This window comes from Miscanthus floridulus, chromosome 14 (assembly GCF_019320115.1).
Source record: "Miscanthus floridulus cultivar M001 chromosome 14, ASM1932011v1, whole genome shotgun sequence".
Lineage (NCBI taxonomy): Eukaryota > Viridiplantae > Streptophyta > Magnoliopsida > Poales > Poaceae > Miscanthus > Miscanthus floridulus.
This window is the reverse complement of record NC_089593.1, coordinates 31911078-31972025: the sequence shown is the minus strand read 5'-3', so window position 1 is coordinate 31972025 and position 60948 is coordinate 31911078. Positions and strand designations below refer to the sequence as shown.

The following is a 60948-nucleotide window of genomic DNA, read 5'->3' as shown; positions in this document are numbered from 1 at the left end:
GATGGAATTTCGGCAGCACCTCCCCGCTGTTCTCCCGCTACACGTCCCGGCGGGGAGAGTGTGTATCCAGAGAACAACGGGGAGGTCCTGCCGAAACTCCGACTCGGACGGGAGCGGAACATGGGAGCTAACCTCGTCTGCGCATCCTCGGGCTGTCCAAATAACGTGGACAATCCGAAACGGATACGGTTATACATATGCGAAGAACGCATACTTCCAACCGTATCCGTTTCGGACGGGAGACGCCTAACTGGGTAACGCGACCTATGACTACATGTGGCGGAAAGAGGGGTCATACCGCAGGTGCCGGTGAAGAAAGGCTAGCGGGGCAGTGCCGAGTCGTGCTCCTCCGGCTAGCCTCCAATGGGAGCCCTCCTGAAAAAGAAAAACAATTAGTGAGAACGAAAAATTTCGGCAGCACCTCCCCTGTACGGGAAGGTTACCAAACCTGCAAGAAAAGACGGCACGATGGCCGACAAACACATATACATGTCACGCACGATGGCCGACAACCACAAATGTATTTCCAATCCATGCAGAAGAATATAAGCAGGTATTAACAAAGTAAACTACTACTACTAGTAGTACTACTACCTCGTCGTCACGGACGGCGTCACCGGCGCGTGGAGCAGAGGCGCGCGCGAGGACGGCGAGGCGGGGATGGCGCGGCAAGGCGAGGACGGCGCGGCGAGGCGAGGACGGCGAGGCCGAGACGGCGCGGCGAGGAACGGCGACGCAGGGCCGACGGACGGCGAACGGCAGCTGCATGATGGCGGACGGCGGACCGCGGACCGGGAGCGGGGCAACGCCGATCGGGCGGGGCAGCGAACGGCGACCGGGGCGGGTCGTGGGTCGAGGCCGCGGCCGCTGTGTGCGGGGCCTGACGCCGGAGCTTGCACGCGGCGGCGCACTCTGAGCCGGGCCGGATCGGGGCGGGCAAGCGCCGGTGAGGGGCCTGGGCGGGGCGGCCGGCGCCGGGGAGGGGCCCAGCGTGGGGGGGCCACAGCGCGGGGGGGGGGAGACGCGCCGCCGTGGAGGGACCATCGCGGGGGGGGCGCCGCCGGGAAGGAAGCCGCCGCGCGGGGGAGGGCGCCGCGCCGCCGGGGAGGGGACCAGCGCGGTAGGGGGGGGGCGGACCAGCGCGGGGGATGGGGGGAGGGGGGGGGTGGGGGCGCCGCCGGGGAGGGCCGCGCCGCGCCGCCGGGGAAAGGGCGCCGCGGCCGGGGGAGGAGGAGGAGGGGATCCGCCGGCGCGGGAGAGAGGGAGGGGAGGGGCGCGGGGGAGGGGGAGGGCGCGGGGGGGGATGCGCCGGCGGCCGGCCGGGCGACGGCGTCGACGGCGGGGGCGGCCTGGGTGGCGGCGGCGGGCGGGATTTTAGGGAGGGGAGGGCGGGCCGAGCGGATAAGGCGACGTTTTTCTTTTTTTTTTTATTTTTTTCCCTTTGCCGACTGCCAGCATGTGACGCAGTCGGCAAAGGTCTATTATTTTTTTTTTCAAAAAATTATTTTTTTTAATTTTTTTTAAAAATACTTTGCCGACTGCTCTGCTCCCTGGCAGTCGGCAAAGGTTATTTTTGATTTTTTTCTTAGAAATTCTTTGCCGACTGCCATCCTCCCTGGCAGTCAGCAAAGGCTCTTTGCCAACTGCCACTGATGGCAGTCGGCAAAGAATTAATTTTTTTTTCGATTTTCGATCCCAGTTTTTTTGTGTTGCCTTGCTACAGTAAGTACATGATATATTCCAAGTTTGGGGTCATTTTGATTTATTTTGCTATATTCCATTGATTTTTTCTGTTTCTTTGATTTTTTCCGGCAGCTCCAGATTTGAACTGCAGGTACATGAAATAATGGAATCCGGCGATTCAGAAAATGATATTCATGATGTTTGGAGCATGTTGAGGCCGTGTGCGGGGCCTCGCGTGAAATTTCGACCGTGTTGGTGTCGGAACACGCCGAGCCACGCGCGTGAAAAGTGTTTTTAAATTTTATAAAATCGAAACGAAGTCCGAAAATGACGAAACTTGACGACGTGTCTTGTCATCGCACGAGGAGGCTGTGGTAAAAATTTGAGAAAGTTTCGAGCAAGTGGCGACGTCGGGTGGCTAAAACCTGGACATCTCCACACAGATGTCCAGGTTTTAGCCACCCGACGTCGCCACTTGCTCGAAACTTTCTCAAATTTTTACCACAGCCTCCTCGTGCGATGACAAGACACGTCGTCAAGTTTCGTCATTTTCGGACTCCGTTTCGATTTTATAAAATTTAAAAACACTTTTCACGCGCGTGGCTCGGCGTGTTCCGACACCAACACGGTCGAAATTTCACGCGAGGCCCCGCACACGGCCTCAACATGCTCCAAACATCATGAATATCATTTTCTGAATCGCCGGATTCCATTATTTCATGTACCTGCAGTTCAAATCTGGAGCTGCCGGAAAAAATCAAAGAAACAGAAAAAATCTACGGAATATAGCAAAATAAATCAAAATGATCCCAAACTTGAAATATATCATGTACTTACTGTATCAAGGCAACACAAAAAACTGGGATCGAAAATAAAAAAAAATAAAAATTCTTTGCCGACTGCCAGGGAGGATGGCAGTTGGCAAAGCCTGCGCCTTTGCCAACTGCTGACGGAGTGGCAGTCGGCAAAGGTGACGGCGTGGATGGCGTCAACCATGGCCTGCCTTTGCCGACTGCAATTCTTTGCCAACTGCCTGGCAGTCGGCAAATCCAGGCAGTCGGCAAATCCTGCTTTGCCGACTGCAGGAAATTCCAGTTGGCAAAGGGACCTCTTTGCCGAGTGTCGAAAAAAAACAGTTGGCAAAGAAAATTGCAGTCGGCAAAGAGCCAGTTTCCTGTAGTGTGTGGTCTGAAAACTCTCTTTCTAATCTTAATTGAAAGACTGCACCACTATTGAATTGGTGAATTTAGAATAGGTTTTATGTCCCAATAAAATTTACTCATATACAAACGAAAACTCTAGATGTTATACACACTAAAGAATTGTTTGAAGCAATTATCTAAAGAATTTTGATGAACATGCATTTTGAGGTATCATGGAAGTTGCTCATATTAGACTAATGCAATATCCCAAAAGCCAAAATGCCAAAACTACTCCGTCTAAAACTTGTTTCACAAATCTATAATTTTATTGGCATAGGTATAGCTGTATCGCAAACTACACTTCTAGAACCAATTTCACAAAAAATATAATTATTTCCTTATCAGTTCACTACCAGAGCACAGGTTTTTCCTGACGGCCAAAACTACACCATTCCCGCTTTCGAAATATTCTTACTGTGGAGTAAGTACAAAAACCAACAAACAAAGTTGTGTGCAGAATATAATACCATGTCAAACAAACTGTGCCCAAAACCGGAACCAAGAGAGAGCTGAGCCAATAAAAGCAACAATTAGCATTGTCGTAAACCCATTTAAGCAATCAGTACATATGTTTTTAACTTAACCTGATCACAGCCTCACAGGTGTTGTAGCATTTGATCATTATGTCTAATCGATATTAGGTTTAGTTCTCCATCAGTAGAGTAGCAAGGAGAATCACACACAACAATACACATCACAATAAGCTAGGTTATGGAACCCAAGAACAGCAAGAGGCAACAGCCAGCTTCCATGGGTCACAGTTCGCTTGAAAAGCTTCTCATGAATGCAGTTTAGAACTGATGAGGGTTATTGTTGGCAGCGTCAGAGCCAGGCGGCGCCAGTTGGTAGCCGAGGTTCAGCTCGGTGGCGAGCATCTGGGGTTGCTGTGCCGCCGCCGCCTCCAGCATCTGAAAGCTGCCAGGGAAGAAGCACTTCATGTCCAGCGTCGCGAAGGGACCGCCAGGGAAGAAGCATTTGGTATCCATCTCCAAGAATGGGTTCAGCTCCACGTTGGTGGCAGCTGCTGCTGCGACAGACCGGGCCACGGTCACCTGCTGCAGCTGTTGCTCTCCCTCCTCAATCTGACAAGACGATTGACAAAATGTTCAGCTACCATACACGCATGTGTAATTCTGAAGATTATTTATAGTCTTTTTCTTTACTTTCAAGGCTAGGTGGTTATATATGCAAGAAAAATAAAAGCTTTGGTTATAGTTTGTGACAGAGCATACCTTGGTTCTGAGGTTCATGTGGTCATTCTGAAGCTCAGTCTCCTGCAGACAAGATATGATGCAAACGAATGAATCCAAACAGGATTGGCTAAAATGAATGACATCTGAGGTTTATGTAGGTGACATTTATATGTTACCCTTTTGGCCATGTAATTGATCTCGGCAGCCAGCAGCTCGTTCTAAAACAAGAATTAATTCAGCAATCAGAGTCTGACAACAACTTAGCCACCACGAACTCACAATTTAATTTGACTAAAAAAAACTCACAATTACATCAGAACTTGAAGAATTATTGAAACAAAACCATCTTGGGAAGGAATTAATGGTCAGATTATGTACTATATGAAGAATTAAATATCACTTAGCTTGCGATTAGTTTGCTTGAAGATGGTTTGGCTAATGTTATACATTTCTTACCTTCCTGGACCTGATCTTAGAGATGCCTTTCTCAAGGCGGCTCTCCAGCTGCTTCAGCTCCTTGAGTGACAGGTTTCCCACAGAATCACCAACCAAGTGCCTTCACAAGGGAGAAAAATAATCAAAATACAAGTAGTACATACTTCCAGTCACTTATTACAATAATCCTCTTATCAGTAGCATAGAAAGTAAATACTGTGCAGACTACACAACTAAGGCTCGTGTACCTGTTAGTGTTTTGCAGCATCTGGATTTGGTGGCGCAGTTTTGCAGATTCTTGCTGGTAGAATTGCTTCAGCAGATAAAACAAAGAGTTGGAGGAAAGGATCGGATGGATCTCATAATTTTGTACATTGTCCAAGTCCAAATTAAGTAAATAGAATATTCAGTTCGATTCAGTAACCAGAGGGAGTCTAAAAACTACTTCAAGGTGTCTGACTATTTCACTTTTAGAAATTTCTTTTTCATTCTATCACATTTCACTGTTGTTCTGACAAAACCCGGTAGTCTCAGCATGATCATCAAAAAATATAGATTTAGTAAATAGATTACGACATGCTGCACATATGTTTAATCTACTCAATGCACTATATAGCATGCACTACATACAGACTAGTACTATCGTCAAAGTTTACTTTCAGAAGAATCTTATGCAAACTCTCAATCTATACCTATATGGTTGGCTTCAGTGCGTGTATGGAGAAAAATTGTAAATTATAAAATGACCACCATATTTTACTGTAAGAACACAGTAAGGTATATATGGCTGGCATGAGTTGGTATTATTACCTGGGCATTGTGCTCTAAGAGCGGGGGCCCAGAGGAAGAGCCAACGGTGTGTGCCTTCTTGTACCTCTCAATCGTAGCCTTCACACTGCAGCAAGCCAGATCAATCAATGGAATAAATTAAGCTAAAGGCATGGAGATGCATGGTGTCAGTATACTGAAGTGACAATGCAGTCCATCTGTGTTCTTGCACACTGATAAATAACAAGGCATATACTCACTCCGTCCCTAAATGTTCGTCGTTTTCGTTTCCCGAGAAACAACTTTGACTAAATATATATTAAAAAATATTAATATTTATGATACATAATTAGTATCATTGGATAGATATTTGAATCTAGTTTTTTAATAAATTTATTTAGAGATAGAAATGTTGCACGTATTTTTTATAAACCGAGTCAAAGTTATCGGCATATATATGTAAATCGTGGCGACTAATATTTTGGGACGGAGGGAGTATATATAGATGTTCACAAGACAAAGACCACAGCAGTAACACGAAACAGGTGAAAGCCATTAACTGTGAAGTGAAATTTACATTGTATATGAAACGTGTACCCAGTCAATGCATGTGAGCAAGGGTCCCGTTGCAAAGCTGTGCAAAGAATAAAATGCAGCTGTGATATCATCATTGCTTCTGCTGTTGAAAAGCTTGCTTGGCTGCAGAATGAAGCACAGGAGAGGAATGGAGCATCGTGTGCATTTGTTGTTGATTGACACTTTGCATAAGAGAAGGGAGAGCAAGCACCGCGAATATGGGAGGAGGGTGAGTTTGTAAGACGGTGCAGGTTTGCAGACGAGGCGAGGCATACGTTCTGTAGCAGGATACGTGAGACCGAGGAGCATGTAAAGGCATTTGACAGGGCAGATGACGTGAGGACCAACTTTTTTCATCTAGCACTACGCAAATGCATTCTTATCAATTGGATTGAACCTAATAATGTGTGATAAATGAGAGATATATTAAACTAGAGAGCATGGATGCTTTAGCTCTGAAAATGCAAATAACATATTTTTAGATCATGAAAATTAAATATCTGGTTTTATACTCTAGGAAGAGGAATGAGGCCAACTTATTAATTAAAAAACACATTGAAACAAAGAGAGAGTTTACAAAACAAATCTGACTAAAAACACAAATCTGACTCACAATTCAGTTCTAAAACTAAAATCTAAATAACATGCATTTGAATAGTAAACAATGCATGAAGGGAACATTAGTTTGCACAGTTCCAATTGATGCGTGCATACGCGGTCAATCAAGTCCTTGTGTGTATGCACAAACAAGATATAACAGGACAAAATACAATTACCAATTTGATAAAAAGTGGTGGGTTAACAACAAGATAAACCATTATATCATATTTTGATCTATTGATGGGAACTCAAAAGAAGTGGCACAAGTATAACAATCAACTTTATATTAGCTAACGTACAGATGAAACATCCAGTAAGATTATATAAACATGTGCTAGTTTTCTTGGTGACTTTGCATTTTAATAAAATGGTTCTGTCAGTATATTACTATATGATGAACGATGTGCCCTTCCAGTTGATCACATAACTTTGAAGAAATAATTCCTAAATATAGATAATTTGATCACTGATCACATAAGACAAATTTGACACATGTATGAATGAACCAAAACAAAAGAACCTAAATTTGTATATCTTATATTCATGAACTACCAATAACTAAATCCTCCCACAAGTGCCACTGCACTACCAATGAATCAGATTAGATTTTTCTGCTGATTACTCATCTAAAGTCGCCACGAGGCAACAGCAAGTCGATAACTTGAGCATGCAATGATGCAATGACCCGCTAAAAAAGAATCAAGCATTGATTCACCAGGCTGCCGAGATGCAAGATTCGCAGTGCACCTCACGCACCTGTTGTTGGCGTACTCGTAGAGGCGGCCGCGGTTAGAGAAGACGATGAGCGCCACATCGGCGTCGCACAGGACGGAGAGCTCGTACGCCTTCTTGAGGAGCCCGTTGCGGCGCTTGCAGAAGGTGACCTGCCGGCTCGTGTTGTTCTCGATCCTCTTGATCTCAATCCTTCCCCTCCCCATGCTGGAGATCGCAGCTGAAAGGGCAGCCGCGGCAAGTTTTTTCTCATGAGAGCAAGAGAATTCAAGGGACCGACGAGCTAGCAGCTTGATAGATCTCCCCACAGTAGTACACTGGCAAACAATTTCACGTACGGGGTGCAAAGGGAAAAGGAGAACACGGATCGATTCAAGAATTAATCTGCCTGAGGCGACAGAAATGACAGAAGAGAATACACGCAAAGATGACAAATTATTTTCAATGATTTGACAGACGACGAACTCACGACTGGACAGATCGATGCCTGGCAGACTCGATCAGTTAAGTTTCTCTCGGCCCGGAAAAGAACACAGATGCTGGGCAAGCTAAGACGATCATGTAAACGAAACCAGCCACAAGAACACAAGATCTACGAGTTCGTTTGTTCGGTTTGGCGCGAAATATAGACGGGGAAAAGAAGCCAAAAAAAAAAAAAAACAAACAAACCAGCAATGAGATAGACAATAATAAGGAACTGCTTCTTTTTTCCCTGAAGAGAAAGCTCATCTTCTTCCAGCTTCTTCAACTGGAAGAACTCGTGGATCGCTCAGAAGAAGATAAAGGATCAGATGCGAAAAGAAGCAACAAAATCTAGCAAACAAACTTTAGACAGTTCTAGGTAGGCAAGAATATAATCAGGGCAAGTTGAATTATCATCACAAAAGCAAGAAGCAGCTGGGAGCTGGATATATATGTGTGCTGCAAATGCATATATAGCGTCTTGCCTTTTTCTTTTTCTCCCCCATGTATAAAAGATCAATGATCTAGTCATCGAGCTGCTACTAGGAGGGAGAAATCTCTCATCAGAAGCAAAAAGTTGAAACCTTCCAAAGCTTAGTAACGCAGGGAAAGACAGCATAGATGCATACATATAGAAAGCAGGAAAAACGGAAATCAAGTGTAAACAAAGAAGCATCATCCAAGTAGTCAGCAGAAGCCGGCATGGTTTTCCTTCCAAGAACTCGAAGCACAGAAAAGGGGAATTCTTTCCTCAAAGGGAGAAAGTACAAACGATGAGATCGATCTCGATCAGCTAGCAGAAACTAGATGCCGGATCACAAGATGTATCACAGAACTGATGCAGAAAGAAATACGGCTGAAATTTTTTAGCATGTAAAGAGATAACCTAGATGGAAATTAAAGCGATACTACTCTACCTTGTTCCTCTCTGCTAGTTTCTTGGACTTGCAAGCAAGCTAGGAAAGGGAGCTCTACTCCTACTTTGGTTCCTCCGATCCCTCCCTTCTGCGTCCAGCGTGAGGGGGTAAAGTGGTTTAATAGCAGGCCGGCCAGGCCAGGCAATGCGCGCAACGGAAAGAAAGGGTGGGATCGGAGTGGGATGGGATCAGAAGCAAAGCTGCAGCAGGAGAGAAAAAGAGGAGAGAGGAGCGAGAGAGATGGCACAGCAGGGGCAAAAGGCCACTACCACTGATGACCAGCGCCTGCTATCTTGCTTAACCATATATAGCCATTTAGACATCTCTACATATATTCTTAAAGCGTTTTTGTTTATGGCCTCTCCTTTTTTTCTATCCGTGTGTTTTGTGTCTCCAAGAACTGGTACCGTGCAGTTCGATCAGTATATATAAACTGAATATAAGAAACCCGTTCTGTTCCGGCCGTTGTATATATTTAGTGCAGCAAAATCCAGCTTAATTTGCTGTACCATTTTCAACTTGCCAAAATTTGTGGTTTATTTGCGTTTTGGTCATGCCATGCATGGTGATTCCAGTGTTGGTACTGCTAGCCTTGATAAGGACTACTTGTAACAAATGTGCATGTGAAGCAAGCTTAGATGGATGGATGCTTGTTATTCCCGTTGTTATCACATGTAGTACACGCTGTTACATATATAAACATGCATGTTTTCAGCATATAGATAGAGGCAACAATTATAATTAGCTAACTAACAGTGGTACGGTATATGGTCAAATTTAATAATATATGATGATGGGACTAGCCGTGTTTAACAGGCATATTTAGAGTTTCCTTATTGGTGTTGCTGCATTATGCATGAAACATACGTACACAGAAAACTACACACCCTGTACTACTAGTACCCTTTTTTTTGTATCCTTTGGCATGTGTGTGTATGTATGCACAATTGCACATATGAGAAGCCATGATGATGAGTTTTATTCTGTTACATGTATCCGTGATATGTGTGCTATGCCATGTATGTGTGGTAGTCTTCCAAGTCCCAATTGCCTGCCATTTCACATGCATGCATGAAAAGCACTGGTACAGCAGCAGAGCCGCAGCCAGCGCCTCTCATCTTATGAGGATGAGCTGCAAAATAAAACATGGAGAGTTCTTGTGCAAGGTAGCAGTCACATGCATGCAAATCCTCTTGCTACTCATTACGATACTACTCTCTCAGATGCAGTTCTTGCATGCAACATCTAGCTTCTTGTTGGTTCTCTATCCTACCCCCTCCCTCCCTCTGATGCACATATTTGACTGCCCCTGCTTGCTGCTCTTGTGCTAATGCTGGTGGGGCAGGATGGAGCCATGGAGGAGAACATTTCCACCCATGCTCATTATGCTTCAAGCATTCAGATTGGGCGCTGTGGTGGTTAAAAGCTACTTTGGTTGGAAATTATAGTTTTTACTTTGGTTGTGTCAAAAGTCAAACTCCTCCAACTTTGACTAAGTTTGTATAAAAAATGTACATCATCATCTACAATATCAAACTAGTTTCAGTAACTAAACCGCCGTGAAATATGTTTTGATATTGCATTTGTTTGAATTTATACATATTAACACGTCTTTTTTTTTTCTAAAAACTTGGTCAAAGTTATATAAGTTTGACTTAGGACAAAGTTTAAGTCTACTATAATTTGGAATGGAGAGCAGTAGCTTGGAGTTTAACTTGACCTCTAGAACACTCTTTTGATGCATGCATCCCGCTTAGAACAAAATAAATCAGTTTCTAGAATCATCATAAGTCAAACTATCTCGAGTTTGAGCAGCTTGCTCGATCTTTTCTATAAATTTGGCCAAACTTAAAATAATTTGACTTTGGACAACTCTAGAAATTGCTTTGTTTTGGGGAGAAAGGAGTAAATTAAAAGGTAGTTGTGTTAATTTCTTGTTTCAAACATCACCCATATGTCCTAATTATAATTCCACTTGCCTGGAGCATTTTTTATGCATGATTTATTTTGATTTGATTGGACAAAAGTGATGATGTTTATAGTAGGGAGGGGAAGTGTTTATATTGAAGAAAGGAATAAACTAGTTCTGTGGACCGTATTTGCATTGCTTGGTAGGGTACGGTACTGCATTATTCTAGTGTTGTGTTTCTATAGCTACAAATTAGTTTGAAGATTAAAACACGTACTTGCGCGTTAAGCAATGTATAGCAGCACACGCTTAGGCATATACCGCACATATTTCCATTAGCATTAGGGACAGAGGAAGGTCACATAGTACTACTACTGTCACTTGTTGATGGATCAGGGTGGAGGACAGAGAGAGAGGACTGGAAGATATCAAAGATTTTTAGTTTTTGTGATGATAAGCTAAAAGGTGGAGAGAGAGAGAGAGAGAGAGAGAGAGAGAGAGAGAGAGAGAGAGAGAGAGAGAGAGAGAGAGGTACAACAGTATGGGCCAGCAGGCAGGCACTGGGCCAATGGAGAGCGATGAATGGGCGGTCGATGTCGAGTTGCCGAGTCTGGGAGGGCAGCACCTGATCCCGCGCCACAGGCCTTCCCGAACCAGACACCCACTTCGGTGCTACGCATCCACTCGCTTTCTTCGCCGTTGTGTGCAGCCAGCTGCTAGCTGCAATCAACCACCACTACGCCTCTGCATCTGCCTCTCCTCGGCCTAGCTGCCTGCCTACCTGCCTGCGCTGGTGCTGGATGACATGGCCTGCGTGCCCGGCTGCCCATCACCAGTACTACCTCGTCTGCCATGCACTTTGATGGCCGGATCATGGACGACCGGATGGGGCTGGCTCATCGATCTCATGCACTGCAGCTCCTTCCTAGCTAGCTGCTGGCTGCTGGCTGCTGCAACGTCGTACGCATCAGCTAGCTCTAGCATCACTCACGCACCTAGCAGCTAGACCACACGATACCACTGTTGATGATAATATATATTTGATAGTGATGAGCCGCTGCTTAATTCTACATCTTCCTTCCATCAGAGACCATGTGGAAGCAGCTGCTGCTTGCCGTGTTTATGTTAGGATGCAGAGCAATACAAATTAATACATATATATACAAATCAGAGATGCACATTATTGAGGCCAGGTTGGCGACAGCGGTATTTTTAGGGAATACATATGTTTTCTGTAACAAAACGAATATGTATTGCATATACTAAAATGTTTAGTTCTACTGGTGCTTTTAGTTCTTGCTGTTTTGGAGAAAATTGTTCTTAAAATACTCTAGGTAGAATCTTAGCTCCCCCATTCATTGGGGCCGTATTATCTAGCAAGTCCCATGTGCCGTGTTATCAGTGGGAGGCTCGGAGACCTCACGATACACTACGTGAAAAACAGTTTGTAGCAACGGGATAAATTTTTTTGTAGGGGTGGCTGGTGATGGAGCCGCCCCTACAGTGGCGTGCTCGGGAGCCCAGACACCAGCCGTCCCTACAAATGGAACAGCAGGGGCGGCTGGTGATATGAGCCGCCCCTACAAATAGGTCTGATTTGTAGGGGCGGCTCATTCACCAGCCACCCCCGGCGTTGCTATTTGTAGAGGTGGCTGGTGATTGAGCCGCCCCTACAAATTCCCGCGTATAAATACCTCCGATTTGTATGGGCGGCTCAATCACCAGCCGCCCCTACAAATAACCCACATATAAAGCAAACTGCATCACCTTCTTCCTCCTCGGGTCACTTAATCCAACCCGTGAAAGAAAGGTGGGAAGGCCTTGGGCACCTCCCAAAAATTGCTCTACTATGGGGGGAGGTTTTGGTCTTAAATCCTTTAGTGGAGAGGCTGTAGAAGGTAAGAAAATGCTATTCCATATTTTTTTTGAAGTTTTAATGGTTGGTTAGTGTGTAATTAGAGTTTTATTTTTCTCTCTCTTCTATGGTGCTTGAGCTACTTATGAAGCAAATTAGACCTAAGTTTTGAATGTACTAGGGTAAATTAGGGAGAGGAACAAGATCATACCCTTATTTGGTCCATATTTTCTTGATTTTAGTGAACAATTAGTTAGTTTTATGGATGTTTCATGTGCATGCAGATCTAGATCTAGGGTTTGGTTTTTTTATTAATTTTGTTTTTATAAATTTATGTTTGATGAAATTGGACTAGGGTTTGTATGAAAGATATTGGGTAAAATATAATTGTTGCTAATTATTGTCTTTAAAATTATTTATTATAATCAACAAATATGTATTTTAATTATTTATGGATAAATAGGCCATTAATTAATTTTCCTCTACCTAATTAATTTTCCTCTACTATGGTATGTTTGTATGCTTCATGTAATTATATTTAATTTATATTCATATATATCTGAAGTATATACAATTATTCTCAAGTAATTATTAATTTGATTCATTTATATATATATATCTGAATAAGTTGTCCTTTAATGTTTGTTTTGTTGTTGTTGTAAAAGATAGAGTACAAGAACTCTTGGATGTATGGTTCGTTAAGGTTCAAGGCAGATTTCTGTGAAGAGGTGGATAAATTTATTGAAGCCACAAAGAAGCATGCAACGACATAATACAATTATTTGTCCCTGTAAAGATTGCAAGAACCGTATGGCATGGATAGATATGACTATCATCAGATCACATTTGATTATGCGAGGATTTGTTGAGGACTACACAGTGTGGATTCATCATGGTGAAACGGTTATTGTTAACGACGAGGATGAGGAGGAATACGACGATGAAACGATAGAATCCCTATCCCAATATTCAACAGAGCTTGATGCACGAATGGATTTCGAGTTTGGCAATGAATAAGGTGGTGATACTGGTGATTGGGATGGTAACGACGAAGGTGGTGCCAATAATGATGGTGGAGCACGTGTCGGGGATGAAGATGATTTGGAGGACATGATTCGATCCCTTGGACCAGAGATTTTACTAAATAACCCGAAAGGTCTAGAAAATTTGGAAAGGATGACAAAAGCATCAAATAAGATTGTGTATGGTGTTGAAAAGGACTCTCTGACATATTGGACATTGCTACGTTTTGTGCTTGAGCTACTCATCCTGAAGGCTAAGTATGGCTGATCAGACTATAGTTTCAATGATCTATTGCATCTTCTGTCATGGGTGCTACCACAACCAAACTTAGTTTCCACCAACACATACCAAGCAAAGAAGGTCATAAGTCCATTGACAATGGGGGTTGAAAAAATCCATGCATGCCACAACCACTGCATACTTTTTCGTGGTGAAACGTTCAAGTTACTGGATAAATATCCCCGGTGTGGGGCTAGCCGGTACAAGAACAATGACCTTTACGGTGGGGACGAAGCCTCCATGGGAAAAAAGAGGAATAGGAAGGGTACAAAAAAGGTGGTACAAGAATCTCAGCCCCTAGAGGCGTGTGAGACTATATATTTATGTATGTGTATAAGACTACATATTTTTGTATGTGTGTGAGACTACATTTATGTATGTCTGTGAGACTACCCTTTGCAACATCTAGATGAATCTATTTGAACATCAACTCTATTACTATTAAAACTTTATGAAATCACTTAACACTTTATGAAATGAAGAAATGACCAAAATAAAAGTAGGAGATCTTGACGAGTTATACAACTTTTATATTCATCACCTTTACAGCTGAAATCATTTAGTGTTTGAAAATCAGGTTTGAAGCTGTCATTTTCTGAAATTCAAAATTTGAATTGTTCAAAATTAGTAACAAAGATAGATGACTAGACTAAAATGAAAGAGCATGATTTTAAAAAATTTTAGGAAAAAAAACCCGTCACATTTGGAGTTAGTATGAGGGAGAAAAACTAGTTACAAGTTTTAGCCACAGATTAAAAAGAGAAATCACACTTGTTCATCATTGATCATCATGAACAGTTGTGATTTTTCTTTTTAATCTCTGAGTAAAATTTGTAACTAGTCTTTCTCCCTCATACTAACTCTAAATATGATGATTTTTTTCCTAAAATTTTCTAAAATCATGCCCTATCAAGTTAGTGTGTTGATTTGGTTATTTTTTTTTCATTTGACAAAGTTTGAGCACTTCAAATTTTCAAATTTAAAAAAATGATAAGTTCGAACGAGATTTTCAACCATTAAATAATTTCAGCTGAAAAAGTGATGAATACCAAAGTTGTATAACTCATCAAGATCTATAACTTTTATTTTGATCATTTCTTCATCTGATAAAGTGATAGTAAACATTGTTCACAAATCAACATGTTTCTCGTATAGTTCATAAAACTATGAGTCATATATGAATTCGTGAACAATGTTTACTAATGCTTTGTCACATGAAGAAGTGACCAAAATAAAAGTTGTAGATAGTGATGAGTTCAACAACTTTTATATTCACGACTTTTATTGTTGAAATCATTTAAGGTTTCAAAATCTTGTTTGAAGTGGCCATTTATTGAAATTCAAAATTTCAACTGTTCAAATTTGGTCAAATGAAAATATGATCAAAATAAAAGTTGTAGATCTTGATGAGTTCTACAACTTTGGTATTCATGAGTTTTTCATCTGAAATCATTTACTCTTTCAAAATATTGTTTCAAGTAGAAATTGTTTGAATTTGAAATTTTGAATCGTTCAAACAAAGTCACATGACAAGATGACCAAAATAAAAGTTGTACATGCACACATGCTTTCACCTGTGAGCAATGGAGATGAATCTCATTCGCACATGGTGCTTGTAAGTCCTTGTCCTCCCCATATAATATGAATGTAATCTTTGAATTTTGTTGTAACTAACCCACGCCATGATTTGTAGAATGCAAGTGTACATTGTCAAACAAATGCCAAGTGTGAAAGTCAGGTATCAAGACCCTCAAGTTATAGCCCAAACAAATTTTAATTATCCTAAACAGTGAAAACTAGATGCCAAAGAGCTAGCTGCTGCAAAGACTCTTCGGGAGAAAGAGCACATCCGTACGGCGAAACTAAGGGAAGAGTCCCTTAAGGTTGCGACATACATTGCCCTGACTTTCAAAATTCTCCAACAACACTCTACTATATGGCTACCATACAACTTCAAGTAAATTCAACTCTATACTTAAAGCTTTGTTCAATATATTTTATTCGATACAAAAGAGCTTATCTAGTTCTATGATTAAATTCATGCAGCAACCACTGGATTTGTATAGCCATCGATGTCGGGAGGAGCATGGCATGGGTCTTTGATTCAATAGATAGGGACCCATTGACATACAAAGACTTCATATCGATTCTCAAGACGTATACATATCGACAATCCTCATTAGCTTATATGTTTGTATACATACTTGTAACGTTCACTTTTGGATACTAACAAGTTGTATTTGCTAAAATAATTCGAACAGGGCATTTAGGTTCTATGTCACTAAACATCACGGAAGGCATGATCCAGTAAGGAAGGAAAAGCTGGCTATAAAAACACTATGTGCAGTAAGTGTAACTTACTTCTTCAGTACTCCATTACATAGTTATCAAAAGCATTACTTAATATTTTCATATGCAAAACACACAGTGCCCCAAGCAAAAGCCTGGGAGTGTACATTGTGGATACTATATATGTTCTATGATGAGTAACACCAGTGCCTACAGGAGACACCCCTTAAGGATAAGTTTGAACCTCTTCACCCGTAGTATAAAAACTTCGTACATGGTATGAAATACTAAACCGAAACTTGTTCTCTTGTAGTGGAAAGAAGAGAAAGGAATGAAAAGAGACCCATACAAGGATGACCAACTCTTAGAGCTCGTTGGTGACCTTTGCAACTTCATATTGGACCAGATTGTACACGTCAAAGGCGCCTACCATGACCAAGAGTCTGACTTAGGTAGAAATCCTCAGTACCAACACCTTCGTGAGACTGAAAGGCTAGCTCTAGGACGTTGATAACAATGTGTATAAAATTTGTATATTTAATGATGGATTGTATATATTCTTCTGAATTGGACTTATAATTGTAGTTTATATAATACTCTTGTTCAGAACGCTGGTCGCGGGGCGTTCGACAACGTGAACGCGGTTCGGAACGTTGGTCGTGGGGCATTCGGCAACGCGAACGCGGTTCGGAACGATGGTCGCGGGGCGTTCCGCAACGCGAACGTGGTTTGGAACGTTGGTCGTGGGGCATTCGGCAACGCGAACATTGGATGGAATACGCGGAAACAAACAGTGTTCTGGTCGAATTTGAATTGTAAATTTGAATTTTTTTGCGGGAAAACGTACTGTAGGGGCGGTTCTAGATTGAACCGCCCCTACAAACAGGTATTATAGAGGCGGCTAGTACTACAGCCGCCCCTACAAATTGATTTGTAGGGGCGGCTGGTAATACGAGTCGTCCCTACAAATCTATTTGTAGGGGCGGCCTAGGAACCGCCCCTACAAATGCATGATTTGTAGAGACGGTTCGGTAGGGGCGGCTGAGCCAACTACCCCTACAAAGGGTTATGAGCCACCCCTAAAAAACATTTCTATAGTAGTGATACAAACATATATAGTTGAATGATGAATATGCTTACACCACACCAAAATGGAAATATTTTTTTTAATAAAGACAGGAGTACTGACGCTTAATTAAGATGAAAGAATATATGTATAAGAAGGTTAGCTAGACAAGATGCCACACAGGGCACCCGAGGGGCTAACCAACCCATGCAACGCATGGCTAAATACAAACACGACATAGTGTCATGGGTTATCTTTGCTGAGCATGGAAGCAAAACTGCTAGCAGCTTTGACATCCCATGGCAGGCCACCCATGAGTCACCCACCAACGGGCCTATAGCAAACGGCCACAACTGTCATTGTTGCTAAGCTCAAACCCCCCTAGGAGCATCTTCAACTTCCAATCATGAACCCACGCCTCACCCCTAGCGGTTGTAGACCCCCACCAGAGCCCCAGCCTATGATGAGGGAGCGGGGAGGGGGGACAAGCCGCGTGTCATCATTGCCGAGCCACGTCCCTGACATAGCAGCTCTGACTTCACATTACAATATCCGCCCCTATGCATCAACCAGGAGCAGAGAAGCAAAGTGCAGCCGCCGATGGAGGCATCGAAGTCATGATGATAATCCAAATGCGACGCCTTTAGGAAGGGAATGACACCAATGGCACCATCATCGCACGTCTAAAGTGGATCGGGTTTTCACCCTTGCATGACAATGCTAGAGGGGAAACATGACACCCCTGATAGGGAAAGTGACTCCCATCAACGTCGCTGCCGCCAAGGCTTTCGCCCAAGGAGCCCTCTAGTAAGAATGTTGGGCCAAGAAGTCAGACCCCTTGCTACCAGCACCGCCATCGCTGCTGTCTTGCCGCCCCGAAGAAGCCCCTTCAGAGGGGCATCCATGCGCTAGCTGCACGTAGTAGTAGCATAGCGGCGTCGGCCACCACCCCCTCCGACCAGGCCACACAAAGAGCCAGGCTTGACTCCGCCACTTGCGTAACACCGCCACACATGGAGGCCGTCAATAACCACCGTCATTGGCTCTGGCATCTGCTATTGTCGCTACCAACTTCTACTGCAAGCAGCTAGGAGACACATGTCGCCACTACCACGAGCGCTGGCTCCTGCCCTAGGGTGCCGGATCTAGATGCTAGGCCATGAACCTAGCACCCCATGCTGATGCCGACGCCTCTGTCATGACCACCACCACAAGTGAAAGCCCTAGATTGGTTTTGGTTAATTGATGAAACCTATTTGGACTAACCCTATACTCTAAGTGTGGATTTGAGATAGGTTGGTCCCACCCAAGTGAAGAAGCTCGGTGGAACTCATGGATGGAGATGGCCACATGAAATGAAGTCCATGGTGGTGGTGTGGACATGTGATGGTGATTAAGCTCCAGGATTTAGAAAAGAAGAAAGAGAAAAACGAAATGGGCTCAAGGCAAAGGTGATATCCATAGGGCCATTTTGTTTTCGGTGATCAAGACACTATAGAGAGTGTGATCACATTTAGGATAGATGGTCGTACTATTAAGAGAGGAGCTCTTATCGGACAACTCGATCATCTAGTGCCACTAGGTGTTGGAAAACTTGCATATGCATTTTAGGCCTAGTTCACAATCAGTGAGAAAGTGATTAACCTTTGAAAAATGAATATGAAAATGCTAACACACTTGCACAAGATGGTGAAACACTTGGAGTGTTAGCACATTTGTAAAGGTGGTGAAAAAGGTGAAGAAAAGGAGGCATAACTAGGCTCGGGGTGCTGCCGTGAGGGCACCACCATGCCCTGTTCGGTGTACCACCAACCTTGTGGTGGTGATCGGCTGGAGGAGGCCAAGAGGGAGGTGCTGGGTTGGCACCGCCACCCTGTCTGGTGGCACCGCCACCCCTAGGGCGGTGCCCACCAAGACTCAGCAGTGAATAGCAGCGTGGGCGCGGTCAGCGACGCGTCCGGTGTACACCACCTCGGCGAGGGCGGTGCACCACCTGCTCACCGCCACTGGTGGGGTGGTGCCACACTGCTTTTATGTAGAGACTAGGGAAATGGGGTTGGTCACCGCCGCAGGTGTCACCACCCCTAGGGTGGTGCACCGCCGTTTTTATCCAAAGACTGGTATTTTCGGGGGACTGGCCGGGTGGTCACTGCCACCCTGTCCGGTGCCCCAACGGCTAGCGTTGGAGGGGCACCGCCACCCCATGTTCGGTGCCACACCGGCATGTTTGGTGCCCTCATAGAAAGTGGCTCCAAGGGGTAACGACTCTATTTGCTTGTGGGCTTATAAATAGAGGTGGTGGCCAGCCTTGGCCACTCTCTTGACACTTCCCACACCTGCATACACCCTTTGGGAGCTGAGCACACCACTCCACTCACTTGCACACTTGATTTCATCATCTTGAGTGATATTGGAGAGCCTCTAGTGCACTGCTTAGTGTTCTAGCATCTTGTGGCACTAGTTGGGCAATTTGGGCCGGTGGAGAACTTGCTACTTTTGGTGTTTGCCGACACCTAGATGGCCCAGTGATTGGTGGATTGTCGAGAGGAGGAAGGTGATTGCCTTCGGCTCCGATCATTGTGATTGTGAGGGGTTCTTGTGCCTTCCCCGATGGAACACCAAAGGCAACTCTAGTGGATTGCGCGTGGCTTGTGGATCCTCATCTTGTGTTGGTTGTGCGGCACCCGGTTGTGGGTTAGGCATGTGATGCCTATTAGCGTGTGAACCTCCAAGTGAGAGAATCGCCACAACGGGGACTAGCTTGCCGGCAAGCAAGTGAACATCGGAGGAAAAATTTATTGTGTCATCATTGTCTCCTTGGTATTCTTTGGTATTCACTGATTGATCACTTGCCACCGTGGTATATCACTACTACCACTCTCTTGCATTACTTTGTGTATTTACCTTGTGTAGTGCTTGTGGTAGTTGTAGCTAGTGTAGCTCTTTAGTTGTAGTTCTCTAGCTAGTTTGATCACCTAGTTGTAAATTAGTGACAACTCTTGTGTGATTGTTGGTATTTCTTATGGTCATGTAGAATATTCCGCAAGCGTACAGAATACTATTGTAGCATTTCACCCAGGAGTATTCTAGGGTATCGTATTTATCCACAGGGAAGCAATGGTTTAGTTAACCATCATATATCTACTAACTAGTATACCAAGTAGACTAAAGTGGGGGTAAGTGATATACGATAAGAGTTATGGATAATGACACACACAAGAGAATTCCATAGTAAGATAGCGGAGCAGACAAGCTAAGTTGAGAGGACAACGGGTGAGTACAAGGTTCCTACACACTTCTCTATCATTATGCTTCCATTCTAGAACAGACTAGGGGAGTAACTAAGCAATGGGTAAAATATAGCGACCACACACAATAACACTTTAGGACATTAGAACACTAGCCACAGACAGGGATGAGAAAGGGGCTAGGAAGCTCTGACTATGGTCCTAAAAACATCAACCCAAACATGGTGGACTACATCAGCCATTAGGGCTATCACCACCTGGGGCTACCACAACTATCCGTGGGGTTGGGTGCAAACTCAGGTAACCTATAGTCTAAACACCATGTCTATTGTATAGATTACTACTCTGGTCACATACTATAACTAGAGCACTCAATGCGAGCAGAGATCCCATGCTAAGGTGTGATACAACTATACTAACCATACTTTGCTAAACAACTAAGGCATGAACTAGATAACATGAAAGGCATACAAGTAAATAGAGAAGATAAATAAATATATTAAAGCATGAATCTTACAAAGGAAAGATACAAAGGCATACCAGACCTTAGAAGACTCCTCCAAAACTCGAGCATAGCTCAACTCTCCCTAACTCCCACTTACTATTCTAATTCTACATCTTGAAAGTAGAGAGAGCTTCTCTTATGGTGTGTGTTACAATTGAGGGGTGAGGGTCCTATTTATAGTGGAGAGGTGGAGTAGGGGCTACTCTAGTGCCACATCAGTGATCCACATCATGTTCCTTGGTCACCATTGGATGAAACCGACCTTGATCAAGGGTTAGGATGCTCCACGTGCCCACAACCGACTTAGTAAGGTCGGTAAGTAACCCCCAGCGGTGGATCTGCTAGGGGAGCTAGGGGGGCTCAAGCCCCCCCTACCGTGGCTAAGCCTGTGGAGCCCCCCTCAGCCCCTCCTAATTTTTTTTGCCATTGGAGGATGGAAAGGAGGAGCTTGAGCGTTGAGTTGAGGTTGAAGACGATGCTGGAGCATTGAGCTGAGCTTGATGCCTTTATCCCCATGTGAACTTAAGCCCCCCTAGATTTTCATCCTAGATCTGCCACTGGTAACCCCCATAGCAAGATGGGCTCTTCTGGAAGGTTTTCCACGTTGGGCGACGCCTAGGGGCATCGGGCGATGGCCCTTGGGCCTCCAAATGTGCAAACCGACATTCCCTTGGGTCCTATGATGTGTAAAGAGTCCTTGAACCAAGTTTGACAAGGTTTGAGCTCAGTTTGGGGTCGCCCAACACCTGTCCACGTCGCCCGATGCCCTCTGTCTCCTGTTTCAGCCCGGCCCGTTTCACGGTCTTTCAGAAAGCGTAACTTTCTTGTCCGGACTCAGAATTGGGTGAACCAAAACTCGATTTCGTGTATCTCGACGAGCTCTTCGACATGGTGTAGTCAAAATCAGCACATGATGAAGTGTTTTACATGTATACTGCTACCTTGTTCCTACACTCGCACAGCCATCACAACTTGTGGAAATGGTTCGAAATATGCCCTATGACTACGGTTTATGCCATTTATATCACCAATTTAGGTATAGTTGATGGTCTGAAATGAGGTGTTAATGACCATAAATAGTGATATACTAGAGATCATAGAGAAAAGAATTGGGTAGGTGGCTTGCAACACAAATGTAGTGCGAGCGCAAAATTCGCTTCGCCATCTTATTTACTAATCACTTGTCTTAGTGTTGTTGTAGATTTTTTTAATAGGCTATTCACCCCCCTCTAGCCATTAGGACCTTTCAAATGGTATCAGAGCTATGGTCATCTTAATTTGAGGCTTAACAACCTTCGGTGTCAAAATGGCTCAAATCAACAACACTACGAAGCCACCCCAATTTGATGGCTCAAATTATCCATATTGGAAGGCAAAGATGACCACCTGCATCAAGTCAATCAATAGAAAGGTGTGGAAGGTGATGGAGTCCAAGATTGTCATAGAGGATCTAGAGAATCCCACCCCCGCCGAAGAAGTGCAACTCTAAAACAATGACATTGCTCTTAGTGTCATTCATAATGTCGTGGATAAGAGGACATTTGAGCAAATCAAGAACATTGAGGTGGCTCGTGAGACATGGAAGAAGTTAGAGGAATCATTTAAGAGAACACAAGCGGTGAAGGGTGCCAAGGCATACATCCTCAAGGAGAAGTTTTGTTGGTGTTTCATAAACCGGACTAATAAATTTATACGATTGTCGCGCTACTCTAGGAAGATGATGGTAGCATCCAATAGACACAAGGATTTATATTGGTTCAGGCCAGAGCCCTATGTCTAGTCTTAGAGAAGATCAAGTGCGTGTTCCTTGATTGAATGCTCTGAAGTTCTTACAATGGGGGTGCAAGAATGGTGAAAGAGATGGTAGAACCTATGCTAGACGAGGGACAACCCGAAGAGAAGCTCAAGGAGCCCTACTACTATGGATGGAATGGTAGAGGATGAAGAATGTGTGGATGATCCCCTGAGATGGGAGCCCTGGCCGACCTTATATAGAGTTCGGGGCCAGGGCTCGTTACAAAGAGGAGGTTCCCCCGACCGAAGGGTCGAGAGCCTAAGGGAGGTTCTAGCTAGCTTGGCTTGCAAGCTACACTGTCTTCTAGTGCTTGCCCAGGCATGGCTATTGTCATGGTCTTGTGGCCATGTCATGGCAGGGTCTGACGTGGTGCTACTGTGCTGGCCGTGGCAGCACCGTAGCCACGGTGATGGTTCGTCAGCTATCTTGCGCAACGTGGCATCCATCATGGTCTTCATCATCATCTTCAGGTATCCCACAGCATTGTGCCCATAGTAGGTAGCCGTTATTGGGTTGTTGTTCACCTATTCGCTTAGTGGGGCTAAGGGCCACAACCCTGATCATTGGGGTTAGGGCACTCCACCAGCTAGGAAGGTCTTTAGGTCAAGACCCTTGCCCTGAATCCCATCCTGTAGTGGGTGGGATCGTACGCGTATTCTATCGGTTCGTATCTAGAGGGTGGGTGTCATACCCATTGCTACTGTTGTGTAGTATTGCCTTGTTCATGCGGTATGGCGCTGGGTTGGTGATTGATCGGACCGAGGTGTCTACTATCACATCGGTCCTAGCAGGGTCAGCATGGCGTGCTTGCCTTCATTTGATCGGGCACATCACGTGAGGCTCGACGTCTCCCTGTCTCTCCCAGGGGTCATGACGGGGAAGAGGTCGCGTATTTGAGCATCACGTGGCCTAATGTTGGAGAAAGGGATCGTGATCGCCCTAGGCCTTAGCGCTTAGCCTGCTTTGCTCCGCTTTTGCTGGGCCTTGATTGTTTGGGCCATTGTTAACCTGATGAGTTGCGGGCCGCGTGGCCTGCCAACTAATTGATGCCTTGAGACACCCTAGGGTCATAACCCTGACAAGTTTGCTAACTTCTATATGAGGAAATATGAGAATGTGCTAGAGATATTCCATAGGCTTCAAGTGCTTGTCAATGATCTCAAAGCACTTGGAGAAGAGGTGAAGGACAAGGACTTCTCCCACAAGTTCTTGAGATGCTTACCATCGAGATTTGACATGTTGGTCACTATTCTAGTGAGGAGTGGTTTGGACACCATGACACCAAACCAAGTGTTGGGAGATGTGATGACCGATGACACTTATAGAGATAATGATGAGAAGGAAGAAAAGAAGGAGAAGAAAGATGACAATAAGGATGAGAAGAAGAAGAGTGTGGCATTCAAAGACACATCATCATCCTAGGGCAAGGCAAAGCAAGAATCATCAAGTGAAGATGAAGACTCAAGCTTTGATGAGTTTGATGATGAGAAGATGGCTCTCTTTGTGAAGAGATTTGGCAAATTCATGGTGAAGAAGGGCTATTGTGCAAGAAGGAAGAAGTCATCATCCAAACACAAGGATGAGGCAAGAAGGTGCTTCAATTGTGGTAGCAAGGATCATCTTGTTGCTCAATGCCCCTACAATAGTGAGAATGAAGATGCTAACGGCAGGAAGGAGGGCAAGAAGGAGAAGAAGGAGAAGGACAAGATGACCTTCAAGAAGAAGAAGAAGGGTGGTTCATATTTGGTCATTTGGGATAGTGATGCTTCCTCAAGTGATGATGATGATAATGATGATGACAAGACCACCAAGAAGAAGGCTCTTGCAAGCATTGCTATAAATAAGAAGCCCTCTCTCTTCAACACTCCATTAACTTGCTTCATGGCTAAGGCCACTAAGGTACAAACTTGTGATGATGGATGTGATGAGGAACATGATAATGAAAGTGAAAGTGATGATGATGATGAACCCACTAAAGATGAACTAATTGACATGCTTGAAGATGCTAAAGAACATTTTGACATCAAGAGAAGGGAATGCAAAGACTTGACTATGGAACTAAAAGCCCTTAAGCAAGCCTTTGATGAGCTCAATGCATCTCATGAAAGGCTAAAGAAAGCCCATGAGAAGCTTGGCAAGGCTCACAAAGAAGCTTGAAAAGGCTCATTCCACTCTTGCTGAGCAAAATGAGAAAGTGGTAGTAACATGTGACGTAGGCTTAACATGTGATATAATTGATGAATCTTTCTATAAAGCTATTGTTGTTGCTTCCACTAATCCTTCACGTAGCTCATCATCCACTTCCACTTCACCTATGAGTGATGGTTTCATTTTGTGATGCCGCACTTATGGTTGAAAATGAGACCTTGAAGAAGGTGGTCAATGAGCTCACTCTCGCCTTAGGCAAAGCCTATGGTGGTGAGGACCGCTTGCTTATGTGCTTGGGTAGCCAAAGAGTATCTCTCTACAAAGAGGGATTGGGCTATACCCCCAAGAAAGGCAAGGCGGCCTTTGCTCCTCACAAGACTAGTTTGTGAAGAACAATGGTCAGTTTTGCACTAGTTGCAAGCAAGCTGGTCACAAAGAGCATGATTGCAAGAAAAGAAGTTGCATGCTAATGTATCCTCAATCAAGTTTGATTCTTGTTATTTGCTTACTAAGGGTGCCAATGGTGTGAAGGCTAAGTGTAACAACCTAGGTTTTTCCTAGAACCAAAAATTTGAACTTAAAAATTTTTCTAACAAAACCCATGCATGGTGAGTGTGCATACTAGGAGAACACCCTTATAGTTGCACAAGTAGATCCCAAGTTAGCATAGTTGAGCATTTGCATACTAAACAACTTGTGAGTTGCTTCTTCATCATTTTATGTGATGAATTAAAATCAACTAAACCCTTATAATAAACTTGATGTGTGTGTGAGTTGCCGACCCTTGGCATGGACCCTAAAACCCTAGATGACCTCTAGTGGACCCAACCAGGGTGTATGCATGCTTGGCAACACATGTATACATACATAGGAGCCTAAGAAGTAGAATAGAAAATAGAAAAGGGTTTAGAAAAGGGGAGAAAAAGGGAAAGGACAAAGTGGCCCAGCGCCACCAGCCGGCCCACGCCACCGCATCCTCGCTCCCACGCGTACCCATGAAGTAGTAGTGGCCTAGCACCGCGGCCTATGCCCGTGCCCGCACCATACCGCATCGCGCCAACGCTGCCCGTTGCTTCTGCCTTGCTGCTGATGGGTGGGACCCCACTGTCATCCCCAACCCAACGCCCTCCTCTGCTTTTGCAAAAGTAGAGTAATCCGGCGCTGGGAATCTCGTGGTCCCCCATATGCCTTGATTGTCCGTGCATCTGGCCATTGCACGCCAACACGTGGATGTGTGCCAAGTCTGTAGCCCGATGCTCCCCGTCATCCCTAGCCAGCATTGCAACACGTGTGATGTCAAGCATGACCCTGTGCCCCTAACACCATCGTCCTTGCCTTGACCACTGGGGATTCAGAATTGGGAGCAGCCGGACGCCCGTGGCCTCCCGCCAAACCCTAGACCCTAGCCTTGAGGCCCTATCCGCCCTATACATGCCCCTCCACCTTCATTCGTCGTTCGCTGTGCTCACCATAGCCGAGCGTGGCTATATAAGCCACCTCAGTGCCCTAGCGCCTCTCCCATACCCCGCTGCCACTCCATGGCACCGCTACACCCACCAAAGCTAGAGAAGGGAAGGAGAGGGAAGGAGAAGGAGGAAGGAGAGGAGCGGAAGCCACCGGAGTTCCGCCCCGTGGCCGCCAGAGCCGAGGATGACGCCCTCTTGTCTTTGTCGCCGTCGCGGTTCTACCTGCACTGCTCCACCTCGTCATGGCCACAACTCGCCTCTGCACCACTGTAACACCCTGGTATTACGATCTTATTTAGCACCACGATTTAGGCCTAAGTAAAACTTTTGAAATGATTTTTCTTGAATTTTTTTAATTTAAAAACCAATTTCTTACGTCCACGGCAGAAATCTAAAAATATATTTAAAGGCGCTATTGTCCTTGCCGCACTGTCGTTCTGGACGTTTGAGTACAGTGGTGCGTCTCTCTGGTTGTGAATAAATCCGTCATACAAATTATTAACGTCGCGTCGTGTTGTCGGCCGTTGCCGTGTACGCGGGCTCGCTAGATATCATCGATGGAGCAGTACCGCTGTCTACCTCCGTTGTCTCGTCGCGTTATTGTCTTTGTCGCAACGCCGCGGTCTCATCCTTGCCTCCTGCTGCTGTCGTATACTACTTTCTTGCTTTCCCTCCCTCACTGCTTGTTCCATCGCTTCACTCTGCGGTGTCATGAATGTCTCTGCTCTCTGAGCTTGCTTGCCTTGCCTGGCTCCGTTTGTGTCGGCCTGCTGTGACTTGTCTCAATCTGTCCTCGCTTGTCGGTGGCCTGCCTTGCTTGTATGTGCCTGCTTCGGTGCATCATTCCGGCAGCCATCAGTGTCTCTGCCTGCCTCGGCTGCCTCCATCCGACATTGTTTCCTTTTTCTTCTACTAGGCCAACAGCCAGAGCCTCACCTACCAAGCATCGTGTTGTTTCCCCCCCCCCTCACCTTTCCTGCTCTGCCGTGGAGGAGACGCCCCAGGCCCTAGAGCGTCGTCGCCAGTGCTGGCCCTCCCCGCTCGTGAGCCCCACCGCGATGGGCCTGCAACTCCTCCATACCCGCGTGTCGGCATCCCCGCCACTGCCTTGGCTCTCTCATGCACGCACTGCTCACCGCTGGCGCGCCTCCACCATAGGGCTATCTAGCCGCAGCGTCACGCCGCTATCGCCGGCCGCCACGCACGAGCACACTCCTTGGCCCCGCGCTGCCCCGCACCAAGTCCCTATCGTGACGCACCACCGCGTCGCAACCGCCTATGCTCAGAGCTCTGCCTGGTCCGTGCACCTCCCCGCGACCTACTGTTGCTGCCCGCACCCCGCTGTGGTCGCGCCCCGACTGGCTTCGTGCTCCTTCCCCGCGCACGTGCGCCCGCCATCGTGCCGAGCACCACGACTGCCTCCCTTCGCGCCTGTTGCACCATTGCCGGCTTCCCCCATGCGCGTGCGTGCCCATGGGTTCGCGCTGGTCCGGTCCTCGCTCAAGCGCGTGAGCCCCACGGTCCCACGTGGCACCCACTTCTCCATGGCCGTCACCGCTGCCGAGCCGCTCCGCTACTGGCGTCTGCGCCTCCTTGGCCTGTTTCCCGTGCCCCGGCCACGCCATGCACCCAGGCTCGCGCTCGCTGTCGGCCGAGCTCCCCACCGCCTTACCTTCGCGCCCGTCGTCGGCAGAGTCCGCGTCATCGAGGAGTCGTGCCTCGCCAGCCGCTTGCCTTGAGCCGCGCACAGCTTCTCCAGCGCCGATGCTCCCCGTTGCTCCATGGCCGCCATGGCTACGCCCGTCGCCAGTCCTCCCCGCACGACCGTGAGTAAGCACCGCCCTCCATTCCTGCGCTGGACCACCACCCTTCCGCGCGCCCATGCCGCAGCGCTCGGTCGCACCGCGGTCCTCGCTGCCCTATGCACTGCCTCCATCGCCTCGCCCATGCTCTGCCACCGGTGCCGTGGAGCTGCCCTCGCCGGTCATCACGACCGCAGCAACTCCAGCGCCGGCCGAAGCTCCGCAGCTCCGTGTGCTCTGCTCTGAGAAGGTAGAAAGGGGTGAGAGTCCAAGAAAAATGTTATACGGGGTTTTATTTGTGAAATACATGACTTAGATAAATAGTGTTGTGGTCCGGTGGGTGGATTAGATAGAAGTTCAAGGGCCTATTCTCTTAATGGCGCCGCCGCCGCTGGGCTCACCCACTCCGGTTTGCTGGGCCATGCCACTGCACACCTGGGCTCAGCACGTTGGGCCGCTGGCCGCGCTCCCGTTCGCCTGGGCCGGTTTCTGCCTGCCCGCCTACGGGCCATCCATTGCCCGTGCGTCTGGGCCGCTGGTCGCGCACTCTGCTGGGCCACCGCCGCGTTTCACTGGGCCGGTTGATGGCCGTTGGCCTTTTTTATTTCTAAAATGATTAGCTAATTTAGCTCGAGAACAGATTTGTAAAATCAATATACATTTGTGTAGTTGTCCAAAAATTATGAAACCAGTTTTGTTAAGTTCCAAAAATCATGATCCACCTAGTAGTGTATTTTGTTCACATAGACTCGGTATGTTGTTAGGATTGCTCTAATTATTTTAAAATGCTTAATATTGTTAAAAGAAGAACTTGTAGGAATTTTCGTGGTAAATTGGTAATAGTGTTGGATCTAAAATTTCTATAGTAGGTTCCTAGCAATATTAGGTATTCACTATAATTTTTGTAGCTCAATAATAATTAGTTTGCTAGGTAGATAATGATGCTCTAATTCGAATAATGATTGAATCGATAGAATTGAATAAAGCAACAATTTGGGTTTATGTAACGAAAATAATTGTTGGGAAATAGCGTCTTATCCGACAACGTGTATATGTAGCCTAAGTACGCTCATCGCGAGAACTAGCCCGTTAACTTGAGAGGCGTAAAGCGTATTTATACGAGTCACGATTGCAGTCAATTAATTATATCTTTGCATTGCATTGCATGTCATTATAGGCGACGTCGATGGATCACGGAGTCATCGAGAGTTGCTGGAGAAATGGTGCTTTTGGAGATCATGCCGCCATAATGGAAAGCTAACTTCTGATTATATTTTACCCAGGCAAGCCCCGGTGCATAACCCCTACTTTATGCAGTTTAAATTATATTTGTGCATTAAGTTTTAAGGAGTTGATTGAAACCCACTTGCATATATATATCTTTATCCTATGAGTCTTACTAGTATGACAGGATCGTGTAGAATGCTCTGCTACAGGATTCCAGTAGAAGTCGAGTGATTGCCTGTCACTCACGAGTTATAGGAACTATATTACTGCATTATTATCACTTGGAAAAATATAAATGGTGGAAATGATAAATGGTGACCGGGCAGGGATATGGTTTGGGGTATTAGTGGGTGTAAGAGGTTGTGTCGCCGTGGACACGGGGCATAGTTTGGTTACACTGCTTTCCCTATCTGGTCGGTTAAGGACTGTTCGTTGCATAATACTCTAGGTAGGTCACAGACTTATTATCCCGAGCACATACTTGTGTATGGGCGCTTGGAAGACTTGTTGCTCTCTTGTCGCGGATCCGGCTCTTTCCGGACCAACTGTCAGGGTTTCTTTTTGGTGGAGGAGGTCCTTGCACCGCACTAAGTCTGGGACTCAGGGGCGGGGGCTTGGAGTCCTAGTTTGGACAGGGACCTGGACACCCAAGACAGGAGAGTGATGGGTTGGTCCTGCTTGTGCCTGGGGTACAAGCGGGGCGTGTGTTTTTGGGGTACCTAGCTGGGGGCATTGATTCGTGAATCGTCGGGCGATCCGGTACAGCTTGTCTATGGTTTAGCATCGTAGTAAGAACTGAAAGATGAAAGATGGAAGATGGACAAAGGAAATCTGATTGCTTACCACCTGCTTGAAAGTAGTACAGGTGCTTACATAGAATGGTTAGTTAATGAACCAATGCGGCTATTAATAAAAATCAAAAATAAGGACTCACGCTTAGTAATGCTTCCTGCAAATGCAATAAACCCACAAGCCAGATAGCCTTGCATATCCTTGGAGTCTTTTCCTTCCTCCTATCGGGTAAGCCTTGCTGAGTACACTTGAGTACTCAGGGTTTTATTCCCCCTGTTGCAGGTGACAGGTGGAGGCCTGAGCTGACCTTTGTGTGTGGATTCCTCCTGGTGGGCTCAGTGAGGATTTCCTTTACGCGGCGATCGTAGTTGTTATTTATAACTCTCACCAAATGCTTTTATAAAGGAAAGTTTCATAATCTGTTGTCGTAGTTTATATATCAATACTTCATCATGCCATGAATAGATAATTATTTCCGCTGTAATTCTGATCACATGTTTATATTCCGCTGCTAAATTAAATTGTTCATAACTCTAATAATATGAGTACATTCCGCTGTTATAATAATAAATAATATACTCTAATGTTGTATTAAAAGTGATGTAAGAAATGGTTAAGAACGATGTAAGCTTTATTCTCTCATTTGTGACCCTGATGGCAAAAATGTGGATTTTCGGGTTCTCCCCTGGGGTGTGCCCGACGGAACCGAGTAATTTAGTGTTCTCCCTTGCGTGCTTAGTGTCTAATGGAAGGCAAGCACTCCTGTGAGGCATTAGATTAGGTGGTTCTACCACAACCACTAGCCTACCACACCAAAATCCACGGTGAGCCTCGCTAGTTCCTCTACTCGCCGTTCCTCGCCATCGCCATGTTCGTCGATGTGGTCTCCCCACTTAGGAGGCCCAAAGGCCATGCCTTTGTCCACTATGGAGCATGACGCACCCACACGCGCCTTCATGAGCACTCATGCAGCCATGTCAAGTCTTGGATGCTAGGGAACATTGGCGTCCCACAAACGCACTGAGCATGCTCGCCATGGCTAGAGCATGGCCAAGGCGGAGCTATTCTGCCCGCACTTGGACGGTAGAGGTATGAAAGCCACCTCGGTGAGCTTCATCTCACTGAGGGACACACCTCACGCTAGCTAGTTGTCAAAGAAGAGTCCTAGGAGCCGCTAGCCATGCCGCCATGCCGGAGCCACCGTGTTCCCTCACCGTCGTCGTGTTAGAGGCAAACTCATGGATGCTAGCCGCCTCAAAGCACGAGGATTAGCCAATGATGTTCGTTGTGTCACCGCACGCCTAACCACCTAGTTGGTTGACCATCTAGACCTCCCTAGACCCTAGTTCACCATCGTGAGCACACCATAGCAGCACCACCGCGTTCTCCCCCTTGGGAGGGCCAAAGGCTAGACCTTTTTTCTATTTTGCCATGCTGCACATGCGCACACACACACACAAGCCAAGGCATGGCCTTGCCGAGCCACTGGTGCTCGGGAACACTGACACCGCTATGATGTGCCTACCATGCTCACCATGGCTAGACCCCTCCATGGTGAAGCCCCGTTCTGGCCGCCTTGAGCTAGTAGAGGTTGGAAGACCACCTCGGCATTTTTTGCCTCACCGAGGGACACGCCGTGCACCAGAGGGTTGAAGGAGAGGAGCCTAGGAGCCACTGGTCATGTTTCACCTTGTTGAAGCCACACGCCTCCCATGCTGCTGCCATGTTACTATCGCCTTCGGCCACCTCGCGAGTCAAGGAAGGGCCGATGATGGCTGTCGTCATGCCACGAACCCAATCGTCTAGATAGATGAACTTAGGACCTACCTTACCCCCTAGTTTCCCCAGAGCTAGGAGCTCAATGGAGCTTCGCTATGTTTGCCACCTCACTACGGACTCCGCCGTGGACTATGGCCACTGGTGCTGCCACCCATGACCTCTTTGTGACCGTAATCGCACGACAGTCGGCGCCTTTTTCAACCCGATCGAGCCACCTGGGGGCACCGCCTTGTCCATCGTGACCTCCATCACCGCCATCATTTCCATTCGGCATCGAGGAGCCATTGGCCATAGCCGAAGCCCAACCACCCTTGCCGAAGAGCCTAGGTCACCAAAGGGAGCTATAGCCACCTTGCCGAGTGCACTACGCATGCTCGCCGCACCACCGCCGTGCCGCCAAGGCGTGCCTCGCCATTAGGCGCTGCTGCCAGCCCTTGCTGAAGGCAAAGACATCGCAATGAGTGCCCCACCATGTCAACTGAGGTGTAGGGGGACCCTAGGAGGTTGAAGGACCTTGCCAAGCCACTGTCGAGCGCCACCGACCAGCCTTGCCGCCAGTGAGCCGTGCGGTGCACGTGCCCTGTCCGGTACGCTCGGTGCACCATGAGCCAAGAGAGGGAGAGGAAGGGTTGACATGGTCCACCAAAGACCCTGCCTATGGTCCATGGACCCTTGTCCTACCATCCACCATGAGCCGCACCCGTAGACCGTAGGCCAGCAGAAGCCCAAGTGCGCCACATGGCCAGCCCAGTCGCACGACACTTGTCCGAGCTGGGCTAGCCCAACCCCACCCGCCTGAGCCTAGTCTGAGCCTAGTTACCATTGACCACTGACTGGTCAACACTGACCATTGACCAACCCCACCTGTCAGCACCAGAATAACTCAACTCTTTTTCTTTTTCAAAATATGAGATAAACTTAGAAAATTCATATGACATCAGAAAAGTATGAAACCAGAGTCCAAATTTTTCTAAAAATGAGCTCTACATCTTAGGCTTATGTTTGAGTGCATTTGGATCTTTTGAATTTTTGTTGCTTCTTTGTGATCATCTTTAGGAGTCACTTATTGTGGCTATATGTCTCGTTTGGCAGACCCGAGGGAGCTGCAGGCTGAGGAGCATGACTACGACTACATAGAGGAGTTGGGAGATGACTTACCTATAGGTGCCATGTCCCACCCCACCTCATAGAATCCTATTAGACATGCAACATTGTAGATGCTAGTGCTTTACTTTTATGCAAATGATCTATGATAGGTTGCATGGTAGAATTGCTTGAAAGCCATTACCTTGATGCAACCTTTACCCTTGCACACCCGCTATTAGGATAGATGCTTGCATACTACTTACTACTTACTTCTACTACGCATTATATTTGTGATGTGATGCTTGGTGGAGGATTGTTTGTGAGTGGCTAAGGCACTTGATGCCGATAATGTGGAAATAAGGTGATAACAACTTGGGGAGATCTTGGCGTGCGTCTTGGGTGTGTGGTGAAGGTTGAGTTGACCGAGCAGGATCTACGACGAACTATTGAGCGAGTCTTGCCAGAGTGTGACCTAAGCACTCCTTGAGAGTTGTACCTATGGCAGGTACCGGTTTGAGGTATAGACTCCGGGGAGGAGTGTTCTTCATGGGATGAATCCGCAGAGTAGTGGTGCTATTGAAGAATGGGTGTCGGAACCCCCTTTGTGAAGATGTCTTGTTTGGTCACCCTAAGGACTTATACGTTCTTGGAACTGGTTCATAGGAATCCTTGCACCCCATCTATTCCTCTATAGGGAGGAGACAATTGTGGACTGATCTGGGTGATGCCATTACTGCTAGGTTGTAAGTTGACAGTGTGGGGGTGAGGATGTTGGATTTCCAAACCCTTCTAGGTGCGTATTACCACTTGTGGGGCCTGGTATTTACGTTTCACAATCTTAGCGTGCCAAAGAAATTTGAGGTGCCTCAGGGCTGAGTGACAGGATGATATCGTTCTAGACTAGAAAGCAGCCGGAATCAGCCTAGATGACGACGGTCGTCAATGATAGAGGATCTAATGGTAGTGTAAACCTCTACAGAGTGTATGGTTGATCGATTGATACATATGCCATCTTTTCGGCTATGGACCTTTCGTATGTTACTGTTTCACTTGACTAGAGAGTGAAGTCCTTTCTTCTCTCCTCCATGGGTTTGTTGGACTTTGGCTGTTAGCCGACAAGGCAAGGTACGAGAGGGAGTCATCCTTGCCACTAGAGAGTGAGAGTGTGGCAAGATGTGTGTGATGGATGGGAAAACATGTGTGGATGATATGGGTTAAAAACTTGATGAATTATTATTAAAACTTGACATACTCCCATAGGAAACTACAACCTTAAATAGGTCTTTTGCTCTACCCTTGCATTCCACTACCACATAGCAAACGCCAAGCATAGGGTGGGAGCCAGTGGCCAGTACAAATCGTACTAAAAGATATTTGGTAGATTTGTATGTCATCTATGATGATGACAATGGAGGATTGAAGGATTAGTCGGTCTCGTTCCTACACTCATGTTCGGTTCATGAAGATGGAGTCGACGCCCGCTGCCATTCTACCTGATGCTGTTCTAGATGCTATGTGCTCTGATTGATTCTACCAAGTGGTGGTGTAATAACAAGTAAACCTTGCTATTTGTATTCTATAAAATAGGTATTCGATGTATGACTTGTGATATCGATTGTTATTCGATAATGTGCTGGAATGATCATAGTGTCGAAGAATCAACCCATAGAGAGCACTTGATCCTTGCACGGATCAAGGGGGAGCTACACCCTTGCGTGGGTGCTCCAACGAGGACTAGTGGGCCCGAGGAGCAGCTCGAGGTGCAGCCGCAAGAAGTGACTGAAGCAGACGAGGAGGACGTTGAGGAACTTCCGGAGTGCCCCAATCACAGAATTCTTTGCAGATGAAGATGAAGAGATGGCAAAGCGGTTTAGTACCAGTACCTGGAGAAAAAAGCCTCCTAAACATATGGCTACCGAGTGGTAACGGACATCAAGGAGGAGCTTTGATTCTATGAGGGAGAGCGGCAACGGTCGTGGAAGACCGTGTTCCCTTCCTCGTAGAATCGGAGCTCTTCCTTGACCTCTAGGCCTCCGCACTTTGACGGATGGCCCTGCTAAAGACTCGAGGACTAGGTGGCCTAGGAGAAGGACTGCGGTCCTCCCCACTATCGTAGCGACTGCCTCGGTGCGAGCTGGAGCCACTGGCCTCTCTGTTGTGTGGACAAGGTGCCATCTACGGAATTGGCTGGCGCCGACACGCACGGCAGCGAGCCAGTGAGTGCCGACTGCCGAGGACATGCATGGCCGTCGGGCACGAGCTCCGTCGGGGAAGAAGAAGGAGAGGGAGGGGGGGCCAGATCCGAGCGCGGATGCTGTGCCTTGTGATAGTCATTTAACATGTCTGCTACACCGGCATCAGCATCACAATCCATCTCCATCATTGGCGTCGTCGTCCAGCTTCTTGTCCTAGGCAACGTGCCCTACATCCAGTTTCAGTGGGTCGGTGACTTTATTCCTGAGCCCAGGTGCTCGAAGTTTGTTGTATGGTTACAAATGACTCAAGATTGAAAGAAATGTTGTTTTCTCAGTTCTCAAATCTTTTCCAGTCATGGTGGTTCCGTGGGTCATCACTGAATTCTGCTTTGTACTTGGCATCGAATGCTTGCCACCGGCTACAATCAGCCGGTGCGAGAAGGCAAACCGTCTGCCTAGATTCACGCGTTCGCTACGCGTAGAGACAACAATTTAGATAGGTTCGGGCCGTCTGATCGACGTAATACCCTATGTCCTACTCTATTGAATAAACAAAACATGGTGACGGACTGCTGACTGCTGCTTGAGCCATAGGGCACATCATGGGAGTGTAACTGATACTTTCAGCTATGGGCTCTCGACCTCGGCCTCGGCCTCCGTCTCCTCCTCCTCCCCGTCCGAGCACCGGCTGGGGCCTCAGGCTCCTCCGGCGACTCGGTCAAGAACGATGCTCCATTTCAAGTTTTTCTGCAGCGTACAAGCCTTGATGTAGATCCCATAAAACTGATAGAACCAATAGAAAGGACACAACCCCCCTCGCTCTCCAATCCCAATGCGCAGCGCAAAGAAAAGCTCGCGGCTTTGCCAAAATTCACCACAGGGAAAGTCGATTTATGGATGGAATCAAATACGTAGTATTTACATAAAAGAGTCTTTGTTTATTGGGAAAGAATGACCACAGAAATGATAAAATAGTGAAGGCAGTAGAGGAAAGAAGCAAAGACAGTGACACTTCATGCAAACCCACTTCACTGCTCATCCGCGCGTGCACCGGCGCCCTTCTTTGTCCCCACCTCGCGCTTTTGAGAAGAGTTGCTCTTTGGAGAGCACAGTATGATGAAAGTTGTAAGCTGTGTTCAGGGGGGAGTTATTGCCTATCGTTGTCCTCTATGGTAGAACCCGTCATGGGAAGCTAAGCTCGGATCCCTGTAGCCTCGAAATCAGTGTGCAGGGTCAGCCGCTCCCTCCATGCCTCGGTGCGAGCGGGCCGCGTTTGGGAAAAACGAAAGGAGGGGAGGGGCGGCTGACATGCGGCCGAGGCGCTGAGCTGGCTGCGCGGGCGCGTGCGGGGATTTTTGGGTTATTGGATTTCTAGGGATGTTACACCCTACCGGCCAGATTATGAAAACTAAAGAAAAATTTTCATCTCCTTGATTTACAGGTTATCTACTCGGTTATCCATTGGCCTCATTCATGGGCTATATGCTAACACATGTGCACAAAGTGATACTCTTGGTGGTTGGCACATTTGTGCGGACAGTCCAACGCACTAGAAAACTTCCCGCTTCTTTCTATTCTATTGAGATGACAAAGAAGAAAAAGTGGATTTCCAGCTGAGTCTGTCAGTGGTGGCTCTGGGACCTCCTCCTGCACGAGAATCTTCTCCTCATACTCCTCGACGATCTCCTCGAACTCGTGATCACCGGTAGCAGTCGGTCAACTTGTGCAGTCTTGTGTAGAGATGACAGACAGGGACATGTTACCACTGCAGGGGTGGCCTAGCCCACAAGAAGAAGCCTTGCGAGGCACGACTCTACTCGGCGCCTCCCGCAAGACATTGGGAAGATATCCTGAAGATATTGCGAGTTCTGTTAGGATATTTGCATAAAAGTAAATGCAGGGTCGGTATATAACCGAAAGAAGGGTTGTTCACGTCCTATTCTATCGTCCATTTCTAAGGGTTTCATCCTACATGGGACGGGAATATAGAGCCCAGACGTGACAAGCGCCCAATTAAGTGCCATGCATATATGTTTAGAGGCACTTCGACGCATCCCGTTCGTGGGGATTCTATCACATTATGTTTCGAATCTGTAGATTTTCCCTTCATGGAAAATCGAGATCTTTTCACTAAGTTTATTGGTACATCCATGTTGGGCTCAAAGAAGAAGGTCATTTGGGTACAAAAAAAGCTTGGTTACTAACCTTCAAGGACGCAAGCAAGTTTGGGTACCTAAAAAGAATTGACCCTCTTTTGTAGGTCAATTATAAAGCTGAAGGAAGGCATTGGGTTCTTTATAGTGGGTACACTCAACACATGATTGGTGATGCAAGAATGTTCAACTCAATCAATACCAATGATAGCAATGGTTATGATAGTATCACATTTGGTGACAATGGCAAAGGCAAGGTCAAAGGCCTTGGTAAGATTGCAATATCCACTGACTTGAGCATTTCCAATGTATTGCTAGTAGAGAGCTTGAACTTTAATTTGCTATCCATAGCTCAATTGTGTGATCTTGGATTCAAATGCATATTTGGGGTAGATGATGTAGAGATCATAAGTGTAGATGGCTCCAATTTGATCTTCAAAGGCTTTAGATATGAGAATCTATACTTGCTTGATTTTAATGCTAGTGAAGCTCAATTATCAACATGCTTGTTCACTAAGTCTAGTATGGGTCGGTTATGGCATAGAAGGCTTGGTCAGGTTGTAATGAAACAATTGAATAGATTGGTTAAGCATGATCTAGTTAGAGGCTTGAAAGATGTGGTATTTGAAAATGATAAACTTTGTAGCTCTTGTCAAGCCGACAAACAAGTTGGAAACACCCATCCTAAGAAAATCATAATGACCACTAGCAAGGCATTTGATTTATTGCACAAGGATTTCTTTGGACCAACATAATACAGTAGCATCGGTGGAAACAAATATGGCTTTGTGATAGTGGATGACTACACTAGATATACATGGGCATTCTTTCTAGTGGACAAGAGTGATGTGTTTGCTACTTTCAAATCATTTGTCAAGGGGATTCACAATAAATTTGAAGCAACCAACAAGAGAGTTAGAAGTGACAATGGTAGTGAGTTCAAGAACACTATAATTGATGAGTTGTGTGATGAATTTGGAATTAGACATCAATTCTTGGCCAAGTACACTCCACAATCAAATGGCCTTGTTGAGAGGAAGAATAGAACACTTATTGACATGGCAAGGTCTATGCTTAGTGAGTACAATATGAGTCAATCCTTTTGGGCCAAAGCAATCAACATGGCTTGCTATTGTAGCAACTGCCTCTATTGTCACCCTTTGAAAGAAAAGACACCTTATGAGCTCTTCAATGGTAGAAAGCCCAACACTGCATATTTTATGGTTTTTGGTTGCAAATGTTGTATCTTGAGAAAAGGTACTAGATTGAGTAAGTTTGACAAGAAATGTGATAAATGATTCTTGCTTGGATACTCAACCACTTGCAAAGCATATAGAGTTTGGAATTTGGCAAGTGGTACTCTTGAGGAAGTTCATGATGCTAAATTTGATGAAACCAAGGGTTCCCAAGATGAGAATGAAAACCTTGATGATGTTAGAGGCATTCAACCTTCAAATGCCATGAAGAACATGGATATTGGTGACTTAAGGCCCAGATAAGTAATAGATGATGAAGATGATCATGTGCAAGTGCTCTCTAACTCAAATATGCAAGATAACTATAATCAAGCAAGTACAAGTGGATCTCATGACGATGTGGAAGATCAAGTGGCTAGTTCATCATCTCAAGTAAATCAATCCAATGAGTAGAGATGGCAACGGGGTGGATTCAGATTGGGTGGAGTCTCTGTGCACCTGAACCTGAAACCCAAAATCGAAACCCAAAACCGCACCGAACACCGATTTGGGTGATAATTCGTCCCCAAAACTGAACCCACAGATACCCAAAACCCAAATGAATACCTGAAACCCACTTTGTATGACAACATAGTAAGAGAAATAAGGACTTTCTATTAACATATGCATGATATATATACACATATTCACACGTATAAACAAGAGGCAATAAATAATAAATATTTTCATGAGTCAACTTAGAATAAATTTAATAATATAAGTAAACAAGTTATTATTAGCATATTATAAAACATAAGTTTTAATTCCAAATGATTTATTTCGGATATCCATTGGATATCCATGGGTGGAAAACCAAACCCGAACCCAAACCCGATGGGTTTCGGGGCCCCGAACCTGAAAACCGTGGGTGAGAAATCATCCCCGAACCCGAACCCACAAGACCCGAAACCCGCGGATATCTGACCTAAAACCACCCCGTTGCCATCCTTGGCAATGAGCAAGCAAGTGCAAGCAATCAACTTCCAATACTCCAACCAACCAATATTGCAAGAGAGTATCCATTGGACACTGTAATTGGAGATATTTCTAGAGATGTACAAACAAGATCAAGATTGACTTCATTTTGTCAGCATTTCTCATTTGTTTTATTCATTGAACCAAAGAAGATAGAAGAAGCATTAAAGGATGTTGATTGGGTGAATGCTATGCATGAAGAATTGAACAACTTCATAAGAAATCAAGTATGGGAGTTAGTTGAGAGACCAAAGAACCACAATGTGATTAGAACCAAATGGGTCTATAGAAACAAGCAAGATCAAGATGTGATAGTAGTAAGGAACAAAGCAGGATTGGTAGCACAAGGTTACACTCAAGTAGAGGGTCTTAACTTTGGAGAAACATATGCCTCAGTTGCTTGATTGGAAGCAATTAAGATCTTGTTAGCCTATGCTTTGCCCACAACATCAAGCTCTATCAAATGTATATCAAGAGTGCATTTCTCAATGGCTACATCAATGAAGAAGTATATGTTGAGCAACCTCCCAGTTTTGAAGATGACAAGAAGCCCGACCATGTGTACAAGTTGAAGAAGGCATTGTATGGTTTGAAGCAAGCACCTAGAGCATGGTATGAGATATTGAGGGACTTCCTACTCTCTAAAGGATTCATAATGGGCAAGTTTGACACCACTCTTTTCAGAAAGAAGATTGGGAAGGACTTGTTTGTGTTGCAAATCTATGTTGATGGCATCATATTTGGATCAAATAATCAAGACTTTTGTGAAGAGTTTAGAAAGATGATAGCTAATGAGTTTGAAATGTCTATGATTGGAGAGTTGAGTTACTTCCTTGGTCTTCAAATCAAGCAATTAAAGAATGATACATTTGTGAGTCAAGGCAAGTACATCAAAGATATGCTCAAGAAGTTTGGCATGGATGAAGCAAAGACCATTAGTACATGAATGGGAACAAATGATAACTTGGATAGTGATGCAAGTGGCAACATGGTGGATCAAAAGTTGTATCGCTCTATGATTGGAAGCCTACTCCATGTGACCGCATCAAGGCCGGATGCCATGTTTAGTGTGTGTATGTGTGCAAGATTTCAAGCCTCACCAAGAGAAAGTCACTTGAAGGCTATAAAGAGAATATTGAGGTACTTGAAGCATACACAAAATGTTAGTTTATGGTATCCCAAAGGAGCAAAATTTGAGCTTGTTGGATATTGGGACTCCGATTATGCGGGATGCAAAGTGGAAAGAGTACCTCGGCACTTGTCAACTATTGGGAAGATCACTTATTTCATGGTCATCAAAGAAGCAAAATAGTGTTGCATTATCAACCGCCGAAGCCGAATACATATCCACCGGTAGTTGTTGTGCATAAATTCTTTGGACGAAGGCCCCATTGAATGACTTCAGAATCAAGTTCAAGAAAGTGCCATTGCTATGTGACAATGAGAGTGCTATCAAGCTCACCAACAATCCGATACAACATGCAAGAACAAAACACACTGATGTCCGCCACCATTTCATTAGAGATCATCAACAAAAGGGGACATTTGCATTGAGAGTGTGGGCACCAAAGATCAACTTGCCGACATATTCACCAAGCCACTTGATGAGAAGAGGTATTACAAGCTAAGGAATGAGTTGAACATATTGGATTTCTCAAATGTGTTGATGCACCCCCCACTTATATGACATGCCTCTCCTTTGAGCAACCAAGGTAAAAGTTGATTTCATGCATACATTCTTTGCTAAGGACTTGTTTAGTGCATCTAGTCATTCCACACATTTAATAGGCTCATTCATGAAAATCAAATGAATTTGATGCTTGTATGGTACCACTATTGCTTCTATGCTTGACTTGATCTAGTGGTTGCATATGACATATTTGTGGGCTTGCGAACCTAGTGTTTGATCTAGAAAATATGCTATAAGTGTTTAACTCAACAAGGTCAAGATAACCCTTGAAATGAGGTGTGAAGAAGCTTGTCCTTAAATATCTTTGGCAAGTGTTCTAGATTAGACCAAATTTGTGAAAATGATCCTCACCCCATTAATTGACATTGATAATCTTAACCTATCTAAAATTGAACCTTTATGGTCATTGATGACAAAGGGGGAGAACCTTGACATAGGGGAAGAAATATGAAAGTAAGGGGATCAATTAAAATTTGAGCACACAAGTAGGGGGAGCAAGCTCATAAACTCGAATGTAGCTTTTGTATGTGCATTTACATATGCTTGCTTGCATTTGTCAAGTTTAAATTTGATTTACATGCTTGTGTGGTGTATGCTAGTTGTAGGTTTGAATGATGAAATTAAAAACTAGCATGCATAGATGGTAGTTAGATATCCCTTGCTTTGTTTTCACAAGTGGTACTAGAGTCTTGGATATAATATTGATCTTATGAGGTATCTAGTTTTTGTCATTGCAAGTGGTATTTAACTAACAATGGTGCTAAGGACAGTATATTTGGTGCACTCTGATTGGTATCACGCGTCAAAGGTCCATCTCTTATACCTTAGCATCATTTGGTAGACATTACTCTCCCACAACTCTTATCTATACATAGGTGCAAGCTTTAAATCCAAACTCTTAGCACATATGTAGGGGGAGCAAATGCTACCAATGGGGGTTCATGAAACTTGTCCAAATCCTTTACACATGGTAAAAATGCTTGGGCAAGCAACATAGATTCAAATTTGAATTTATTTTATATCTTTGTGGAGGTTGTCATCAATTACCAAAAGGGGGAGATTGAAAGCCCTAGTTTAGTTTTGGTTAATTGATGAAACCTATTTGGACTAACCCTATACTCTAAGTGTGGATTTGAGATAGGTTGGTCCAACCCAAGTGAAGGAGCTAGGTGGCACTCATGGATGGAGATGGCCACATGAAATGAAGTCCATAGTGGTGGTGTGGACATGTGATGATGATTAAGCTCCAGGATTTGGAAAAGAAGAAAGAGAAAAACAAAATGGACTCAAGGCATAGGTGATATCCATAGGGTCATTTTGTTTTTGGTGATCAAGATACTATAGAGAGTGTGATCACATTTAGGATAGATGGTCATACTATTAAGAGGGGAGCTCTTTTCGGACAACTCGATCATCTAGTGCCACTAGGTGTTAGAAAACTTGCATATGCATTTTAGGCCTAGTGCACAATCAGTGAGAAAGTGATTAACCTTTGAACAATGATTGTTAAAATGCTAACACACTTGCACGTGATGGTGAAATACATGGAGTATTAGCACATTTGCAAAGGTGGTGAAAAAGGTGAAGAAAAGGAGACATAACCAGGCTCGGGGTGCTGCCCCGAGGGCACCGCCACCCTTATGGCAGTGACCGGCTAGAGGAGGCCGAGAGGGAGGTGCTGGGTTGGCACCACCACCCTATCCTATGGCACTACCACCCCTAGGGCGGTGCCCACCTGGACTCGGTAGTGAAGAGCACCATGGGCGTGGTCACCGGCGCGTCCAGTGTACACCGCCTCGATGAGGGTGGTGCACTGCCTAGTCACTGCCACTAGTGGGGGCAGTGCCACCGCTGCTTTTATCCAAAGACTGGGGAAACAGGGTTGGTCACCGTCTCTGGCACCACCAACCCTAGGGTGGTGCACCACCGTTTTTATCTAGAGACTAGTGTTTTTGGGGGGCTGGCCAGGTGGTCACCTCCACCCCTAGGGCGGTGCCACTACCACCCTGTCTGGTGCCCCAACGGCTAGTGAAACTAACTATTGGATGACGATTGGAGGGGAACCACCACCCTATGTCCGGTGCCACACCGACATGTTCGGTGCCCTTGCAGAAAGTGGCTCCAAGGGATAACGGCTCTATTAGCTTGTGGGCTTATAAATAGAGGTGGTGGCTAGCCTTGGCCACTCTATTGGCACTTCCCACACCTGCATACACCCTTTGGGAGCTAAGCATTGCTTAGTGTTCTAGCATCTTGTGGCACTAGTTGGGCAATTTTGGCTGATGGAGAACTTGTTACTCTTGGTGTTTGCCGACACCTAGATGGGCCAGTGATTGGTGGATCATTGAGCGGAGGAAGGTGATGGCCTCCAGCTCCGATCATTGTGATTGTGTGGGGTTCTTGTGCCTTCCCCGATGGAGTGCCAAAGGCAACTCTAGTGGATTGCGCGTGGCTTGTGGATCCTCATCTTGTGTTGGTTGTGTGGCACCTGGTTGCGGGTTAGTCGTGTGATGCCTATTAGCGCGTGAACCTCCAAGTGAGTGAATCACCATAACGGGGACTAGCTTGCCGGCAAGCAGGCGAACCTTGGAGGAAAAATTGATTATGTCATCATTGTCTCCTTGGTATTCTTTGGTATTCATTGATTGATCACTTGCCATGGCGGTATATCACTCCTACCACTCTCTTGCATTACTTTGTGTATTTACCTTGTGTAGTGCTTGTGGTAGTTGTAGCTAGTGTAGCTCTTTAGTTGTAGTTCTCTAGCTAGTTTGATCGCCTAGGTATAAATTAGTGACATAGCTCTTGTGTGATATACTAGAGATCATAGAGATTAGAATTGGGTAGGTTGCTTGCAACACAAGTGTAGTGCTAGCGTAAAATTTGCTTCAGCATATTATTTACTAATCACTTATCTTTGTGTTGTTATAGATTTTTTTAATAGGCTATCCACCCCCTCTAGGCATTAGGACCTTTCAATAGGCCCTGTCCCTAGCCAACCCACCACCAAACAGGCTACCATCAACCACCATGCGCAAGCAGGCCTAGCTGGCCACCGCCCGCCCATAGCTAGCCCATGGCCGATGCCCCGCCATAGATCTGGCCACCGTGGGCAAGCATCTCCTAGGGAGGCTTCTCTTTCGTTGGCGTGTGATGGACACCAAGGGAAGGATGGACCCACGACAGACAAACAACAACTCCAGGCTCTAACTCTAATGACTAGCTCTAGACCTCTGTAGGTGACATCAGGAATAGTTCTAGCGTTGTCGGCCATGATCACAAAGGGGACGATGTCAAACTCCTCTAGTAACTCCAAGATTAGGAAAACAAAAGCCTTCGCTTGCCTGCCTAGAAAGCTACCAAACCCAACTCCTCGTACTCCTCTTGCCTAAACCATTCTAACACAATTCCTTATATCACATATCCTCTTTTAATCACATATCTTGATAAATATCAATAAGGTCAAGCCAATTTATGATTCCATCTATCCTCTTCAATTTGTCTTGACACTGACTCTCTTTAATATCTATCTAATAATAGCATCATTCTTGACACATTCCTTCTTCATTCTTCCAACTTGATCGACATCAATGCATAGTAAATTTCTATGTCTTTGTCCATACAAACAAAACCAATGTTGAGGCCATCTTGTATCCATTATGTGGTCTCCTTTGTCATATGACCGTTGCTTGTCATATTTTAACTTATGCATGTTTGATCCATTCTTCAAAATTTGATCAATACCATTCCATTATCAATCAATTCTTGTCTAGGCAAAGTGTAATACCCCAGTCATCAGAGAACACAGAAGCAACAAACGACTTCTAAGTTGAACATTAAACTAAGTCTTCTATGATGACATTGAAGGGACTGTGATGCCTAAGAGAGGGGGGTGAATTAGGCAACTTAAAAATTCTAACTCTAAACTATGGCCTCTTTTTCTAACTCTAGCAAAACCTATGCAAAAGATAATCTATCTAGATGTGCAACTACGGTTTTGCTAGTGTATTGCTATCTCTACCGCAAAGGATAATAATATGATCAATGTAAATGCGGAAGCTTAAAGAGCAAGGTAGAGATATGCAAACTCCCATCGATGACTCCGGTATTTTTACCGAGGTATCGAGAAGCGCGCAAGCTTCCCCCTAGTCCTCGTTGGAGCCCCTCGCAAGGAATCCCTCGCAAGGGCCAAGCTCCCAGTTGGGTAAATCCGTAGATAGCCTCGGGCCTTCCCCACGCGCAAGTGGGTCTCCGATGTGCCTTCCAGCAAGCCTCTCCCGGATGCTCCCCGCCGTCTTCACTATCAAGCTTTCAGCCGAAATGCCGCGGGCCTTGTTCCCTTCGATACACGGTGGCGGCCGCACCACAAACGTGGTTGGTGCGATCTCGCAAGACTTTAAGCCCCTCCGATGTACAACTCTTGTGCTCACAAGCACGGGGTGGCAAGAGGTATGCAAACCTCACTAAACGCTAGGCATACACCTAGAGCAAGCGCATAAGCGGTGGTCTAATCAACCTAAGCACTTTGCAAAGCACCTACGCTAATCACCTGATGAAACACTAAGCACTTAGCAAGTGGAGATCACTAAAATGGTGTATCAACACCCTTGGTATGTTTCCTCAGCTCCACTCTACTCAAATGGCTGGTTGGGGGTTGTATTTATAAGCCCCACTGAGAAAGTAGCCATTGGGGACGAAATCCTGCTTTTCTGCTACTGACCGGACGCTGAAATTGTCCTGACCAGATGCGTCCGGTCGTCCTGACCGTTGCAGCCGCGAACTACCGATCGGACGCAGCCAGCGTCCGGTCGCCTGCCACTGGACACGTCCGGTCGCAGTTTCGCGCGCCTAGAACCTCTCTGTACTCGATCGGACGCTGATGCCCTGTGTCTGGTCGGTTGCCGCCAGTGTCTGGTCTAGCGTCCGGTTGTCTATCTGCTGAGCCACCGGTCCAGCGTCCGGTCGCGCTTCCAGCGTCTGGTCCAACGTCCGGTCGCCTCTGCGAGCTCGTTTCTTCGCGATCTTGCATACGGCTTGGTTCCAATCTTCATGCTTGGACTTTGCTTGATATCTTGGGTCTTCTCTTGTGCTTCTAAGGTTTTGCTTGAGGTGTTGATCATCAGATCATCACGTCGCCTTCGTCCAAGTCACATCTTGCACCCTATTGGACTACAAAATAAACACTTGCAAATTCATTAGTCCAATTTGGTTATGTTGGTCATCAAACACCAAAATCCAAAGTAAATGGGCCAAGGGTCCATTTTCCTTACAGACATAAACAAAAACATCTTCAAAAAAGACCTGACAAGATTATAACATAGGGATATGTCAAGTCCTAGGGTAGGAGGTTACCAACCAAAGAACCCCCCGATCGATCCCTCTGGCATCACTCAAGGGCTGCACCTCTTAGGTGCGCTTGCACGCACCTTTCGGCCAAGGATTGGGAGAGACTCGAGCATGCCCTCCAACTCTGCTCGAGGCCCGAGAGCTCGCCCAAGCCCTAGGCTCCCGATCAACAGTAGCCCGAGCCTAATCCTAGGCCCCTGCCTCTAGCATTGGCCAAGGGCCAGAGTTGGAACCCCAAGCGACCAAGGCTCGGGTGCTCCTTGGTGCCACCCAGCAGGCGCAGCGCTGCCGTCCACTTCTACGACAAGGTCACTGTTGACGGTAGTTAATGTCAATTATAAACCATTAATATATCTTCCATATATGACTAAAATGGATCACCAACATAGACTTAGGGGTTTAAATTGACAATTTGCATGAGTTTTGGTGAATCTATGTTTTCAGCGGGATTTAATCAAAAAACCATCAAGGAGGACCTATTCGTCAAAGGAAATCACCTTAATCCATGACGGTACCTACGTTGGAAGACTCTAGAAGACTCTAGAAGACAAATCGCCGAAGCTGTAGGGTCATGATGGCGGACTAGAGGGGGTGAATAGTCCTTTTGGCTAACCGTAACAAATGAGGAATTAAAACTATCGGTTTAGCCAAGACTGCACCCCTCTAAGTTACAAGCACCTTACAAAGATCCTAATTAGGCAATAAAGGTGTCGGGCTAGCTAGAGCTCACCTAATCAATTCTACAGCAAGGTCACACAATCCTATGCACTAGTACTTTGGCAACCGGGAGAGCTCCTACACAAACTAGTAAGCAAAAGCACAAATCCACCTAAGCTCACTAGCAATGCTCAATAATAAGGCTACACAAGCCAAATTAGAGAGCGCAAATTAATTAGCTACACAAACTAAGCAATGTGACTAACAAGGTTACTAAAACCAAATTAGCCATGCAAAGGAGCTACTTCTATGCTACACAAGCAAGAAGGCAACTAGCAAGCTACTAAAGCTAAACTAGTCACAAGAGTAACTACACAAGCACAATGTATGAAATGTAAATACAAGCTTGTGTTGCGCGGAATGCAAACCACTGAGAAGATGATGAAGACAATGATGACATGGTGATTTTCTCTCGAGCTTCACGTGCTTGCCAACAAGCTAGTCCCCATTGTGTCAATCGCTCACTTGGTGGTTCAGCGGCTAATTGGCATCACCCGCCAAGCCCGCACATCAGGCGCCACAAGAACCTACCCACAAGAGAGGGTAGCTCAATGACACGCTCTACTAGAGTTGCTCTTCGCGATCCCCATGGGGTGAGCATAGTCCCCCTCACAAATCCTCCTTCGGAGCACCGCATGATCTTCTCGCGTGCTTCAATAGAGTCACAAGCTAGCAAGCCATCTAGGAGGTGGCAACCTCCAAGAGTAACAAGCACCACCGGCTTGCAACTCGATCATCTAGTGCCACTCGATGCAACCTCATGATGCAACATGCTAGAATCGCACTCACTCACAATTGAATCACACTCTTACACGCACAAGTGAGTTAGAGGGCATCCAAGCACACCTACACAAGCCACCAAGGCTTAAGGGTGCTCAGCAACTAGCCCAAGGCCGACCAAGGGGGTACTTATAAGCCCCCACATAAAATAGCCATTGCTCTAAAGATTCCCTTCTTTGCGAGGGCACCGGACAGGGCGGTGCCCTCCCTAACGGTTGAATTCCAACGGCTAGAAATGGTCACTGGACAGCTAGGGACGGTGCACCGCCATAGTGGTGGCGGTGACCCCCCAGCCAACTACGCGAAGTACCAGCTCTCTGGATAAAAGGGGCGGTGCCTTCGCGGTGCACTAGACAGCCACTAACGGTGCCACCACCCTCCTCATGGCGGTGCACACTAGACACGATGGTGACCGAGTCATCCACGCTGCTGCTCTTGGCCTCGGTCTAGTCGGCACCACCCTAGGGGTGGTGGTGCCACCGGACAGGCAGTGGTGGTGCCCCCCTAGGGCACCAGCGAACTCCTCCCTCTTGGCCTCCAGGTGGGCACCGCCCTAGGAGTGGTGGTGCCACTGGACTAGGGGTGGTGGTGCCACCCAGGCAGCACTTCGAGCCTAGTTTCACCTCCTCTTCTTTGCCTTTTCTAACACGTTTGCAAATGTGCTAACACCACCAAGTGAACACCACCTTATGCACGTGTGTTAGCTTTTCACAAACATTCCCAAAGGATTAGCACTCTTTTCACAACGTCACTCGATCCTAACACATATGCAAAGTTAGATCGCTCAAGTGGCACTAGATGACCGATATGCAAACAAGTTTGCTCCTCTTAATAGTACGACCATCTATCCTAAACCCAGTCATGTACATCTCTACACAACCTTTGACTGGTGAAATGAAATGCCCGACAAATATACCTTTGCCTTGCGCCTTCTATTGCATCTCCTCCAATGTTGATGCAACATATGCACCAACCAATCACAAATGATATGATCCACTTCATATCATCACATGACTGTATTGGTTCATCGATCTTGACTTCACTTGCTCTTCTCCGCTGCTTCGGTCCATCAACACCAAGTCATCACTCAACTTGCCCTTCACACTTGCAACCGGTCCGTAGAGCCAAGTCTTGTCTTGATCTTGTCCACCTTAGTCACATGACTCAATGTCATGTCTCATATGCAATGAGCCCTTCATCACATGTGTGAGCTTTGCAACATCTCCGAACCATTTTCACCTCCATGGCATATGTTGCTCACACACATGTACCTATGGACTAATTACCTATGTGTCTCACATTAAACACAATTAGTCCACCTATGTTGTCACTCAATTACCAAAACCAAACAAGGACCTTTCAATCTCCCCCTTTTTGATAATTGATGACAACTCTACAAAGATATGGAAATTAAGCACTTTTGGATTTATGTTGCTTGCCCAAGCAATTTTACCATGTGTAATGATTTTGGACAAGTACCACAAACCTGAAATGGTAGTATTAGCTCCCCCTACATATGTTCTAGAGTGTTTGGTTTGAAGCTCGCACATATGCATAGATTGGAATTATGGGAGAGTAATTACTACCAATGATGCTAAGGTGTAAAGAATTAACCTTTGAAGTGTGATACCAATCAGAGTTGCACTTTTAACACCATCCTTAGCATCATGAGTAGCTAGACAACAAAAATACTAAAAACCCCATGAGATCAACATTATAAGAAAGGTTCTAGTACTATGTGTAGCAATACAAGTCTAGCTACCATGCTATGCATGCTAGTAATCATAACATCAATCAAGTTCTACAACTAGCATACACCACACAAGCATGCATATTAAATGTAAAAACTTATGCAATGCAAGCAAGCACATGAATATGCACATATCAAATGCAATCAATCAAAAGTTCATGAGCTTGCTCCCCCTACTTGTGTGCTTCTCTTGTCCAAGAGTTTTGATCCTTCTTAATTTCTCAATGTTGCTCCCTCTTCTTTGTCCATATTCATGTCCAAACCCAACTTCCTATGATATCTTTGCAGTAATCTCTCCCCCTTTGTCATCAATTTTCATAAAAGGTATGCTTCTTTTGATACAAATGGTTGCACTTAGGGATAGATGGTTGACACTTGAATCTTGGATTTTTTATGGACACCCCTTGTATAGCTCTTTAGACACCATGTGTAGGATCTTGTGACCTTGATACCAATTGTAGTGGGGCTTCTCCGCCTATGTCCAAGCATGGGTCATTCATTCGATAATCTTGAGCTCTTGTGTATTAGGGATGCATTCTTCACTTGATGATCACTTAAAGTTGAGGATCACTTGTGGAACCACCATCTTGTATGAATGATACCATGTGTAGTGATATGATACCATGTGTATGATTGATTTGTCAATAAAACCATTTCTTGAACATTTACTATCTTCATGAGTACCACTTGTAGGATATCACTTATGAGTTGATCTAGACACCACTTGTGAATTCTTCTTGAAAAATAATTTGAGTCTAGATACCACTTGAAATAAATAAACTAGATATCCATTTGCATTGTTGTCTTGTGCTTGTACTCTTGTCGTCATCATGAGCTTCTATTATGACTTGGACTAAATTGATTTGCCTAAGTTTCCAAGTCCGGTTTGAACCAATGACAAGCTTCTTCACACCTCTTACTAGGGTAATCCTACCAATGTTGTACTTGTCACTTGTTAGCAATCCAAATTAAATCAAGTACTTGGGTTCAATAGCTCATGAACAAACTCATACACCAACCACTAGATCAATTAATCATTCAAGCAATAGTGGTAGGCTATGAATTTAAACATTTCATTTGTTATGCATGATCCTAATAGGCATGTACTATATGCACTAACCATATACTAGTAAGGGATGAGATGATCATGCACATTACAATGATATCTTTGCTATGTTGGAGTAGAGGATAGTCATTAGATTCCAATTTATTACTCTAATAGCAATGTGAAGTCTAATTCAATAGCTTGGCGAAGACCAATATTTGTATTTTGAAATCCATTCTTCACCCATATGAAATGAGAACCACTAATGATCAAGTGCACTAACTTATTGTGGTTGGCTTGCTTCATCCTTTGATCAATGCTTGCATGAGAGAACTAAGTATGAGAATATCATTTGAAATTGTCATGACTAGCTCTCTTTTGGGTGTTGCTTGCTTTTCTTGATCAATCCTATTGATTGTTTCAACTAAGCATCTCAAATGTCCCTCGGATCACCACTTCCATGTTAGCCTTCCAAGTACCACACTTGGTTTACCTACACATAAGCGGCAAGCCCCTACACTAGGGAGAAGTGACCTCTCTCCAAAGAACCATTCTTAACACTCACTTGAAATAAATTTGTTGATTGATCCAAGTGATGGACTTAATTTAATGAGTAACCTTGAAGCCTTTTTAAGTCCTTTTCTTTCTACTTGTTTAAGTCCTTTTCTTTCTACCAAATGAATTCCAATTGTCACTAGAACTTAAACCTCATTTTCATCATGAGCTTGGTGTTGATCTTCAATTTGAGTACAAATGTGTGCCAAGTACACTCCACTATCAAATGGCCTAATACTCATTTCTTGTCATGCTTCTAGATCAACTTAAAACCAAACTTAGGTACCTCAAACACTAATAAATATGTTTCCAACTTGAGGACCTTTCAATCAAAGTGACTCCAAATAAATCCAATAATTGTCATTTTTCTGGCAGATTCTGTACCGTTCAAAGATTAATTCATAACTCCCAATGTACAGCTCCAAATACCACGAAATTTGGTGTATATGTGGTTCACTAAGTCATCTAGCAGCTGAAAAAATTTGGGATCCATTTGACTTCTAGATTGCTATCAGATTTCAATTCTTCACCTCTGCAATATGCTGAAAATTGCTGCACTATAGCTGACAAGATCTACTCCAAAACCGAAGCATCTCTTATCCAACTCTCCTAAAATTTCTACAGAATCTAATATCATAAGTATAGAGCATGTAAACCAAATTTCAAGCCAATCCCAATAGATTTGATCACTCAAACTCAGACTTGATCTCAGCTAGCTCAGATTTTCAATTTAGGACTGATTTCAATCACTTGAGCTATACTTCATCAAATGTGAATCAAACTTGAAACTAACTTGCTTGAATACTTTCACAAGATATATATCTATTTAATCCTTTTACTAAAAGTCATCTTATAAACTTATCCAATCAAATCAATCCAAACTTGATTACTAGGAATTAAATCCATTCAAACATCTTATAGCAAGCGATATTGTATATTTATCCAATTCAATCAACTCATATGCACCCAAATGAAATGATCAACTAGAGATATACCGTGATTAGATCATGATCATCCATAGCAAGCTTTCACTCAATTATTTTTGCAAGCCATCAAATGTATCAATAAATCATCCACAATATGAATGTTGCACTTGTATGTTGATAGCTCTTGGACTTCATTATCTTGTCATGGCATTGGGATAATAATCATCATTTGTCAATACTTGGCTTAATCACATGATCAACACAATGAATACCACTTGAACCAAGCCTCCAATGCCCATGGTACCTACAAATAATCATCCACTTTTTGATGGTACCCAAACTAGTTGTCCAATGCCCATGGTCTCAAGTTAGGTGCAACATACTTAGACGTAGCCTTAGTATGAATAGCGGGATGTTTTGCAATTGCAACCATAGAGGTACCATTACCATCCTTTCTAAGAACATCATGATCATCAAATGAAATGGATTTAGAATTATTACCTATGGGACATGAATTTGCCATGTGTCCCTTTTCCCGGCATGAGTAGCAAACTCTCTTTAATTGAGCATTTTTCTTCCTTGCTCATGTGTTGCTTCTCATTGCCTTACCTCTCATAAGTTGATTGAGCCTTCTTCTCAAGATTGGTAGGACACTTCGAGGTAAAATGTCCCATATCTTCACACTTGAAGCACTTGATGTGAGCATAGATTTTCTTCTCTTCTTGATTCTTGCTCATCATCTTGGCATCTTGAATAAGCTTTGGATGCCTTGCTCTTCCACCCCTTCTTGTTTTCTTCTTCTTCTTCTTCATCAAGTCACCACCATCTTCATGGTCGATCTTGATATGAACTTGGGGCTTCTTCTTTTCATCTTGTGGCCTCATCTCTGGCTTCTTGGTTGGGCAAGATTTGGCAAGGTGACCCATCTCATGGCATTTGAAGCACACGACATGAGGTAGCTTCTTTACTTTCTTGCCCTTGCTCTTGTTGAAGCCAATGCCACTCTTGTCACCATAGCTTCTTTTGTTGTTCAACATGTGCTCAAAGGTGATTTTGGTGTTGTAGCACCTCTCTAACTTGTTGCTCAATTTCTTCACTTCTCTTTTGAGCTCATTGTTCTCCTTCAAAATGTTAGTCTCACAAGACATAGAAGAAGAACAAGCATCTATATGTGAAGAACATGATATATCTAATAAATCATCACAAGAGGTGGATACATGCTTCTTGCCTAGATCACATGGGTTAGCAACATTATGTGATTGATCATTTGACCCAAGTGATGAGCTCTCACTAGTTTTAGCCTTTTCATTGGAATGTTCCTTAGTGAGAAAAGCATGGGATTGTACCAAGTTATCATGAGCAACACTAAGTTCCTCATGAGCCAATTTTAGCTCCTCATGTGAACAAGTAGTAACATAAAGTAAATGCTTTTGTTGTTCATATGTGTTCTTTAGAAATGAGTTTTCATTTTCCAATTTACTTGTTTTTGCCATCTCATTTCTTAAAGCCTTAGTGAGTTTGCATACAAGCTCAAAATTTGGATCATCACAATCAACAATCACACCACCAATAGATACATTTGCGTCACCATGTGACATGAAGCAATATGGTGATGTTAGAGAGCTTGTAGAAGCATGAACCATCATCATCACCATCAAGTGTGCATGGAGTATCATCATCGGTTGCATCACTTGTGGCATCATCATCAACCTTGTCAAGTGATCTTGTGGCATGATCATCATCATCACCACTTGAACATGAGGTGGAGCAATCTTCCACAATCACCGAATGTGGACGAGTCACCGAAGGTGTGCTTGATTGATTCCAACAACTCATGACGAGATGACAAACTAGAGGGGGGTGAATAGTCCTTTCTAAAAATAATCGCGTTGGCTAACCGTAAGAAATGCTGAATGAAAACTATCAGTCTAGCCTAGACTACACCCCTCTATATAAGTTACAAGCACCTTACAAAGATCCTAATTAGGCAACAAAGGTGCCATGCTAGCTAGAGCTCACCTAATCAATTCTAGAGCAAGGTCAAACAAACCTATGCTCTAGTACTTTGGTAACTGGGAGAGCTCCTACACAAACTAGTAAGCAAAAGCACAAAGCCACCTAAGCTCACTAGCAATGCTCAATAATAAGGCTACACAAGCCAAATTAGAGAGCGCAAATTAATTAGCTACACAAACTAAGCAATGTGACTAACAAGGTTACTAAAACCAAATTAGCCTCTCTTGTGTCGATCGCTCACTTGGTGGTTCGGCAGCTAATTGGCATCACCCGCCAAGCCCGCACATCGGGCGCCACAAGAACCTACCCACAAGAGAGGGTAGCTCAATGACATGCTCTACTAGAGTTGCTCTTCGTGGTCGCCGCAGGGTGAGCATAATCCCCCTCACAAATCCTCCTCTAGAGCACTGCACAATCTTCTCACGTGCTTCAATGGAGTCACAAGCCACCAAGTCATCTAGGAGGTGGCAACCTCCAAGAGTAAAAAGCACCACCGGCTTGCAACTCGATCACCTAGTGCCACTCGATGCAACCTCACGAGGCAACGCACTAGAATCACACTCACTCACAATTGAATCGTACTCTTGCAAGCACAAGTGAGTTAGAGGGCAGCCAAGCACACCTACACAATCCACCAAGGCTTAAGGGTGCTCAGCAACCAGCCCAATGCTGGCCAAGGGGATATTTATAATCCCCCACATGAAATAGAGCCATTGCTCTAAAGATTCCCTTCTCTATGAGGGCACCAAACACGGCGGTGCCTGGCATCGGACACGGTGGTACCCTTCCTAATGGTCGAATTCCAATGGCTAGAAACTAGCCATTGGTCACCGGATAGCTAGGGGTGGTGCACCACCATAGGGGTGGCGGTCACCCTTCGGCCAACTACATGAAACACCAGCTCTCTGGATAAAAGGGGTGGCGCTCGGTGGTGCACCGGACAGCCCCTGACGGTGCCACCGCCCTCCTCATGGCGGCGCACACTAGAACCGGCGGTGACCGAGTTACCCACGCTGCTGCTCTTGGCCTTGGTCTAGTGGGCACTGCCCTAGGGGTGGCAGTGCCACCAGACATGTAGTGGTGGTGCCCCCTAGGGCACCAGCCAACTCCTCCCTCTTGGCCTCTAGGTGGGCATCGCCCTAGGTGTGGCGGTGCCACCCAGGCAGCACTTTGAGCCTGGTTTTGCCTCCTCTTCTTCACCTTTTCTAACACCTTTGCAAATGTGCTAACACCGCCAAGTGAACACCATCTTATGCATGTGTGTTGGCTTTTCACAAACATTTCCTAAAGGATTAGCACTCTTTTCACAACGCCACTCGATCCTTACACGTATGCAAAGTTAGATTGCTCAAGTGGCACTAGATGACCGATATGCAAACAACTTTGCTCCTCTTAATAGTACGGCCATCTAACCTAAACGTGGTCATGTACTTCTCTACACAACCTTTGACCGGTGAAATGAAATGTCCTACAAATATACCTTTGCCTTGTGCATTCCATTCCATCTCCTCCAATGTTGATGCAACACATGCTCCAACCAATCACAAATGATATGATCCACTTCATATCATCACATGACCGTATTAGTTCATCAATCTTGACTTCACTTGCTCTTCTCCAATGCTTCAGTCCATCGGCGCCAAGTCATCGCCCAACTTGCCCTTCACACTTGCAACCAGTCCATCGAGCCAAGTCTTGTCTTGATCTTCTCCACCTTAGTCACATGACTCAATGTCATGTCTCATATGCAATGAGCTCCTTCATCACATGTGTGAGCTTTGCAACATCTCTGAACTATTTTTACCTCCATGGCATATGTTGCTCACACACATGTACCTGTGGATTAATTACCTGTGTGTCTCACATTAAACACAATTATTCCACCTATGTTGTCACTCAATTACTAAAACCAAACAAGAACCTTTCCGAAGCAGAACCCGAGCGTCTGACATGTGCGGCCGACCGGCCCCACCTACAGGCCAGTCGGCCTGTGGGCCCTACCTAGCAGCCCCTCCTCACTACATCGGTTCTCCACCACCTTAAGGATTGCATCTACACCATTCTTTTAAGTCATTTTGATCTAAGGGTCCAGGATTGATGTACCCCCCTATATATACCTACCTGTACCCCCTCCTCCATGTTGATCCTAAAACCCTAGAAACCAGAAGCTACAATTCATATCCTCTCATCAGGATCAGAGCTAGCAATCAAGAGAAGATTAGTCCTCCAAGTTAGGATCTAGTCTTGTATTAGAAACAGAGAGATAGAGTGTGAGGGAAGAGTTTGGAGGAGTTTTGGTCTATCGGTGCTCTCTATAGAGCTTGCTTCTGAGATTTCTCTGGTAATTAACTTCTAATTCAAGTAAGTATTATTGTTTATATTGTTCTTCAGGTTTGCGACTCTTTCTGAGTACTTTAATTGTGACATAACCACCCAATTTATACAAGATCAAGTACGGTTGTCCCCGCTAACATGTTCACACGCGCATACTTTCACTTATATAAACCCGGTTGTCCGCCGAGTGTCACGAAGGACCTCGGTAAATCAACATCACAACCAAGATCGCGTGATTAAGCAAATACACATAACATACGCAGAGTTGCAGCAAAAATAATATTATAAATGGGTTCACAAATAATAGTACAAGTTTGGGTTTCAAAAACCGATTAATAAAAACAACATAGCTTTCAAATGATTACATTAATATAAGTTCCAAATACATTGCTAGCATAAGTGACATCCTCTAATTAAAGCATATAGATGAGAAATAAATATAGAGTCACCGAGCCCACCGGTGGTTAGCCACCATCTTCAGTAGGCCAAAACTTCACCCGCAACATGGTGGGATAAACCCTGAGTACTCGAATGTACTCAGCTAGACTTACCCATCATAAACCAAAAATAAAGTGACCAAGGATTATGCAAGGCTTTATAAGTGGAGCTAGCTTGACAACATTTTGCATAAAACATGACTAATACAGTTGTACAATTATACTTTGGTCATCAAGTTAATTATAGCTATTCATCTCTAGATTAGCAGCTAACCTATGCCAAACATGTGGTATATCATTTGATAGCATACAATAGTAACCATAGCCGGTGTAATTCCATGTTTATCCGAACCATCACATTTCATAATACAATTACTACAATGTTGGTGATAGCCAAGTTTCTCGCTGTCTGGGAGAGATGGCGATTCGAATCGATTTCAACCAGCTGAGAATTTATTCCTAACACAAACCCAGACATACCTACGCCAAGGTAGTCTTAGGTCACCTTTGGTACAACTCAGGTCCACATTTCGTGGGTTCGCCCAGCGCCGCACAATCAGGGACGACCATCTGCTAGGACGATCAGGACTACCCTGCCCTTGTCTCACATCTGGCTTCCCGCACATACTTACTACCATCCAGAGTGTGCACTTTGATAGAGCGGGGCCCGGCCTGAGTTGAGCTACTCGGCTTCGCTGTTGGAACAAGTTATCTGGCCAGCTAAGTGATAGGCATGCGTTCAATCTTGTCAGAAGGGCCAACAACAGTACGGTCCTTAATCAGCACAGACGGAATCACATGAGTCAACCTACACATAGACTTCGCCCGGTCTCTATTTACATTACCCCATGGTTCTTCTCCACGATAGCAAATATAGCCAACCGTGCTTTGGTATCCACCTATATCTCGCAGGTGACAGGAAAATCACCCGACTTCTACCGGTCTAAGCATGGCTAAGCATATATTCGATCCTGGACCTACACATGGTTAAAGGTATATTTCTAGACAAGGAAACTATATGCATCAAGTGGTTCCAATCAACTCTTATAACCTAATGCATCAAACATAAAAGGACTCAAGTAATATTTTGTAAAACATGGAAGACTTAGAATGCTCCGGGGCTTGCCTGGGACCCAACACAAGGTTAGTGTTTGTTAGATGACACTCACTTGGTGAGCATCTCCCATCCTAGCACTTGTCCAGTCCTTCCATCTTCGGGATAGGTCCACCATACACCGTCTTCGGGTTTGGCTCCACCATCACATCCTTCATGTGGTTCATCTAGCATACCTAGATGAGATACAAGATGCAAGTGCATGAATATGAAGAATGGTAATATGAGATGCATCACATAATAGCATTCAAGGCAAACATAAGATCATGCAAGACATAGGCACCTAGAGTTATTTAACTAAACATCGCACAACCTATTATAGAGGGATAGCAATCATATTAGGCATGGCACACAAGTGAACTTAAGTTCAGATATTGCACACATGCATTGATCAAGAACTAACCAACATGTTTAGCCAAAACAAGAGCAAGCTAAAACAATCACCTAGCACATGTATAGATTCTGGACAGCAGCACATCAGTCATTTGTTTTAACCATAACTAGAGACATAGGTATCCAACAAGGGTAACCCTAGACTTTCTGGAAATCTAATGAAATTTCCTACAACATTTTTATTATCACCAGAAGCTTATTCCAAAGCTAACTAGGTCAAACATGCTAATGTTTTAGATCTGCACAGAACTAGGATAGAAAAGTAGTAGTAATTTCAACGATGCATAACTAGAGTTATGGACATCAAACAAGCATGAACCTTAACTTTCTAGAAATCTTATTAAATTATCTAAAAGATGTTTATTATCATCACAAGGTGATTCCACAATTAACAAGGTCAATCAAGCATAATTGAGCACCTCTGTCTAGACTTGAACAGATTCTGCCATGCAAATTCACAAGCTTATAACTAGAGATTTAGACCACCAAAAGGATTGATATTTAATAATTTAGAAATCTCATGAAAAGCACTACACTTATTCTATTATCTCCAAGACATGATTCAAAGCGTAGCTAAGTCAAATAACACAATCATTCAGATCTATATAGAGAGCATGCAAAATCTGACAATGAACTTACAAAATCTATAGCTCTTAAATTATCAGGCCTATGGTCGTGAAATTTGAACACAAGCAAGATTATAAAATTATCTACAACTTTTGTATTTAATACAACCACATCAAACATCATTTACACCACAAAAATAATTACACAAGCAAAACTGCACATGCATTCCACAAAGCAGTGGTACAGAAAACTAATAGGAATTTCAGAGAAGCATAACTGGAGTTCTAGACCTCCAAAAACATGAATCATAACTTTTTGAAAATATTATGACGTTACCTACAACTTTCTTATTCTCATCATAAGATGATTCTACAGTTAACAAGGTCAATTAATCCAATGAATGTATCTCTGTCCAAAACATGGACAGAATCTGACATGCCACTTTAAACAGCTATAACTAGAGTTCTACATGCCCAATAAATGTGGTTCTAGACTTTTTCGAAATCTTAGAAAATTCTAAACAACTTTGTTATAAACACATAGAGCAAAGTTGTAACAGAACCGCCCAATTTATACAAGATCAAGTACGGCTGTCCCCGCTAACACGTTGACACACACATACTTTCACTCATATAAACCCGGTAGTCCGCCGAGTGTCCCGAAAGACCTCGGTAAATCAACATCACAACCAAGATCGCGTGATTAAGCAAATACACATCACATACGTAGGGTTGCAGCGGAAAATAATATTACAAATGGATTCACAAATAATAGTACAAGTTTGGGTTTCAAAACCGATTAGTGAAAACAACATAGCTTTCAAAAGGTTACATTAATATATGTTCCAAATACATTGCTAGCATAAGTGACATCATCCGACAAAAGCATATAGAGGAGAAGTAAGTATAGAATCACCGAGCCACCGGCGGTTAGCCACCATCTTCACAGGCCAAGAACTTCACCTGCAACATGGTGGGATAAACCCTGAGTACGAGAAGGTACTCAGCTAGACTTACCCGTCAAACCAGAATAAAGGACACCAAGGATCATGAAAGGCTTATGAGGTGGGCTAGCTTGACATAGTTGCATAAAAGAGCTTATGAATATAGTGACCAATTTAAACTTAGCATCAAGCTTATCATCATTTACCTGTCCACTAGATTAGCACCTGTACTAGAGCACTCACTTATTAGGAGCAATCAATATTAACCATAGCAGGTATATTCAGGCTGTTATCATTATATCATCATTTCCGAACCATTATGTTATTTAGTGTATCTACTTTGGAGATAAGCCCGTCAAGTTCTCACTAACCGGGAGAGACGGCGACTCGAATCGAATTACAACTCAGCTGAGGGGGTATTCCTAACTCTCACCCTGGCATACTTAGCAAGGGTAGCCGTGGGTTACCTTTGGTACATCTCAGGAACCAAATTCGCGGGTTCGATCAGCGCCAGCACTCTCAGGGATACCCTTCTGCCAGGACGATCAGGACTTTTAAATCACCTGCCCTTGGACTCACGCCTACGGCTCCCTTCCGAGGCGCACTTTATACTTATCGACTCCCGGCCTGAGGTGAGCTACTCGGCTTCGTGGTCGGTCTCCAGACCCGGCCAACTAAGAGAGAGGCATGCGTTCAACATGAACAGGAAAGGCTCCAAGATTCAGTCCTTAATCGACACAGGCGGAGTCACTGCAAACCGGCAAGCCTCCGCCCGGTCTTCATTTCAAATTAAGACTGGTTCTTTTCCACGATAGCAAATATAGCCAACCGTGCCATATGTATCTTCCTATATCTCGCAGGTGACAGGAAATCACCTGACTTCTACCGTGTTAAAGCAGGGCTAAGCACTACACGAGCCTAAGCTACATAGGATTCAGGG

The 60948-nt window shown here is 44.8% G+C and overlaps 2 protein-coding genes across 2 annotated transcripts; both read right to left on the bottom strand.

Moving 5' to 3' along the window:
- Positions 1 to 353: 353 nt before the first annotated feature.
- Positions 354 to 1044, bottom strand: LOC136503304 (classical arabinogalactan protein 9-like). Its single transcript, XM_066498430.1, has 3 exons — positions 595 to 1044; positions 444 to 448; positions 354 to 375 (listed from the first exon to the last, which is right to left on the bottom strand). The coding sequence occupies exons 1-3, from the start codon at positions 1042 to 1044 to the stop codon at positions 354 to 356; spliced, it is 477 nt and encodes a 158-aa protein (XP_066354527.1).
- Positions 1045 to 3409: 2365 nt separating this feature from the next.
- On the bottom strand, positions 3410 to 8703 carry LOC136504325 (MADS-box transcription factor 13-like). The gene is made up of 8 exons (XM_066499211.1): positions 8569 to 8703; positions 7214 to 7409; positions 5324 to 5408; positions 4762 to 4826; positions 4535 to 4634; positions 4255 to 4296; positions 4118 to 4159; positions 3410 to 3967 (listed from the first exon to the last, which is right to left on the bottom strand). The coding sequence occupies exons 2-8, from the start codon at positions 7393 to 7395 to the stop codon at positions 3677 to 3679; spliced, it is 807 nt and encodes a 268-aa protein (XP_066355308.1). The 5' UTR covers positions 7396 to 7409; positions 8569 to 8703; the 3' UTR covers positions 3410 to 3676.
- Between the last annotated feature and the right edge of the window lie 52245 nt (positions 8704 to 60948).

Coding starts and splice junctions, on each gene's coding strand:
- LOC136503304 (XM_066498430.1), bottom strand. CDS start 1,044: ATGGTCCCTCCACGGCGGCGCGTCTCCCCCCCCCCGCGCTGTGGCCCC.
- LOC136504325 (XM_066499211.1), bottom strand. CDS start 7,395: ATGGGGAGGGGAAGGATTGAGATCAAGAGGATCGAGAACAACACGAGC. Junction 4,827..5,323: donor TCTTAGAGCACAATGCCCAG/GTAATAATACCA, acceptor TATCTGCTGAAG/CAATTCTACCAGCAAGAATC. Junction 3,968..4,117: donor ACATGAACCTCAGAACCAAG/GTATGCTCTGTC, acceptor TCGTCTTGTCAG/ATTGAGGAGGGAGAGCAACA.